This window comes from Thermobia domestica, chromosome 5, assembly GCF_964235325.1.
Source record: "Thermobia domestica chromosome 5, izTheDome1.hap1.1, whole genome shotgun sequence".
NCBI classification, from domain to species: Eukaryota; Metazoa; Arthropoda; class Insecta; order Zygentoma; family Lepismatidae; genus Thermobia; species Thermobia domestica.
This window is the reverse complement of record NC_137458.1, coordinates 199,042,037-199,114,125: the sequence shown is the minus strand read 5'-3', so window position 1 is coordinate 199,114,125 and position 72,089 is coordinate 199,042,037. Positions and strand designations below refer to the sequence as shown.

The 72,089-nt window shown below is 34.9% G+C and overlaps 2 protein-coding genes across 2 annotated transcripts; both read left to right on the top strand.

The window, feature by feature from the left end:
- The first annotated feature begins 34,965 nt into the window (after positions 1 to 34,965).
- LOC145686339 (uncharacterized) lies at positions 34,966 to 48,766 on the top strand. The gene is made up of 4 exons (XM_081759564.1): positions 34,966 to 37,658; positions 38,963 to 39,122; positions 42,443 to 42,628; positions 48,630 to 48,766. Exons 1-4 carry the CDS (start codon positions 37,401 to 37,403, stop codon positions 48,683 to 48,685), a joined length of 660 nt encoding a protein of 219 aa, XP_081615690.1. The 5' UTR covers positions 34,966 to 37,400; the 3' UTR covers positions 48,686 to 48,766.
- A 3,932-nt stretch (positions 48,767 to 52,698) lies between these two features.
- LOC145684755 (uncharacterized) lies at positions 52,699 to 61,582 on the top strand. The gene is made up of 4 exons (XM_081757127.1): positions 52,699 to 54,338; positions 57,064 to 57,240; positions 58,463 to 58,558; positions 61,447 to 61,582. Exons 1-3 carry the CDS (start codon positions 54,015 to 54,017, stop codon positions 58,505 to 58,507), a joined length of 546 nt encoding a protein of 181 aa, XP_081613253.1. The 5' UTR covers positions 52,699 to 54,014; the 3' UTR covers positions 58,508 to 58,558; positions 61,447 to 61,582.
- The last annotated feature ends 10,507 nt before the right edge of the window (positions 61,583 to 72,089 follow it).

The window sequence follows — 72,089 nt, the reverse complement described above, 5'->3', positions numbered from 1 at the left end:
TAGTTTATTATAAGCTTCATATATTTACTAACTACCGAACGATATTTGTAGCCTCGGGCATTAAATTGGTGAATAATAATAATAATAATAATAATAATAATAATAATAATAATAATAATAATAATAATATGATGATGATGATGATGATGATAATGATGATGATGATGAGTCATTTACTGAACGAGGTTTGTTTACAACTAAAAAGAACAAAGGAAGGAAACAAAAGCCTGAGTAAGTACAACAGTTATTATAACGTCAATTAAATATTCCTTTAATTACCGATTACTTTAGTATAACTCGCTTTAAGTTTAATATATTAGTAACATGTTAACGTGACTTATGGTTGATGATGAGATAGGTGATAATGGTTGAATAAAGTTGGATGCAACAGGAGAATCCCAAGCACACAGTGTTTGTCCACCAAAAGCTCACTTGACAGTGGCTGAAATTGACCTATGGACCAAACGAGTAAGAGTTGAGCGCTCTATTGGGTCCAAGTGCTTTTCGTGAAACACTGTGAAGGGAGGGAATCAATTTTGTGAAGATAGGCGAATAGCACAGAGAGTTGAGGCACCAAATGTGATGGAGGGGGAGTTACTATCAATCAACTTCACTTAGTTTTACTATGCATGCAGATTCACTAGCTTATCTGACCTACTTTTAAGCGCGTAACGTTCCAGTTTTGGATGTTCGAAATCTGAAAATATCGTGTTGATAGGTTTTCGCCATAAATACTTTCAATATAGAAAAGTAATTCACGTGAAATATATTTACGACGTTAGAAGGTCCGTGGCATTATTTACATCTCATAGTTTATAAAAGGTATAAATAATACAATGTATATATGTACTGTATGCTGAGACTTATAACATGAATAAAGGTTTGCAATTTTATTAATAGAGGCCGCGATGGCTCAGTGGTAGAACATTTACCTCTGGTGCATGGGGTTCTTGGTTCGATCCCAACTCGCGCCACGTGAGCTTTCTGGAGGACAAATATCGTGTGCATGTTTTTTCTCGGGATTCTCTCGTTTCCTCACTCTTTCTTCATTTCACCATTTCATTCATTTCTCTTCATCACTGCCTCTTTTAGCCTAGCCAGCATAACCGTGAGATGTAAAACTTAGAGATTTCATTTCATTTCATTTTTGGAGTAGTGACTTCGACTTTATTCAGCGGAAAGTCAAAGTTTGGTTTGGAAAAAATCATCGAAATTAATTTTATTTCTTCGGAAAATTCGATTACGCCGTTTTAGTGTTTTAAGTTCTTCTAATGTCCTTTTAACACGCAACCACCTAGTTGTGTTACTGCATGTAAAGTATTGCTTAAATTGGAGCTTTTGTACAGGGCAAAACAAATTGCTCTTCCACTCCAAATGTACTAGCAACGTGAGTAGTAGTTATTGACGAACTTCTACACCCGAAAGGAAGAATGTTAACGGTACTTTACGTAATAATTATGTTCTAACATGGTCCTTTAATGGGCTGTGTTGACAGCCTGTTGGGTTAGGTCATTAGGGTTTGATGACCTGCTTACGTGTGTTTGGAAAGTTCTTATGTTTCTTTTTTTAGTTGTGCTGACATGGAAAGGTCATGTGTTCTTTTTCGAGTCTGTATGCGTGTCTGTAGAGACTTTATACTGGATATTTTTAAAAATAATATTGGAAATTTGAATTGGTTTGATTTGAATTAAATCTGTTGATATGATGATACGTCATTCTGTATCACTTACTTCCGTAGTAGTGATTAAATTAATATTCCGCAGTAGTGATTCAATTAATAATCCGTATGAGTGATTGAATTAATAATATTGAATATATTACACGAGCAATATGTGAGAGAATAAAAGATATTATACAAATGGATTTGACTAATAGAAACTTACATTGAGAAATATATATATATATAATTTGGAAAAATGAAATATTTGAGTCCCACCATTATACCTGTTAGGCTAAAGGAGATGGTGATTATTTTATTTGTCGAACAATATGTGAGAGAATAAAAAAGATATTCTCCTAATATATTTAACGGTTCGATTTCTATGAAATCTCATAAAGTGGTAGGAAACCATTTTATTAGAAGCTCAGAACAGTTGTAGTGTGAACCTACAAATAATTTCGAAAATATTTTTAAAAAGTGGTAGGAAACCATTTTATTAGAAGCTGAGAACACTTATAATGTGTAAAAGTTTATGTGATACGTACTGCGATCGAACCCGGGACCCTTAGCACCGGTGGTAAATGTTGTATGATGGGAGGGAAATATTTATTCATGCGGGACTTTTTAATTTGTCGGATCGTAATTATTACTCGAACACTGTGTGATTATACTCGGTGAACGTTGTAAAAGCTCGTGTACGGTATGATACACTATGCTGGTACATATACAGAGCGTGGTTTCCGTACGTCTGTTGCTGATGAACTTAAGACATGAACTGAACTTTTCGCGCGCTTTTGGAAAACCGGTTGGGTAGGAGTGATGATGTGTGCTTGCTAAAACTTGAATTTAAATACAAAGGAAGACCGTTGACACGTTTGGTAAACATTACAAAATACCGCCAGACTGATAGAAATAACTTTGGCGCCGCGGTAGGTGAACAAAAGGAAGATTGCGGACGTGGGAGATAAGCATCACAGGTTGGAGACAGACAGACTAATAGAAATAACTTTGGTGTCGTGGTAGATGAACAAAAGACATTGTCGGTGAAAACATAAAAGAAAGATTGGGGACGCGGAAGATAAACATCACAGGTTGGAGACAGAGTAATAAAAAATCAAGTTTTATGATAGTTTGTTAATAATGAATACAAAGAAAGTTTTACATTACGAATGGTTGAACATATGAGGTCATTGACCGCGAATGCAAAAGAACATTCACCTATTGAATGATGATCATGTTGAAACATGAAGGAATGTTAAATACGATTGCAATAGAAGATTGTTATATTAATGTAATAATAATGAATGAATGAATGCAAATACAAAGATAGTTTGTGGCATCCGTTATTTTACGTGGACAATATGCTGGTGTATGTAGGGTCGATGTCTTGTTTACATGAATAATAATAGAAGTTGTAAATAACAGATTTTATTTTAAAAGCATGTAAACTATTTATTTACACGTGATTTATCTAGATCTGCACATAGATGACAGATGATTAAATAGTACGCCTTATGAATACCGTTGTAAAAATGGGAGGAATGATTTTACCAACGTGAAAATCCAAATGTTGATATTTTAAAAGATTATATGAGAACATCTTTTCTATTTCTATATTTATAAAAATTCTATAGAGAATTGGAAAAGTACATGTGAAAATATTTTAATTGGCGTGGTAGGACTGTTTGAAAAATGTTTAAAGTATCACGTGATATGATGTTATCGGTAAAGTTTTCCTTATATATTGGGTATGAAGAGAAGACTAGTATAGTATCATCATGGAGTCGATTCAGAGTCAAGTACAGCGAGAAATTGACTTGTGCGAAGAGTTAGATTGGGATTCTTCGTTTGACTTTGTAGAATCTCCAAGGAAAAAGTTTAAAACTGCGAGAGATTTACCAGATATATTTATTGACGAGGAAACTCAGTATTTTTCTCCAGCTTCGCCAGTATCCTCAGAAATTATTATAGAGGAAGAAATCATTGACTTAAGAGAAGATCCAGTATTAATCCCATCATCGCCTGTTGGAGTGAGGACATCTTTATCAGTACTTCCAGCATCCCCGTCATTATTAGGAGTAAAAAACATTCAACCACCATCTTTAAAGTGGACACTAGATAGTAAAGAAGAAGAAGAAGAAAGAACACCATCACCTGATTTATTTACTGAAGAAGAGGAGGAGGATGGAGAAGAAGAAGAAGAAAGAGCACCCTCACCTGACTTATTTAGTGAAGGGGAGGAAGAAGAAATTTGGCGCTTATTTGACGGACTGGACGAGTGTAAACCCGACACACCACATGCAAGTGTTACACCTTCACCAGCACCAGAAGCACCACCACCACCACCACAAACGGCGCCCTTAGACTTATCAATGAAGAAGAAGAACGAAGAAGAAAAGTGTAAGTGTACACAAGTGTTTGTGGGTGAAAAGTGCATCAAAAACACTATTTTAAATTGGAACCCTAATTGTGTGTTATTGTGTGAGGGTTGTTTTTTTTGACTGTCCGCAACAAATGTCTCACCGCTGCATTTTTATGGACATTGAAGCTTTAGAAACCGAGACATGGTTAATTTTTATTAAAGAAAATGTGAGAAAAGAACTTTATAACATATTTCGGAACTCACATAGAATGTATGTGAATACAAACATATTTGAAGAAGAATATTTTAAATTAATAAGAAACCCAAGATATTTGAATGAATTAGTAGATATTCTACTATCAAAGAATAAGAAATATTAATTTTCGGTGATTCTGTATATATTGTCTAACTTTTATGTAATATTATTATTTTGCTTGTATATTATTTTGATTGTATATATTATTATTATTATTTTCCTTGTATATTATTTGCTTGTATATATATATATATATATATATATATATATATATATATATATATATATATATATATAATATTACCGAAATAAATATATACGAATTTCATTTCTTGATTCTTATTTAATATTAAAACTTTCCTAAATAAAAGGTATCATTGACATTTTTTTTATAAGGTGAAACTCCTTTATGCTTTCTATCGTTTACTTTTTTTTGGAAAATCGTTTAAAATTGGTATTTGATGACTGTTTTATATTTTTCTTGATTTTTACTAATACTTTGAAGTATTTAAAAGTTTGATGAGTGTTTTATATTGACAAGTTTGCGATTTTGAAAACATAGTTCCTCGTAGCTGCTCTGAGCTTGTGTACCAAGCGAAATGATAAAAAAGATAGGAACCAATAAAAAAATAGGAATTTAAATGTTCTCAGCGTAGCTGCTCTAGTACACCAGAAAATGTGTAGCAAATGAACGAATAAAATATTCACAATCTATTTTAACAATGAGTTTGCACAGCAAACGATCCATTACATAAGCAGAGTTCCACACAAATTTTTAATATATTCAGAATTAAAAAATTAACCGACTTTGCAATGGCAAAGGAAAATATAAAACAGAAACTGATTTAATAACGAATTTTAAAACTCAGTAATATTATAGTATGATTTATATACTTATCTTACAAAATGTAAAAAGTTTTCACATACATGCAATATAACATGCAGAAACTAATTTTACAAATTCGAATCATAACATGCAGAAAGTTTTTCACATACACGTGATATAAGTGTTGAAAAGTGTTTTTTTCAAAAACAAATAATTAACACCAATTTAAAAAAAACGAGTTTGTGTAACAGACGATTTATTTTGCAAGTTCACAGCGTAGCTGCTCTTACGACTTTATATAAGAAAGGAGAATATAAAATAAAAAGCGATCAAATTAAAGTTAACAAAGAGTTTGCACAGCAAACGAATTATTTACAAGTTCACAGCGTAGCTGCTCTTACGAGTATGCTTTGGCATACGAACCAATAAAAAAAGAAGCGAAATGATAAATAAAGATACGAACCAATAAAAAAAAATAGGAATTTAAATGTTCGCAGCATAGCTGCTCTGAGCTTGTGTACCAAGCGAAATGATAAAAAAGATACAAACCAATAAAAAAATAAGAATTTAAATGTTCGCAGCGTAGCTGCTCTGAGCTTGTGTACCAAGCGAAATGATAAAAAAAAGATACGAACCAATAAAAAAATAGGAATTTAAATGTTCGCAGCGTAGCTGCTCTAGCGAGTTTCCAATTTTAAAAACGAGCTTAGTTAGTATTTTCGAAACAAAGTTTCTCTTTTGAATTTGCTAAGCAAATAAACCAATAAAATAAAATAACACGAACGAATAAAATAATCGCAGCGTAGCTGCTCTGAGCTTGTGTACCAAGCGATCGGTAAAAGATACGATCCGTAAAAAAAATATGAAGTGATTGAACAAAATTAAAGGTGAAAATGTAACTTGTTAAACGAAAAATGTAATGTTCAAAATGAAAATGCAACTTGTCAAACGTGGAAATGCAACTTGTCAAACGAAAAAACTGCAAGTTACGAAAATGTAATTTTCAAAAAATTTTTAGAAATGCAAGTTACGAAAATGAAAATGCAAACTAAAAAAAATGCAGAACCGTAAACTAAAAAATGTGAAAAGTTTTTCACATGCATGCAATATAAAATGTACAAACAAATTTTATGTAGACGAATCATAACATACGGATTTTTTTTGTTATATGCACATGTTAAAGTTCTAATTTCATGAAAAAAAATTTTAAAGAATTTTTCCCTACGTATAAATTGTAAATCATATTTGAAACATAGTTTACTTTTACTCTGTAAGTGTATTGAAATTTTTCGCGTTGAAGTAAAATATATAAGATGTGTAATGAAATTAATAAAACATGTAATATAAAATGAGAAAAATTTTATTTACAAATTTCAATAATATATATATATATATATATATATATATAGTTTACATACAGATACATTCCTTGATATATTGTTTAATACAATCTATATTTATATTAGTATATGCACAATTACATACTGGCCAGTTTATTGCTGAAAGTCTTTTATCACCTGCTTTTGTTAATTTATACACATTGTTTTTATTATTATTTTGTAATTGATTAACAGAAGAGTTTTTATTTTCCATTATTATTACTATTTCTTATGCATATTATAATGTAAATCTTTTTGTAAGAATAACTCTGTAATTAACTGAATGTTATCTTTGTTTAATAAAATGTTATATAATGTCCATGTAAATTCCCAATCATCAATTTCAGTATCACAATGCACTGTTGCAAATTCTTCATATAAATCATCAAAACTTTGTGCGCTTACCATTGTACGCCATGCATTATAGCATAACATATTATAGTCCGAAGTAATACAATCGTGTTCTTCTATTTTGCTCCTGTTTTGAAAACACCCATAACATAAAAGTTCTCGCGGTGGTTTCCAACGGTCAATACACATTAATACACATTGTTCTTTTATAGAAAAAGAAGAACATTGATATTCGCAATTGTTGTATGTATTTAGGAAACGACATTGGTACTCAGTCTGGATTGTTGATACACATCTTTATCGTGCTCAAGATATGCTTCTCTTAAGTCAGAAATATGATAATCATTAAACGTGATTTCTTGATATGAATAATTAAATTTGTTTATAAGATGGGGAATAATGTTTACATCTATATATTTCACATGAATCTTTAGATATTGTTTTAATATTTGATCACGTGTTGATTTCTTGATTAGGAAATTCCACACAATAGTATTTAATTCTTCATCACTTTCACTCACACATTTATGCTCAGTTTCTTTTTCACTACGATTCGCACAGCCTTCACAAAGTAGTGGTTCAGAAAGTTTATATTTTTCTAGTAACTGTTTTACACAAACTTCATTTACTTCATTAGGAGTACAACCACACTTCACAGCATTGAATATTAGAATATCATTAGAAATTGTATTTTGATTTACTACTACTACAACTTCCTCTTCAAAGGGTATTTCATTTGGGTATCTGAAATTTCGTCTATACACAGCATCGTCTATGGTAATTTCCTGTGTTGGATAAATAATCCTATATCTTTCAGCGTCTTCTTCAGGAATGTCAGGATCATTTGGATGTACAAGAATAATTTTATTTTGTTTTTTAAGTTGAAAACGTTTTTCACGTGGTGAAATGTATTTAGATTTTACACATTCACTTTGCAATAAAGAAAGATTGGTTTCAATTTCACCTTTTCGTTTCTTATTATGAGATGAAGAACCAGAATTTGTTTTTTGCTTTTTACCTGTGAAAACAGATTGCTTTTGACTGTACATTGTAACACCGTATCACCCCCCTTTATATGATTTACTACAGCTATACGCATGCGTGCTTTTATATTATATTATGACATGCGCGAAAAACAAGTACAAGTATACATACGCATCTGACATGCGCGAAGACCAAGTACAAGTATACACACACATTTGACATGCGCGAAAATCTAGTACGAGTATGCGCACGCATAGAATTTATATATATATTGTTATGTCTAAATACATCGTGAAAAGAAACAGATGTGATTATATAAAGTTTTTTTTTCATAGCATTATTATATCATTAGAACATTTATATGTAATAATAGACATGTACGTGATTTGTTAGGGATGAAATTAATAATATTAACAATTTCATACTTTGTAACTCATTTACTAACACTTAGTGTTTGCTAAAGCAATCTTGGAACAAACGATATATATTGAAAAATAAATAAATAAATAAATTATGATATCAGAGAAAACAAGATTGGATTGTAATTCATGTGCTTACAAACTTAGTAATTCAGATAGTTTGTTTAAAGACTATTTGAATTCTTTCCTTCAAATGAACCAGGAATCTTCAGGATTTCCTGCTTGGTGCAAAACCAAAGGAGACGAAAATAAATACATTAAAGAGTATCATGTCCACGAAGGCATTCAATTAAATCATGGCAATATCAGGAAGAACCCGGGACTGAGGTATATCTCCAAGATATTCCTCAATTCGCTTTATGGGAAATGGGGACAAAGAACGGACTTGTTGCAATTCGTGATTGTTGACACACTGGAAATTTTTTTGTATTATCTATGGGCACCACAATACGAAGTACAAACCGTATTAACCATTGGAGATAAACATCTTATTCTTACGTATCACAATACGGAGAATAAGAACAAACCATGGAAATTCTCAAATGTTGTGCTTGCTTCGTTCATTACATCGTGGGCAAGGCTTCGACTTTATGACTTAATGACATCAGTAGGAACTAAAAATGTTTGTACTGTGACACGGACAGCATAATGTTTGTACAACACCGTGATGAAAAATCTCCGCTTACATTAGAGCCCTACTTGGGTGAACTAACCGACGAAGTAAAAGAGGAGTGGGAAATAGACAAATTTATAGGTTTATTATTATTATTATTATTTCATTAGAAGAAGAAGAAGAAGAATACATTATTTCGATTACAGATGACTTCTACAAGTGAAAACGAACTAACTCAATTGTTAATTATGGCAAAACGCTTCGGCTATGAGGCATCCGAAGTTGTTTACTACAGATGGAAAATGATAGTAGATAAATTTCATAGCAATGGGTGCATGTACGTAGTCTTGAGTAGAAACGATTTTTTGGAAGCGTTTGGTAGATACTTATCATTCCAAGGGTGTGCGTGTACCCAATGAAAAATATTATCAAATGTTAACAGAGTTATTAAAACATTTTAAAGGAAGACAGGATGTTATTTTGGCAACCTGTGAAACCGCTGCCGATATTTCTGATTTATATCAGTGCGGATTTTTCCACAAAGATGATATAAAAAATTAGGATTGTAAAAAGTTCAAGCAGCAGGTAAAACAGCTGACTTATTTGTTAAGGACAATGCTAAACTAATAGGTAAGCTTATCATGACCAAGTTCTGCTAGTTCTGGGGAACCTAAGAACTTAACTGGGTTTTTTCAAGAAGTACCTAAGATAGTGGATGGTATGGGTGCATCAGAATTTGAAATAGTAAGGAGTATATCATGAACATATGTTTACTTTGGGTTAAAGGGGACAGAAATAACCATTAAGTGTATGGAATCGAAGACCCGAAAAAATATGTACGAGATCTGTTTGATTTCGTAATGGACAATACAATCAAAGATGATAACAAGAATACCTATATAGGAATAACTATCGAGAGCACTACCTTAAAGTTAAAACAATGTACATAACATGGCGTCCTAAAAAGGAATTGAACCCGGAGACCCTCTTCTCCATAGTGGAAAATACCCTCAATAGCAATGAGGAGTTCCTAATTGGAGGTGATGTCACGTTTAAGGTTCATAGTGTGCATCTCCGTAAAGGAAGAGGAAAAAGGCGGATTTTAAGATCCCACATTGTTAATTCATGTAAGGGAAGGGGTTGAACCCGTGGATCGGGCAAATATGAGGAATATACAACTCTTTTGGAAAAGTGTACCATCCCATTAAACAAGGACATATAATGTCCTTCTAAGGCTATCATCCTCGGGAAGGCTAGGGCTAATCATAATCGATTTCAAGTATACAAGTTAAAAAACAATCCTGAGCGATTGTTGAAGCAGGCCAAGGATTTGTGTGATGATGCTAATGTTACTATTGAACATCAAAAATGGATGTACTATTAATGATGTGAAAAAAATTTCAACAATACCTGGCACCCAAGTATCAGATCATTGTCTTTGAAAAGAAACTTAATAGTCGTGAATTTCATGGAATGTATCCTGGAATAAAGGGTGGTAAGCAAATTTACATTTTATATAAAGATAATCACTACCAAGTGGTAACTAGTATCCGTAAACTTTTGCGATTATTATTGTTGCAAAAAGTACAATAAAAATAAATCTCCGATTTATTATTATTATTATTAGTATAAAGTCTTCATTTATTCAGCAATATGAATCTTGTATAAAGTCTTCATTTATTCAGCAATATGAAACATCTTTCATTAGTTTATATTGTTTTTTACACGATTTTTTAAAAATTTGTAGTGTTAATTAGTTTTCAACTCATTCACATAAATATTTGAAGAAATGTTTAGTATGATAGCACTGCACTGCACTGCACTACATAGTAACTATTTTTTCTTAGATATTTACTTGAGTAAGATTTAGTTCTAACGTTCACAGAAAAAAATATCATGGCAAATTGTACCTTTTTTACAGTTTGTACATGTAATATACCTACAGAAGAGTAACATTTTCATCCATACGTCTATTATTTCTTCATATTTTTCAATCACAAACACTATCACTATCACTTTGGTTTTTATTCCAAATTAAGAATTTCTTAAAATCTTTCTGCAAAAATATTTCTCAGTTGATTAACAAACGTATCATTATGAATGGCATCATCATATATATGAAAAAACTGTTCTAATTTATCAAAAGTATTGTCGTGCATTTTTTCAAACGTATACCAAATTTCATCTTGTGTGTCCATATCCATAATAACACTTAGTACTTTTGTTTTCAATATATTTTTATGTAACAGAATACAGTCATGGTTTATTGCGTCTTTCAATCCACGTGCACACCCACTGCAAAGAAGCATACTTCTTTTAGATTCCCACATTTGAAAAGCATTTATTAAGCACTGAATGGTTATGTGAATATTATCGCAGAAACAGACCAATACGTTTTCAGCATTAGACATTTTTCAGTTCGACAAAGTAAACGAATTATATAATAGTTCACAACGTAGTTGCTTTTACGACTTTCTAATTTTAAATAACACGAACGAATAAAATAATCACACTGCAAGTGTTCTCATCTTCCTTAGCAAACAAACCAATAAAATAACACCAATTTTTAAAACGTTCACAAATAAATTTGTTCAGAGTATGTATAACATACGATTCGTAAAATAAGAAGTGATCAAACTAAAATAAAATAAAAAACACTAGGCACAAATATCTTCATTGACCACCATACGAAGAAGAAGAAATCTTTTCATCGACTACATCCAGCACAAGAATATTCTTATGTAGCTTTCTTAACCGCGGTATTTATACTTTTCGCCGTGGGATGTAATGCCATGTTTGAATTAACCAATGAAAACAGGTTTGAACAAGTTTAAGGTAGACCTGAAACTCATAGTTCCCGCCTCCTATTAGTTTTAGATACTATTCTTTTATCCAAATTAGCTTGAATATTTCATCTTTGCATCAGTTTTACAACCGACAAAGTCACCCAGACCGTTTACTGCGCGTGCTTGAATTTCTATATACTAACATTGAAAGCAATAATTAGAAATCACGATACCTGAACCGCAATAGCTCCTTTGTATTTACTTGTTTTTTTTAATTAGCCTGTTGGATTCCAACGTATCGATAAATAATGCTTTTAAATCCTTTTTAAAATATACTTTTGGTTATTTTACATTTAAGACATGGTGGATTACTTCCTTTTGTGACAACTTTTAGCAACGAGTGGTGCTATCTTATTTACAGAATACTCCACAATTGAAAAATTTATTACAGTTGTTATCATGAGACAATAGTTATTGAACTTTCGCTAAATATGTTTACAGATAAAGTATCGCGTACAATAGGGAGGAACAAATGCTATCGAAAACTCGCCAAATGTTAAGGATTCTTGTAGACAATCCATGTAGTAAGTTGTGAATATATGTTAAAACTGAAGCCTACATTATGTATTTGATCAGTGTTAGAAATTCCTGTGAATTTTCATTAGGTATGCTATATGTTAAAAGCTTAGGAAAGAAAAAAAACTAACACCAACTTTGCAATGGTAAAGGAGAATAAACTGTTTCACAAACTTTTTCTTATGTCTGAAGTTTCATGAAACTAAAATTTATTTGTACAAGTAATCACTGATTTATTTCCTATTTATCTGTATTCTTTTTTCATGTCTATATGACATATATTCAAAGATCATTTACTTATTTAAACAGTTTTTTATGTCGATGCGTTAGGTTATATATCTTTATTGTATTGAATTAGATTCAATCTCCCAACATGACCCTCTCCTCTTTGGATAGTTTACATGTTATCGGTGGTGACAGACCATAGTCATGTAGAAAATCATCATTTTATTTACACTTTTCTTCACGAACAATAACTTTGTGAGATTATATATATATATAAAATACCCCATTATTGTTCATAGGGGAGGTCAACTAAACTTAATCTTCCACCTTTTCCTATCATTTCATTTAACCACTTGTTTTTAAAAAAAGGCCAGTAGAAACAATTTTCAGTTCAAGTTCTTGAAAACAACCATCTTTTAGTATGTATTAATCTTACTTATTTGACACACAGTTGTTCGTTAATTTTACTTATGTACTGTTCAAAACAGAAAAGATTTGTTCAAAGATTTGATAATAAATCTATAAGTACGTTAGCCATAGTTCACTATTGTTTTCTTATTGAGACCAAACTTTTATTCTTTTATAACAGGTCAGTCCCATGATTTACATTCAATTTTAACACTTTTGAAATACAATTTCCTTGAGCATCCAATAAAATAAAATTAGAAGAATTACTATGCTGACAAAGTTTCAATGTTTTTTCGGTGCTAGTTGGTTCCTACAGTTAGACTTTTCTTCATTAGGTATTCATTTATCATTATAGGATCATATTGGCTCAATGGTAAAGCAGTCATTTCCACTGCTTAGGGGCCCTGGTTCGATTACCGTTTGCATCAATTATTTCATTTGTCATAGCGGAGCCATAAGGGCTCAGTGGTAAAGCGTTCATTTCCACTGCTTAGGGTCCCTAGTTCAATTACCGCTTGCATCAATTATTTCAACATTTTTATGACAAACATTAAGTTTGGATTTATTTCTTATAAATTGTGCTGGACAAACACCGTGTTCTCCCACTTCTTCTTCATTCCACCAATTTCATAACCTTTCTAAAGTGATCCGACATAATCGTGGGACTCATAGATTTCATTTATTATTCAAAATAATTTCATAATTAAGCGTACACAGATACCATAGTAAGTAAGTAATTTTTATTTCTAAGAGACAAGTTGCTATTTAATCTTTACATTTATTCAGAGTTCGATTCCGTGCTGCACAAAGAAAATATTCTGATGGCAGCATTAAGTATCTAAACTGAACTAAAGTTCTTATTCTTTGGGAATTGCGGTGGGTTAGTGGTAAAGCGCTCACCTTTAGTGCTTGGGGGTCGATCCTAGGATGCTCCAATTATTTGAACATTTTCATCACAAGTATCAAGTTTTGAATTATGTAATGGGTAAACACTCTGTATCTGTGTTTCTCAGGGTCGCTTTTTATAAAGTGGCTAAGAGTTTTTATACAACAAATCACCATAGCCTAAGTGTACGGGACTCCATTTCATTTTTTCTTTAATCCAAGTAGATAATGGCATGCCAATTAACATACATATCATTCTACACTGAAACCCTTTATATATATTTACCTTAGATAGTTGGATATTATCGTGGTTTTGCACAAAATTTCATATAAAATGCCGTGGCTCGCAACTCCACAGCTTCAAACCCAAAAGAAATACCTAGTTAATTATTCAAGGAATAAAAACTGATTTCATTGTATGTTCCCTGCTACCGAGTACATTTTAGTGTTCACAGAAGAAAAAAAGTATTCAAATTCTCTATCTTGTCTGCATAAAATTTCTCAACATTCGACCGGTTTTTCCCACTCTCATCATATACTTTTTTCAAGAGCTTTAATAAAACGAAACAACATAAATTCATTCACTCATCTTAAACGGATTTAATCAAAAAGTAAAAATTCAGACTTTTCTTTCAGTATACTATCATTTAATAGCAACAACTAATTAGTGAGCGAAAATGTTGTTGTTTTAATTCTTATTTATGGACACCAGCAAATATCTCATTAAGCTTGTTTCACCCTACAACTATGTATATTGGTTAAAAAAATAAAAGGAAAACTCAAGTACAATTTGATATTGAAGGGAAATCAAATTAGTTGTGATAGCATAATTAAAATCTTTTCAATTGAAACTAATAACTGAATAGTGCAACGTACTGAAAAGCATAAAGATTTTTTTCCTGCTTTTAAAAACTCTTCAATGGTAACTGTTAACTGAATAGTACAACGTACTGAAAAGCATAAAGATTTTTTCCTGTTTTTTTTTAAATTCTAACAACAATTCTTATTCTGAAAATGTCTTTTTCTATGCTTCGAAACGTTACTGTTAATAAAAGGTATCTATAAGTTCAATATGACCCGGAAAAAAAGTTAGACATTTTATGACCTTTGTTAGGTAGGTTTTAAAAATTCAAAGGAAAGGAAACTCAAAATTTACCCTTTACCCAAAAACATAATTTATTTACATTTTTTTCTTTCTTTTTTCTATTTACAACTATTTACAAAAAAAATTTTGTTTTTTTTTATTTTTTCCATTCTTTCATACTTCTCCCATGCTTTTATAAACACATTGTCTTCCCCGTCATTTAATAAATTCAAATCATTGTCATTTACCCCCTCCCCCACTGGTGGTAATATTGGTCCCACTGACATCACTTCTTCTTCTTTCTCCGCCACTGGTAGCACTGGTATCACTTCTTCTTCTTCTACCACTACTAATACTTTTTGGGGTACTTTTTCTTCCACCACCACCACCGGGTTGTATCTTTTTCTCCTTTGTTCCTCTCTTCTTCTTCTTTTCCTCCCTTCGGCCACATCCAATAATTCCTCCATCTTATTAAACCACTGGATGTGGCGGTACGAAGAGAGGGATGAGGAGGAGGTGCCGGAAGTAGTTGCTTCTGATTGTGCTTCCATCTTTATAAAATAAAATTTAAAAAAAGCGTTATTAGTACAAATTATTTTCACCAAAATGAAATCAATTATAATCAACAATAATAAAATTATATTATTCTAATCACAAACTCAATTACATTGTTTAACTTGAACAACAACTTATATATAATTTTAAAGGGGTTAACTTCACAAAAATTTGACCGCTATGTAAGAAGTTATATCTAATTTCCGGTGTGGATTTTATGGTTCCAATTAGTGCTAAAATTTTTTCCAGGAGCAAAGTTTAAAGTTGTGTTTGTGTTTAATTTTCAGTATTTTTAACGCTAATAATCATGCTATTGGTACAAACTGTTCCCGCTTCAATTTCCGGTTGTAATAAAATACTAGTTTCATATAGCCATGCTACTGAACAAAACAGCAAACTTAAAATCAATTCAATTTATGTAGGTATACGTCTCATATACCCATACTACTGAAGAAAACAACAAACTTAAAATCAATTTAACTTAAGCGATAGCCTACGTCCCAAAGTTTTCAAGTTTATTTTCCAATAATTGTTAGTTAGTTAATAGGTTCATGTCTCATATATCAATGTTGCTGAACGCCTTGCTTAACTGAAATTAAGCTACTATTAATAAATCTTACAGTATGGTCATATATTTTAATAAACGCTGCTAACGAACACGAATTCAATTTCCGGTTGTATCCTAAAAGTTTCACGTTAAGGCTAACGCATTTTGTTAAAGTGAATCACAATTTAATTTCCAATGGTTCAACATGTTCTAACCCTTAATGCTTCTGCCTTTGGTGCAAACAAAACCATGTTACCGTATTTACTAAAGTTATCATCATCTTTACTGTAAACATATTTGCCATCTCATCTACAAATTTCGCATGTCATAATTTTTAATGTTATTGCCTTTCGTGCTAAGACGTACAATTTTAATTCCCGCGCGGGTCTACCCGCATAAACAAAGTCACCTTAACATTAAAATGCGGATTTAATTCCCGCGTTAACCTAACACTGACGTACGAGTTCAAATCCCGGGGAAGCCTACGCGCATAAACAAAGTCATATTAACAGCGGCGTGCGGGTTTAATTTCCGCGTTAACCTAGCAATGGTGCGTGGGTTCAAATCCCGGGCGGGCCTACGCGTATAAACAAAGTCATCTTAACAGCGGCGTGCGGGTTTAATTCCCGCGTAAACCTAACAATGGTGCGTGGGTTCAAATCCCGGGTGCGCTTACGCGTATAAACAAACCAACCTTAAATGCTTTACACCAACAGCGCTGCAAAGGGTCGGAAATTAATTTTCATTGATAAGCATTATATTTAATCTCGGGTTTTATTCAATGTCACTCCAATCCAGTTAGCTATAAAATATTCCCCCACATTCAAATGTATTCTGTAATATTTGAATATATCTTTCACACCATTTCCCTCAAAATCTAACGGACTAAACAAATTAAGTTATTTTTTTCACTGTATATAAATCAAATTTCCACCCGGACAAACTCAAACAAAGTGATTTATTAAAAAATAAAATATATGATTAAGCTCGCTTCATATGAGTATTGTCTTTAGTTCAAACCTTGAGTCGGTCATAAATGAACAAACGAATTGTATATCAGTTTTCTTTTACATCTCTATATCAATTTTTAAACTTATAAATATTCTTTCAACAAGAAACAAAAATAAGATTGTGTATGTGTATTCAATAACCATATTAAAACAGTAAAATTACATTTCTTCTTCTATACTTATTTTTTTTCTTTTCTTTCATCGAATAACCCCGTACTAATCATTATATAATTCTCTTCAATCATTTGTTTTCATTACTTTAATACAAAATCAACTATAATAGAAAATTGTGGTTCTATGCCATCTGTCGGAGAAATTTTAAATTAACTTTAGTTTAGTTTACCTCCGTGCGTCGTGTTGACGTATTTATTATTAGTCCTGAATATATATATTTATATTTTAAAGGTAAAGTATGACATATTTCTTTTTTATCCGTAAAATACTACTAATAGCATTAAATAAGTACCAAGAACCCTTCTCGCAGTTGTGTTCTGTTAATAAAACATAGACATAGCTGCTTCTTCTATCAGTAAACCACCAAACGTTCATTATATTACAAATCCCTAAGGGGGACCCACCAACACATATGACCCTTCAGTTAAACATAATCATCATCATGTTATTACCTATTCAGAAAAAACCGCAATTATAGGAACTAACTAATGGGAGACACGGTATGAGTTGATAAAACATGGTAGAAATAGCCGTACATAATTCTCTTTTTGCTATAATATAATACTGTTAAAATCTAAGGGGAAAGGGCCCCCGCCAGTTATAGGTACGTGCTACATTAGTCGTACGTAATTCTCTTTTGCTATAATACTGTTAAAATCTAGGCAATCTATCTGACATGCAAAAGCCAGTTAGTTGGAGGGACATCATTTCATTTTGCTTCGAGGATACACAACAAGTTTTCAAATCAAAAGACAGTGTTCAATAACCAATGTATTTAGGGGTTCCGTAAAATTTTCCTTCTTAACATTAAAGCTATTGTATGCGTTATGTGGCTACCAACCCCGCAATAACTAACATTCAGTAATATTTACTATCAAAACACGATAATGTTGGGGAAAAGCGCTCCCTCCCCTCCCCAAGACTAAAACATTTCTTTCTGCAAATACTAGTCTTAGTTCAAACATTTGCGTTCCTAAAAAAATTATCAGCTGTGTTGCCAAAGCGTACTTTTATGCCATCTATTGGCAAATGAGCTTACTTAAACAGTTCAAGTCCCATCTGTACAACGTACATATATATATTAGATATAACTGATTTTATAGTGATCGGTATAACAGTTAAAAAATCGTAACAAATGAATCAAACATATTGTAATTAAGCATCCTATAATTAAGCAAATAAAACTCTACAAGTAAATGGTCCGTCTTTAGCCCTTTGGTAAATCATAATCGCGGTTCTTAAGGGACCGTATATTCATTTTTACAGCAAGCTTATTTTAGTGCACTCACATATTGTTCGAACTTTGATATTTTTTACAATGAGCTTCTAATGAAGCGAAAGAATGAAATAATAATAATAATAATAATAATAATAATAATAATAATAATAATAATAATAATAATAATAACTTTAGTAATAGATTGCAAACACTTGAAATCTTGTCCCTCTTGCATGATTACAAAATGGTGGTAGGTTTATTCCCCGATAATGTTTCTCAGAAGCAAATCGTGTAGTTTTCCAATAATTATTCAAAAAACTTTCATTATAATTAAGTGAATAATACATGTCAGTTTAGCATTTAAAAAGTTCTCACCTTAAAAATCAGAGTTCGTTCTGTTAAAATCGCTGACGAAAAAAGTTCAATAAACACACAAATAAAGTTTTTCAACACACACACACTATGGCACTGAGTAAAAACAATAATAATAAACTTTATTTCAATACTATATATATATATATATATATATATATATATATATATATATATATATATATATATATATATATATATATATATAGGATTTCATTGTGTCCCTCCCCAAAGCATCATGTTTTCATCAGGTTTTCAACCCGATTTCATTAATTATAAATAAATTCATCATGTCCGCTAACATCGTTTATTCAGTGCTACGGCAAGAAATCTAAAAATTTCTTATTTACAAGTTTATCAACCGCTAGAGAAATCTCATTCAGACAGGGTATCGACATTTGGGCCTTGTAGCTATGTACGGTTCTCATCTAATTAAGGAAAATGCTTACATGTAAAACTTTCATCAGATATTAGATATCCTGCCAAAATCAGATATTACCACAAAAATACATTTACGTGTTTGTCCCAAAACATCTTCTAAAGGGGGAAGAAACATAAAATTTCTATCTGTCTTCTTCATCACTGCCGATAAGTATCGCAGTGACAATCATAGTTAATGGAAAAATATTTCAGTATGTCACCAGTCAGAGTTCTAACGGGCAAGGAGAAAGCGTCTAAGGTTATTTCAGTACATAATGACAAGCGGAAATAAAAGTAGAAAGTACATTGACATTCTATATCTGTGTCAGCACTCAAAGTTCTAACGTAAGCAAAAGGGAAACGCGTATAAGGCAGTGACCCGGAAGTAATGGCATTTACAAAAATAAAATTGTGTTCATTCTAAGCTCGCCTTCTGTGAGAGACGGAAGAACAATTCAGTCACTCCGTATTTCAAACTTGGCTGTAAACACGGAGTTAACTATAAGGAATAAACAAATCAATAAAACGATGAATATTAACAAAATAAATAAATAAACCATTCAAATCATACGCACACACACTTCGTATTTCCCATGGTTTTTTTTCTCGCCAATTTACATGTGAGGATTGCAATAATTCTCAGTACAATACAGCCTTCACCTCTGGTGCTTGGAGGGTCCCAGGTTCAATCCCACTACAATACAGCGTTCACCTCTGGTGCTAAGGGTCCCAGGTTCATTTTCAGTACAATACAGTGTTCACCTCTGGTGCTTGGAGTCCCAGGTTCAATCCCCATACAATACAGCATTCACCTCTGGTGCTAAGGGTCCCAGGTTCATTTTCAGTACAATACAGCGTTCACCTCTGGTGCTAAGGGTACCAGGTTCATTTTCAGTACAATACAGCGTTCACCAATGGTGCTAAGGGTACCAGGTTCATTTTCAGTACAATACAGCGTTCACCAATGGTGCTAAGGGTCCCGGGTTCAATCCCATTACAATACAGCGTTCACCTCTTGTGCTAAGGGTACCAGGTTCATTTTCAGTACAATACAGCGTTCACCAGTGGTGTTAAGGGTCCCGGGTTCGATCCCAGTACGTATCACATTATAAGCGTTCTCACCTTCTAATAAAATGGTTTCCTACCACTTTTTTAAAATATTTTCGAAATTATTTGTAGGTTCACACTACAACTGTTCTGAGCTTCTAATAAAATGGTTTCCTACCACTTTATGAGATTTCATAGAAATCGAACCGTTAAATATATTAGGAGAATATCTTTTTTATTCTCTCACATATTGTTCGACAAATAAAATAATCACCATCTCCTTTAGCCTAACAGGTATAATGGTGGGACTCAAATATTTCATTTTTCCAAATTATATATATATATATTTCTCAACTAAGTTTCTATTAGTCAAATCCATTTGTATAATATCTTTTATTCTCTCACATATTGCTCGTGTAATATATTCAATATTATTAATTTAATCACTCATACGGATTATTAATTGAATCACTACTGCGGAATATTAATTTAATCACTACTACGGAAGTAAGTGATACAGAATGACGTATCATCATATCAACAGATTTAATTCAAATCAAACCAATTCAAATTTCCATTATTATTTTTAAAAATATCCAGTATAAAGTCTCTACAGACACGCATACAGACTCGAAAAAGAACACATGACCTTTCCATGTCAGTACAACTAAAAAAAGAAACATAAGAACTTTCCAAACACACGTAAGCAGGTCATCAAACCCTAATGACCTAACCCAACAGGCTGCCAACACAGCCCATTAAAGGACCATGTTAGAACATAATTATTACGTAAAGTACCGTTAACATTCTTCCTTTCGGGTGTAGAAGTTCGTCAATAACTACTAACGCGCTCCATGTTACACGTACAATAAACTGCACTGTACTGAAACTGGAAATTGAAGAAACAAAGACTCTACGCGGTAGGAAAGAAGCATGGAAATATCCTTTCTTTTCCTTCGGGACAGATGGCCTAAATCTACACAAAGGTTGCTCTTTTATATATTCCGATGCACATTTCTGAGGATCCATTTCGCTACAGATGAAAGAAAGTATGCAGACATGAATGAGTGAAAAAAATTGTTCGCGCCAAAAGAAAAAGGCCAAGGATACAAAATCTTGACACTGACTTCACAAACAATAAAATATAAATATACAGCAATTAATAGGGTCTATAAATAAAATGAAAGCTATATGCACAAACACATCATTTTGATCACTCGTGAAGTTAATGATGTGATAAATTAACAATTTACGTCAGGAATTTTATGACACTTTTGGTTTCCTCTTGCGAGAGACGTGGCCATATGAATATGTGTGTCAAAAGAATATAATTTCTGCTGTCATCGAAATAGCATATTGAATTCATCACGGTACTTCAAGCTAAATTCTGTAATCACAATAAATTTTAATCGAAGTTATCATTTCTCATAAGTAGAGACCGGATGTTAGGCAAAATGCCTATTCTTTAATATTAAAGATATGGTCAAAAATAACGTTTTAAAGTTTTTATAGGTTGTTATAGTTTCAATTTAAGACAATTTTATTTTGCCTATTTTGCCTATTTGGCCCCTTCCTGCCTAAATAATTGCTTTAGTGCTTAATATTGCCTATTCTATGCATTTTCTTCGAAATAATGCTTTGTTGGTAAAAATATATAATTTAGTATCTCAAGAAAGGATTCTGCCTCTTCGAGAAATAAGTGCTGTCTGTAGTAATAAGATGCAATAAAACTTTGGACTGCTATGTGTACTAATAAAGTGCTGTAAAACTTTCGACTGCTATGTGTATTGATTAAAATGTATAGAATTTGGACTGTTATATGTAGTGATAAAGCGCTGTATAGAATGTATTTACAAAATATACATGGAATACATGTCAACCTTCGTTTTTATATATATTAAAAATATTAACAAACAGGTGTGTTTCTATATTCTTTGAACAATATCTATGACTTGAATTTATCTTTTTAATTGTATTGAGTGTTTATCTTTGTTATTTCGAGTTACACTTTAGTGCCTATTTTACTGCCTATTTTTTAAATTTGAAGTGCCTATTTGCCTGCCTATTTTCTAGGTTTTTAATACCTAAACATCCGGTCTCTACTCATAAGTCATTGTTCAACATTCATCAAAATAGGAAATAAGTAGCAACTAGGAAGTTCAGCTGTTAGTATTTCAAAACTAATAATAATAATAATAATAATAATAATAATAATAATAATAATAATAATAATAATAATAATAATAATAATAATAATAATAATGGGCTTCTAAGAATGGAGTCAACAGATTTTGGTGAATTGGCCTCCGAACTTATGTGGTCAATAATAATAGTAATAATATAATAGTTGTAGTAGTAGTAGTTCATATTTCTAAAGCTTATATTTCATCTACAAGTGTTTTTCTTATTAGGTATATTGTACGTATAACGAATAACCTATCTCCTTTTGCTTTCCTGGTGGGAATTGACCCCTTTTCATTTTCTGTTGCGAATTATCCGTGACCCGGTTATATATACTGTATATATATTGCCCACTAGCCCGGTCAATGAAGGGAAAATGTCAGAACAAATTTGTAGCAAGATGAATTATCTACCAATCGTTAGCACACATGTAAAGGTATAATTTCTCAAAATTCTCCTAAATTCTCCCCGATGCTTATCCCGCTATTCCCCTAAACCCCCCTGTGAAGCGTTTATGACATCACTCATATCTTCGTTACTATATACCCTAGCGCGTTCACTCTTTTTTTCCCCCTAAGATTACGTAGTACAAATACGATTCAGTACAATTTATAGCTGGAAGTAACTGGTTAGGGGATATTTGTAAAAATCGAGACCCCTCCCTCTGGAAGCGTTTACGGTATCACTCATATCTTCGTTATCGTACAGTCTGGCTTGTTTGTTCGTTTTTCATTTTATTTCTAAGACTATTTCTACAAAGAAGGTTCACTAAGATTTTTAACAGGGAGTAACGGTTTGGGAGATATTTGTAAGATGAATCGTGAAAACACCTGCTCGCATCGTGAAACACGGGCCAACAGAGCTGGCATGGCGTAACAACTGACTCGTTATCCCATCCCCCTTCTCTGATATTACACTCGTCTCACTTTTAGATGTGATTTAATTAATGGATAGAATAGAAACGTTCGTAATATAATATCATCTTTTGATGTTAAAATATACTTTCAAAAATAATCAAACACAAGCAGGTTTCTAATCCTGAGAGAAATCCATATTCCATGAGGAGTAAAATATATAAATTAGTTCCTAACGGAGCGCTTGTTTAAAGGCTGTAGGAAAAAAATATATATAAAACTTCTTTCAAAAGGAAGATTCTGGGTGCGTTCGCCACTCCTCAGTGCCGCCTCTAGAAGGGTGGAGGTAAATACGAATTATGAAGCACTGCAGTCCACACTTTTAGTTAGCGAACCAAATATCGAAAAATGTTTCAAGTTTATTTTTCAAACCTGCCCGCCCCCTCAAAAATTCCTGGATCCGCCTCCGGTATCGGCTGTTGCCAATTAATTGCTAATAGTCATAGCGTACCTTTTGAAATTATTTCAAACGTTCTTTGCATAAAGTCCGTTCGCACATGCACCCTTTTACTGTGCGCCCTGGAGCAACTGTTCCACTCGCTCCATTGTAGTTACACCACTGGCCCAGGTCATACTAATATACTAAAAAATGTGATATTTGGAAGAAAAATAATTTTAATATAATAGCAAGGAATCAGAAAGGATTTTAAATTAAAATACGAACTCAAATGGGGAAGCGGTAATGGGTGTTCAAATGTTTTACCGAGAGTATTTTAGAAATCCCTTAAGTAAGGGACGTGAAACTCGGCATATCAACTCCTTGTTATAAATAACTGAACACATGCTGCAGCGTTGTCAAAAATTTCGATGTTGAAGAGGGAATGAAGGCCAATTTCTTTAATATTTCAAATTTTGCGATTCTTTGTTTAGAAAAAGGTCAAATGTAAGGATTTTTTTTAAATTGGAGGTGTGTAATTCTGTATTTGAACTCTTAATTAAAAATAGTGAATATCTGAAAACCACATAAATGTGAAGAAAAATACAATATATAGATAGACTTCATTCAGGTGATTCAGGTAAACCCATTTGTCATCCAGGCAGAACCCTGTAATGAGAAGGTTCACTATTTGTCCACTAGAGCGCAGTGCTGCATGGGTGGAAATGTCTTTCTTGCTTTCAAGAAGTTGATATGTGTAGACAGTAAATAGAAAGATTGGGTTTCAAGATTTTTTTATGATAGCTACAAGATCTTGTACAAGATCTTTTATGGTGTAGATTGGCCTTTAGCTACCGCGCCCCCCACATACTATCATGGTAAATAAAGTGCTGACTTCACTTCTTTATATTTTGTATTGTCGGAAATTCTCTTTTATCTTATTCATTGGAGGCAAACGTTCTCACAGATTTAGACTGGACTGCAACTGAACACGTGTGGTTTATTGTTCAACAGCCCTGCAACTCTGCAAGTAAACAAGTTACCACCAAACGGAATCTGTAATCAGAGGTCCCTCCCTACAGAGGTTCAGACTTTTCTTTACTGAATAGTTAAGCTCTTTCCTTTTTTATAGTAGGCAATAAAAATAGGAGAAGAATAATATTACTTTTCTGCGGCAGTGTGTCATTTTTTTGAGCAAAGCTATGGTAGTCAAAATTTGCAGACACTCCTCAAATAACAGGAAGAATCCCACAGCTATTTACAAAGGCAATCGGAAAAACAAGTTCATTTCTCCGCTTTCACGAAATATTTACATGTGTGACACTTTGCGTGCTGAAATTATTATTATTATTATTATTATTATTATTATTATTATTATTATTATTATTAATAATAATAATAATAATAATAATAATAATAATAATAGTGAATATCTACAATAGCTATATTATCATTATTCATACTTTATCTTATTTCTTCCAATACTTGATCAATTTTTTGTTGTATATACCCGCATTCATATCCAGTTCCATCTAAAGAAACTAGTGTAAAAAATATTTGTTCACGAGCGTTATAGTAGTGTATGATTGAATTCCTGATATATGAAGGCCCATAAATATGCAAATTACATATGGGCTGCTAAAATTAGTTCAATATGCATTGGGCCGCGGAGAACTTAGCATTTGAATCAATTTTACACGAATACCGAGAGAACACTTCCCGAATGTAGCATAGATTGTGTCTTAAAGTTACTCATATACAGACCACGACAATAGTCTAGGAGACAAAGTTTGTGTCTGTCTCGTATCGAAAAAGTATCGTAAAAGTGGTGGTCTCTTAGGAAGTGTATATGTACCTGGAAACGTATGACTTCATGCCCATCATCACCCATCTTTTGCAGAATTAAGTGAACGAGAAATATATTTATTTATTTATTACTAAGCTTCCAGATACAATCTTAGAGGCCATTTTAGACTGGAGCACTCAAATCAACAATAATAACAACATTGGGAAATGAAGTGGAAGGATGGCGGCAGTAGCGTAGCTAGAATATTTTTCAGGGGGGCCAACGAAGGTCCCAAGAAAATTTTGAGGGGGCCCTCTCCAATGAATGAAAAACTTGATTCACATAAATTATATATATATTCAATATATATATGTGGGGGGTGTTCAAGAAGAATGTTTCCATCTTCGTTGTTCATGTTCATGATTGTTGTTCAAAACAGCAAATATATAAGAACTTACTACCTCAAACAACTAGGGCACATTTATACAATTGATTTCCATTCTAATATAAGTAGTTACTTAATCACGGCGTTTAAAATATGTGTGACTGATTGATTTAGGGAATAAAGTACCTCGTTAAAATTTGCACTTATATCATGATGGTAGTTATTTTAGGAATTTGCTTATTACATACGAAGGCAGAGCTACCAGAACTTTAGCTGTACTTTCGAATCAAGCTGATATGCATACTGCTATGTTAGGTTTTCACAAACAGACTAGTGGAAACTCCATTAAAGTAAGCTGAACTTATTCTATTTATTGTAATGATTTCTCTCACTCTCACAACAAAGAAAAACATTAATTATAACACTTCAAACACTTGTATAAACTATACACTTTCGTTACCTTTCTAAAACTTTTAATAAACAAGTATTATTACGTGACAAAACAGTAGAACGGTAGAACGAACAATACTATTTCAGAAAAGGTGGAAGATTATAAATTTCAAAAACAGCGCTTCGTCTATATTGTCTTGTTAAGATAGCTTATAGTTGTTGAAATACTAATTTCACTTGTGTGCTCGACAGCTGTAACACATAAAAGCATTGACCAATACATCACAAAAAAAAAAAAAAAAAAAAAATGTAGTTTACTTAGGTAGGTAATAAAACTGCATATGAATATAAAAACAAAAGTACGATCAACCATGTGCATTTGAGCTTAGCGGTAGAACAATGACTTCAGATTCGGAAGATGATGTGATCGATTCTCATGGGCAAATATTTCGACTTAGGAGTTTTACCAAGATTCTTCCTTAGTTCACTAGCGAAATGTTTATGGCCCAATTGACTCATTTCCCTCATTTCTATTCTCTGAGCCTCGGATGTTTTAAAGCCTTAAAATAAATTCAAATGTAGTTGAAGTAACTTAACGCTACTATCCTGTAGTCGATGCTAAATTAATATTGTTAGTTTTGAGATTGGGTATGAATGCACAGCATTAACTAGTAGGCTTATATCCTGTTCAAAATTCACCTCACCACTGATTTATTGTTCTGCATAATTCCTACAATATAATTTTCTCGGAAATTCTTAAGAATATTTTGACGAAGAACATATATAAATCTGCGATAAAATTTGGTATTCAGTGACTGAACTCACTGAATGGAGTCTTTATAGACAAGTTCCATAAATTCCTGATATCTCTCTGATTACTAAATATCAGATAAGATAACGGGATGACACAACCTGGTTAGGGAGTATACCCTAACTACCCCTTTTACACAAAATAACATTACTGCTGCGACCAACTTGTATCATTTCGGTATCTTACCTGATGGTTAGTGATCAGGAGATTGTAACACTGGCTCTGTGATAAATTTTGGAATTTCTCTATGAAGTAGCATTTTAGGGATTAAACTACAGTTGAAATTTTTAAAGAAAAATACTTATGAACGATTTATTTACAAAGAATCACTGAATTTTATTACATTTCCCCAGGCTTTAGTTAGTAGTATCGGTCCATCAAGCGCTGACTCCGTTTTCTTGGAGGCCGCTAGTATCGCTTGTTAACATTGTACCAGAAGGATTCTACAGAATTGCTAATGGCCAAGAGCATTAGGAAACTAGACGTACTAAAGACAAGACCAGAAGATAATCGAGCGGGAGAACCAGTATCGGTAGCAAATAGTACTTGCTCGTAGTATTCAGCATCTAATTTTTCTCAAATGATCGGGATGCAAACAACAGAGAGAATAATTATTTCACAAGTAATAAAAAGCTTCTGCTCTCTTCTTTTATTGTTAATTAAACAAGACGGCTCGATATTAAGATGCTTTGAAAATAATAATAATGCCAAAGTATTTAATGGATGCTATGCATTTGTTCTATGTCGCCATATCTAATCAATGGAATTAATTACTTAGTGTACAAATTATTATAAGTAATGTACGAAAACTTTCTTCCAACGCAAGTGTAATGTTTTTCTGCAGTGTATGCTATTTGTAAGTAAGCATCACATATTTTAGTATGACTTTCATCATTGAAGCGAATGAGAATGCCGACTGATATGATTTTTCTTTCTAGTTCTTTGTCCAAAACAAAGGAGATAACTAGATAAGGGACAGAAGTTAAAGGAATGTTCAGGTGGTGAGGTCAATGCATATGCACCAAAAACGAGTAAAGATATTTTATTCGGAGCGCAGATTATTGCAACATACGGTATTCTGCAACTGGTAATTCTGTTGTCGAGAGACGTTTGATAGTAGTTTCACTTGTAGCAACGACCCACTCACTGTCGACCTAGCAATATCACTGTGTAGGGGGGCCACTAGGGGGGCCAAGAATTTGAGCAAGGGGGCCTGGCCCCCCTTGGCTCTCCCTAAGCTTCGCCACTGGATGGCGGCCAGGGTCTGTATTTTAAGGTACCATCTCAACATTGACCTGGTGTAACTGAGGAAAACCCTGGAAAACCTCAGTCAGGATACTGAACTCTAGATTCGAGCATGGGACCTTCCGATTGCGAAGCAAAAACGCTGTAATAATAATACATTTTTGAGTTTTACGTCCCCTCTTATGTCGGCTAGGCTAAAGGAGATGGGGATGATGAGAAATGAATGAAATGGTGGAATGAAGAAAGTGAGAGGAAATGGGCGGGCCCCAAGAAAACCCATGCACACGGTGTTCGTCCACCACAAGGTTCACTTGGCGGGAGCAGAGATGGAACTCGGGACCCCATGCACCAGAGGTGAACGCTCTACCAATGACCACGGCGGTCCTTATAATAATAATAATAATAATAATAATAATAATAATAATAATAATAATAATAATAATAATAATAATAATAATAATAATAATAATAAGAAGAAGAAGAAGAAGAAGAAGAAGAAGAAGAAGTAATGTCATTGATAATAATTGTATTGTGTACGTATGATACTTGAAGAGAGTACTTGAACTACACACACGATTAGGCTCGATTTGGCTCTTTTTTGCTCGACTCGACTCGAAACTCGAACGAAATTCGAGTCGAGTTGGAGGAAATTTTTCGAGCCGAGTTCTCGAGTCGAGTTCAAACATGTCTGTTTCCAGTCGAGTCGAGTTTCATAGAAAACTCGCTCGAACTCGCTCGTGCCCATCCCTAATTTTACAAACCAACTCACTACCAATTTTTCATATATAGCAAGTGCCCCACCCCCAAATAAAGGAGAATTTTAAAAAATGCTAGGACACATTCTGTTTATTTCCAATAAAGAGTTAATACGCTGAATTTCAGCTCCGTAAGTTTAACAGCTTGCGAGATACTCATTTTTTTTTCCGCAAAAATTTGGTTCCTCACTACCTCCTTAGGATATTATGCATTATAATAAAAGCAATATAACATCCCAATTTGGATTAAGGCCTAACTACATACCAAAAGTAATTTCATTTGACTTTGCAATTTGACCGTGATGATCAGGCACACTTAGTTACATTCAATTTTTTATATATTACAGTGATTCAAAAATGTATTTTTTCCAGCAGTTAGCTCTAAAACTTACAGGTCTCGAAAGCCAAGTTGTAGTATAAGTCCTATTGCTATTATTACTATTAAAAATATCGATATCCAAAAGTGCCTGAAGTTCTTTTTTCACTTGGTTAGATATACTCACCTCAGGTAAGTAGACAGAAACAAGTGGAAAAGTAAGGGAAATGAAGGTCTTGAAAGTAAAACGGAGACAAATTTACCAGTCTTCAGAAGCTACTGTCTACAATGCAGTGAGCAGAGAGGGTCGGTAGCTCATACTGAGTCGGTGGGTCGCAGTGGGTGGTGGGTCGCGGTGGGTCACGGTAGGTGGTGGGTCGCAGTGGGTCATGCTGGGTGGTGGGTCACAGTGGGTCACGGTGGGTGGTGGGTCGCAGTGGGCCACGGTGGGTTGTGGGTCACAGTGGGTCATGGTGGGTGGTGGGTCGCAGTGGGTCACGGTGGGTGGTGGGTCACCGTGGGTCACATGATGTTGACCCACGACCCACTGACCCACTCAGAAAACTTGACCCACTTGATCCACTGACCCACCAACCCACTGACCCACTCCATCTCTGGTCTGTAGGCGGCAGTCGGGGCGTAGCGTTGCATCAAAGAATTATCCCCTTCCCCTCTTTGACGTCGCTACCCAGATAGCATGTAAGCTTAAATCAAGGGTCGCTTTCCCTTGATTTTGGCTTAGCAATGTACAGTTGATGCGACAAGCGACAATCAACGTTTATTTTAGCTTGTTTTTAACTTGAAAAGAAGCTTGAATGCGACAAGCGACAATCAACGTTTATTTTAGCTTGTTTTTTACTTGAAGAGAAGCTTGAATTTATCAACTTTCTACTAAGCCTATTTCAAGCATGATTCAAAACGCTTGACGTTTGTCGATTGTTTAGAAAATGGAGCCATCTGTAGGATTGGTGAGTAGTCTTCGATATTTGGCGCTTAATTTCTTCCAAAAGGTAAACAAAGGTAAGCTCTGTGTATAAAATGTAATAGTAAGCCCTAATTTAGTTTTAGTTACAAAAAAAGTGAGTTTTGTTTTAAACTGGCGCGCTGAGCGCTTTTAGGATAATTTTATACACTAGTGTTACTTCATTACTTTCGAAATATGGATGGAATTTTATGCTTGTACTTTTTTTTAAGTATGTGTTCATCCGTATAATGTATACAATTTTTAGCCATTGGATTCTTTAATGTCAGTGATGGCTCTTGACAATTAACATCAGCATGGGCGCCCGAAGGGGAGGGCAGGGGAGGACCCGGGCCCCCTTCTGGCTTACAAAAATGTATACGTAATATAGCAAATATAGCATCCATGGAGATGGGCTCCTCCCTAGAAAAAATTTTTAGGGCGCCCCTGAACATCAGTACAAAAATTAGAGGGTTAACTTCAGCAGACGGCTTTACCATATTAAAAATTTATAGGTGGAATACTTGATAACATGTTAAGGCATTACTTTAACAGACGGCTCTACCATATTTATATCGATTTTGTGGTCATTTTTCACTAGATTTGAGATAATACTGTTACATATGGATAATTTTGGAACTTGGGGGCCAAAATCAGGTAAAATCACCGTGTTTACAGGAGAAATGAGTTGGTGTTACGTAACTGTAATTACGGTACTAACATAACTAACCAAACCTAACCTAAATCATCAAAAACACAGAAAATATAGAAAGAAAGTACGAATTCAGGTAAAATCACCATGTAAAAATTATTGCGGATATTTTATGTATTTTTTCACTTTCCTCGTTTATGTGCATGTCCTCCGTCGCTGACATGCCTGCTCTCTACGGGCGCAGCCCCTCGCTCCGCTCGGGACCCCCTGCTGCGCTCCTGCCCTGACTCGGTTAATGACATTCGTGCTTTTTTGTGGCCACCTAGCACAAGTTGGTTCGTGATTTATGCAATAGCTCCTCATTTAGTGGATATTCTACAAAAAGAAACCGGAAAATGCAATGTGTGAACATTTGGTAGAACCGTCTGCTCGAGTAATGTCCAAGTATCTTAACCCAGCCTAAGCTAAACTAACCCAAACTAACTTAACCTACCTAAACCAACAAAAAAGTACAGAATATATAGCAAGAAAGTACAAGATTTAAGCAAAATATTGCACCCCCCCCCCAGTTCCAAAAATATGCCGTTACATAACACTTTACGTAGCATAGCTGAGCGAGCGTAGGGGAATAGAAGCCCCGCACGGCTCGTTTTTTTTCCTACTTTTTAAGTTACACACGTTTGGCATTGCAACCATTGCAGACGGTCATTTTCCAAAGCTTCATATGTACTTACTGCCATCTCATTCCACCCTTGCATTCATCTGCCTACCGCCTTGTCAATTAGATCCACCAAAACATATTTAATTTCCCATTTCGTAGGATTCTATATAACAGATACGATTTATTAAGTCTAAACACATTAAAATAAGTTATTTAATTAGGTAGAGCCATCTGCTAAAGTTAACCCCATATTAATAGTGAAGGTAGTTAAATGATAATGTAAGTGTTTTAAACTCAATAAATTCTATGTGCAAATTAGTATACATGGGAAAGTAAGTATATTATGGTGGAACTATTTGCCAGGGCGGAAGGCGGTTGAATACAAGCAAGGAACGAAATGCCAGTATTTGTATGTTAAGTTTTGGAAAATGACCGTCTACAATGGCTGCAATGCCAATCGTGTGTAACTTAAAAGATAAGGAAAAAATGAGTCCTACGGGGCTTCTAATCCCCTCCGCTCGCTCAGCTGTGGTTCGTAAAGCGTTTGTAAAGTAGTGAAATCTAGTGAAAAAATCAACAAAATCGATATAAATTTGGAGAGCCGTCTGCTAAAGTAATGAAAATTACGTTTTATCTCTACAATCGAGGAGAAAACTGCTTTGAATTAATACATTGCCTAAGCTTGCTTGTTTTAGCTTTCATCGATACACTACAAATTTTAACTGATGTGGCTTCCCCAAGAATCGGTACGGATTATATTTAAATACAGCAAGCCTGGACATTTCACTCATTTTAGAATGCATCATGCCTATTTTCGTTCCTTATGTTCTTCCATATTTATTCGGAGGTTGGTGGCAAAATTGAAATAGTTCAAATGAAGAATATAAATACTTATGTCCGACTTTATTTGGTAACAATTACTTATTCTAAGGTATACTTCATCAATCTTAGATTAAATGATATCACTCATTTCATCGCTTTACAATAAGTGCAAGGAAAGGTTCGATCAGGTATGGACTTTTGGGTTTAGGGTAAAAGAACGATGAATTTCGAAAAATTACTTATTAGATATTAACAATAACTCAAAATGGATTATTACGCGAAAATAAGTTGGCATATTAGTTTGAAGTTTGTAAGGTAAGAAATCGAGGGTGTAAGTTTGAGGAAAACTAGGTTTCTCGTTGCTTACATTTTAATCTTTTTATCCTCTAAAAACAATAACTTCTGCCTCTTGATTGAGTTTAGTGGTTTTTTTTTTTTTTTTCTACCAGCTGAAGTCTGAATCTAAAATCTCAGAAAAATATTTGCAATCTGAACGGATGTAATAAAGAAATATGCTATTTTTCAGGATTGACAAAAACCGTGTTCTTTTTTTTTTAAAAAAAACTTTTTTTTTCACTTAAACCGGAATTTTTGCTTTAAACCAGGTTTCTTTTATTTAAATAGGTTTACCTTACATTAAAATAGAGTAACCGTTGCGCCCCTTTTTTTTAAGAGTAAAGGTAATTTGAGGCTGATGATTCGATTGAACAAGGTAGCAACCTCGAGAAATGGCCTCAACCCGCTCAAACTAGAGGTCATAGGTCAACTAGTTCTGCAAACGATTTACCAGTACATCATAAATTATTCAGCAGTCTACTCCTTCAGCATTGGTTAAGCTTGAATTTTCCTTGTCGGAGGCATGATCGTCCACAAGTTGATTGGGGGTGGGATTCGTGAAAAATACTTTTTTAACTTGTCTCTTTAATTGTGATTTTATTTTATCAAGTTTGGAGTTCCCGCCGAACTGCCTCTAGTGTCTGTCACACTAGCGGACGGTCAACAAAACTTTTCCACAGAAGCTGATCAAGTGCCTAAATTTATAACATTGGAAAGTAGATCGATGAAACAGAGATTTCTGTTAGGTTTGACTGGTTTGTTAATAATAATAATAAAGGTTTTATTTAGAAAGATAGTATGAATGGTCCAGAACTATTAGTCACTTCTGGTATTGATTAGCAAATTAAATTAAGCCTATATTTCTGGCTTTGACTAAATTAGATCTTCTGTACTATGTAGTCTTTTAAAATTGTCCATTGATTTAATGTGTATAACTGTAGAGTGATTCCACTTTACAGTTCTTTCCCTTTTGGTTCTTAAGTGGCTCCTAAAATATTCACAAGTATGCAAGATCACTGCAACGTATTTCTATCAGTTGACCTCCGTGGATGATGAGTCTGTGGATTTATCACCTTTGTTATCAAGGGATTCTGGTTTCGAGTTCAAATGAAGAACAATATCTCTCGAGTGCAAACTGAGTAGTGGTTCGGATCTCACTTTAAGCTGTAGGTCCCGTTCTTCACAACCCCGCTGTTATGTCCTTAACCATAGAAAGACGAAGGTTGGTCAAATTTACCCGCACTTTCTTTTTCTCTTTGCCCGAACAAATGAATTTTACAACGTTTGAAATTTTTTGTATTTTCTTCTGTAATCTAAACTTAAATTTAGTTTTATTACCCTAGTAGCAAGGTTGGTTGGCCCACCGTTGGGGATTGAGTGGGATTTGGTCAAAACAGTGGGTGATGGTCGGTACAAGCCTATAGCGGAGAAACGTACGTTGGCCCACCGTTGGTTAAATGTATGGTTGGCCAACCAACTATTCTCCCGACCTTCACGCAACTATACTCGAGTTGACTGTTTTCCCAACCAAGAAATACGTTACTTTAGCGTTGGCTAAATGACGGGGAATCGCTCTACGAAAAGCACTTTTTACCACCACACGACCACTGATTTTTATCGTTGGGTAAAGGTCGCTAACTCCATCATACTTGATGTTGGTAGAGTGCGTTACTGTTCATGCGCAGTTCTTCACCGCCATATTGTCGTTTAGAGTAATGACAGAAGTGTTGTGGTCATCGCTTGAGTTACAGAAGAGTGTGGTCAAACTGCTTTTCTAAAAAGATTTAGAAAAAGGAAAGGTAAGTAGAATATTTAATCGTTCTATATAAAATAATTTCCATACTTTTTTTTTATGAAAACATGTGGTGAACAGGTTATGATTGTGCATGGAGTGCTAATGTAGAATGTGTTAACACTAATTAACATTGAAATGATTAATATCCATTTTAAGAAGGCAAAATTAGTTTACGTGAGCCAGTTACACTGTTCACTGGGTTACAGTACAGCAGATGTCTGCATGGAAATTAGAGTTAATAAATATTTCTGGGTTCAGTTTGGCCGATTACCTTTGGCTACAATGCATTGTTCCCGCGCATGCACATTTGGTTAGGTTAATTCTACTCTTCTACCCAAGAATGACATAATGCTTTGACTTTGTATAAGTTTATGCATTAGTAACGATTCTCCAGTCACTTGAAAAAGGGGAAATAGTGCCAAAATGTACTGAAAACAGCATGCAATAAACTTTGACATATGACCCTTGTACTTAGATTTTGGGTGAATTGCCAAAGTCCCAACCAATTTCAGAAACTTTGCCGAATAAATTGAACAATTAGTTTTGGTTTTCAGAGGAACAGTGTGTATCAGTTAGGAGATTTTTGTTTTTATGTACTGAAATGGGCATTACTCGAGCACACGATTCTACCAAATTTTGACACGTTTCCTACATTTTCAAGTTATGTTAGGGCTTTGTATTTATTTTAGCAGAGCAGGCATTAAGTGAGGTTCTCAGGGTTTGCCCAAGTGGGCCCAGCCCGATAAAACCCACCGGGTTTTTTCGGGTTGGACCCACTTGAAAAAAACCCACCTGGGTTTTTGAGATTTTTGTTAATACTTTTATTGGTACAACTAAGGCGATCATATTGAAAGTGATTTTTATCAGATTTTGGACTTTCATTGGGCGAATTAGATGCTTTCACGTTAACGTACTCAACAGCATTCAACATAAGACCTTTATAAACTTTAGAATGCACTGAATGGATAAAAAAAAAAAAAAACTTTTCTTAGCTTGAGATAATTATAGAACAAATTAAAGTGCAGATTATGCTTATAGCCTATTTGAGATAAAATATGCAATTTTATATTTTAGAAGATAATTTCCGTGAATAGTGTGCTCGCCAACTCTGCGACACCGAGGGACGTTATCCCTCACACAAATTACAATGCATAAAACACGAACTAACTTGTACTAGGTGGCCACTAAGAAACACGAATGCTGTCTGAGTCAGAGCAGGGAGGCGCGAGCGAAAGCGAGGGGGTGCGTCCGTATGGGGCAGGCGCGTAAGCGACGGAGGGTGTACGCATAAACGTGGATAGTGGAGACGCACACTTTCACTCACTCAAAATTCATTTAAATATGCTGTGCACTGACAGTAATTTCTTACATTCACACTTCCATTCTTTCACAAAAGATGTTTCACATCGTATATAGCTATAAATTTTCTTTTTGGTAAAACATTCTGCTCGAGTGGAACCGCGAAATATATGCTAGGCCTGGTTGTTGGCTATTTATTGTGTTTTTAAGTAGCACTGTATCTGTACGTGGAAGGAACTGTGATATTTGGCGCAAAGGCACACTTTTTTTGATTTAATGGCGGAAATACGCCTACTATTGTTTTTTTTTAAACAACGAGTCTGCATTGTTCAAACTTCGCAAAGATATAGAGTACTGAACACAACAATTTTTGTTAAAAGTAGAAAGAGGAGAACAATGCAAACTTCAGGGACGTATTTCGGGTGTTCCTCCCCCCCCCCCCATCTGCACCCAAGGTTGAAAACCTTGTGCATTTTACATAACTTGAGTCGAAATTTATGCATCTCATGCCGTAAACTAGTTCTGAACCGGCCGATTTTACACACACACACATATGTATCATTTTGTTGAATGTTGATATACTTTTTCCTCAATGCATATGAAAAAGTGTTTGGGATTGCAGTCAGTTAAAGCTTGGGAATCAATTCGAAATTTAATCCCAATTAGGAAATTTGCTATGAAAATTCATAGCTAATTAACATTTAACTCTAATTCCCAATGTTTTTCTCAGGTCTCAAGATGTATTATCCAAAGCGAAAGAAATTATTAAATTAAAGATAACACTGTTTAAAAGAAAAAGTTAGTATTTTTCACCCTGCACCAAACTCCCGCGTGGTGCAGAGCATGTTTGCGGTCAGTAGATAAGCTGGACTGAACGGCTGAGAGGAGAAATTAAAATACCCAAACTGTAAGATCAGTATCATAATATCGGGTTTTGAAAGCAGGCATATAAATGAGTATATCCTAGAATTGTATATTCAAAATATGTTGCAATGAATGCATTTGAGGCTTGCAGAAGTAAACTCCTTCACCCATTAACTACTATATCTTTGAAAGCAGAAATGGTTGGTTGGTTTTGTACCGTCTATGAAACTGAACTGGTGCAAATATTTATTAATAAATGAATAAAATTCTGAAAACAAAGTTCAGAAATTATTAGTAGTACTATTTTTAACTCTTGTGTACTACCATGGGGTCTTTTGGAACCCCAGATTTGTTTCTCATGTTACAGCTGTTAAACAAGTGAGATTACAGTTCATCTTTTCTTGCAGACTATCTCGAGTGTATGCTAAAGATGCATACTAAATATTTAAGTTGTCTCTTTGATGGTTCTGCGTAAAGAACATAATTTAGGTGGGATTCTAGAAGACCCCATGTAATTCCTGTGTAAAAGTGTTCTTGGTAATACACAAGGGTTAACATTCTTAAACAAAAAATGCCGAAATTATGAGCATTCGAAATCGTAATGTTGCAAAAAAAAAAAAAAAAAAAGTTTAAAGTTATTTTCCTTCTATATTTCTTTTTTTCTTTCTTTCTATTTCTTAAAAGTTATTATATATGCAATACAGGTTATACTTCATATGTCCCGCAGGTTTCACGGTTATTGCTAAGCATTTGGCGAACACTAAGGGACGTCTGGAACGCATAGAAGAAACCCAGTCACGCATACTGGAATACGTCCACGGAAATTTACGTTCACCGGGAATTTTGCAACCACTGGTATTACCCGACGGTCTGACTCTACCCTGTGAAACGGTATCGTCGGTTAAATCACTGGAAGAATGGGCACACAATGAAAATAATGCTACAAGTTTGGTAGGTTTTGAGCTCACTGTAGTATTTTAAACCGTAATTTCCGTATTTTTATATTATACGGGGTGATACTTCCCATTAGGTATCTTGCATTTGTTCAATGACACGTGGCAAGTTGAAACTGAATAAACAAAGTGGGTCATAATTTCCTTTGTAGTTTCGAACATTGATAATGCAGCAACTATGATAGAAATAAACTTGTTCATACCAGCAATTGGCGTCTCTCCTAGTATGAATCTATATAACATGCCACATAAATTGTTCATATATTAAGCCGCTACAGAGCAGTCAACGACCTTAACGTGTCTGTTGGGGCGTGTGTGGTAGAAACATTCGGCATCTGTTTCTATGAATGTCTCAGTTGTTGTAATATGAATATTCACAACCGCGGAAGCAATTATGAATAACTTCGTTCCAGTATACATAACCTAATGAAGCCTATAGGGCATATTTATTTTATAGAGACTTGGATTTGCGTTCGTTGTATTTTGGGCTCAAGTTCGGCTCCGCCATCCTAACAGGGACTTTCAGGGTTTTCCCACCAGGAGAATTTTAAGACTGCCTATAGAAAATTGTCATAACTTAAACATTTTCCCGCATCTTAAGCTGTTATGTAACGTGTGTTGTATCTAGATTATAAACAAAATGTTATACACAATGCAATGGAAATATCCCTGAAGTAGCATCCCTTCTTCCTTTGTTTTTGAATCATAAGAAAACAATTATATATTCAGTGTTGGCGAAATGATTAAAGAGAAATAAATTTTTCATTGTATATTTGCTACACATTTTAAGTATTTTTCATTGTAAATCTTGGGTACAAGAATTATTAAACGGTATGTCACTTTCAGTTAAAGGGGCATTCCACTTTCCGAAAATTATTCGTTATTTGCACAGTATGTTCTTTATGCTTCATTATGCTTTTAAAATTCGGTTCGTCATTATTTTCATGTTTGGAAATAATAGCATATTTTACTGTTTGCCTTATCCGGCTAGTTGTTACGGGATGTTTCATATTAAAAATGTTCTGTTTCCGTTTTTTCGTGTGCAAATTGTATTGCTCTGTGCACTGGTACAAATATATTCTATCGAAACATCTCTAAGTAGTAGTATTTAAGAACCTGTAAAAGTCAGGAAATTTGATTTTGCCAAACGAGCTGGAACCCTTTCATCGATTACTTCTAGTTTTCTTCGTTTCTATGCTAGGCAAGGAAAAAAATTGATATTTTTAGTGGCTATTCGTTAGTAACAACTAGTGTATTGGTAATATGTATAATTATAACTGCTTTTATTATATTTGCTTACAGCAAATAGCTTTGAGTACCTTGGGTGGTAAAAGTGTTGAGAAGTTAGTGAGACGAATGTTAGAAAAAGTATTCAGTAACGACGCAGCAAAGAAATTCAACTGGACCGGTAGAAAGGGTAAAGAAGCACTAAGAACCCTGAGAATAATGCAAATACTGAAAGGTATGCTTTGATTGGAAACTCCTGTCTAATATGCACTTTGTTTGAGGACAAATTTTGGACAGTCACCACTCCTGTCAAGTACATTGAGCAAAATGCCACCTTCCCCTACTTCCTCCCGCGATCTGAGGTTCATATGTGCGTTATTGTTGTGACTGAATCTTGTGTAGGTTTCATTCGTGGATAACAGACCTATAGGATTTACTTACTATTCATTGATGCTCGTTTCCTCTGATAATATGCGCGAAACACAACTTGTACGCTTTACAAATTCAGGGGTGAAAACGCAAAGGGGCATAACTTGAAAAAAAGTGCGTTTTTCTATTATGACTTCCACGTGTTCTATCAACTGTTAAAATGCAGTATCTCACTTCATTATAGTTCCGGCGATATAAAGATTTAAAAAGCAAATTTCCCGTAGAACTTTAAATCGCTCTCCTGTAAACTTGGGAAAAGTCAAGATGCCCCACTTCGAAATGACGGCTTAAATTTCGTTATAGTTTCCTCGTTGGCTTTTGTCACTGCTTAGATTTTCTAATATTTGACCTGTCGGTATCTTGGGCAAGAACTAAATGAATGATCTTTTATTTATCTGGCTTATCACTCAGTTGTTGCTACTAGTATTTACCAAGACAGTTTCTGTGCGGTCATGCAATGAGAGTGCCTAGCTGGATTACATGCAAAATAACGTAACCTTACACAGCTACTTTCTAGCTTTCATAGTAAAACTTAATGAATCAAATTTGCTCGCAGGTGACATAAAATTTGTTTTCTACGCCATATTAGGACAAACTGGTCCCAAGCTAATTATTATAAAACCGTTTATTAAAAGTGTCGACAAAACGCACAGTGACTACCTTCAACATGGTCGTCATAAGGCGTTCGGTCCTCATGTTATTATTACTCCATCGTAAGGTATTGCCCGATTTCTCCAGCAATGTTGAAAATATGACATGTCCAGACTTTTGCCTCGGCCTGCATACATGTAGAATTTTTACAATTAACAATTTGAAAAAAAATAGTTAATTTTACTGTTATTACTATTATTATTTAGCTTTATAAGAATTTTTCTTTCCCCCAATACAGAGAATTTTGAATTTTCTTTTTATATTTTTTTATTTTTATTTATTTATTTATTTTATTTTATTTAAATGTCAAAAAATTTGAAATAAGTTTTAAACGATGTCCAAAATTCACATATCGTGAACTGTTGCTTCCAAATAGAAGTGAGATTACCAAATGTGAGTGTTTTAGTAAGTATAGTAGATTTGTTTAACAGACTCATTACCTTATCGGCATTATCCTTGTTCTCCATGCTGCAATAGATTATTGACAGTAAGTTGCATTACTACTTCGACTATGTCCTCTCTCTTCACTTTCTTTCTTTTCAAGTCTGTTCTAAAGATAAATGTTCTGTATTCAAGTTATTCGTTGCATGTCAGAAAAAGAATCCTGAATAACGCACGTTAGTGTGAAAGCCTATGATATTTATTACACTTCTTTAAGTTTTACGTCCCACGGTTATGCCGGTTAGTCTAAAGGAGACGGTGATGATGAGAGATGAATGAAAATGGTGGAATGAAGACAGTGGGAGGAAACGGGAGAACCCCGAGAAAACCCACGCACACGGTGTTTGTCCACCACAAAGTTCGCTTGGCGGGAGCAGGGTTTGATACCGAGACCCCAAACACCAGAGGTGAACGCTCTACCACTGAGTCACCGCGGCCCCTTATTACACTTCTATATCAATTTTTTTTTCCCAGCCAAAATGCTTCAAGGGAACTTTTAAGCATAGAGCGAAGTTTAACATTAGTCCCCATCATTCGACCACACAGCATTTTAATTCGCTATAGTGGTTCGATCCCAGCTTGCGCTGTGTGAACTTTGTGGTGGACAAACACCGTACTCATGTTTTTTTTCGGGATTCGCCCGTTTCCTCCCACTTTTTTCATTCCACCATTTTATTCATTTCTCATCATCATCGTCTCCTTTTGCCTAACCGTCATAACCGTGGGACGTAAAACTGAAAGATCTCATTTTCATTTAATTCGCTATACGTTACAGGGAATAGCCAATTTTCTCTCGAAAATAAATTACAGGTTTCTCAGATCCAATTTTGGTCCATTAATTTTAAATTACTCGGATGTTCCGTATAGCAACAGTTAACTTGGGTTCACGGTACCATCTCAACATTTAGTCCATGGTTGGGAAGAATATTATTGAAGTAAGATTTTTTCCAAACTCTGTAAACAACTAATACTGCACTCACTGACATAGAACGCTGTATCATTTTGTTATGCATGGATGAAGATTTTTTTACTTTTTTTGGATTCGAATGAAACTGCAGACTAACCACTAAATCACATTTATTTGTTTATTGATTGAAGAGAACCTTACAAAATTAAAATATTGAGAAGGAATTTATTGAAGTAAGATTTTTTTAGCAGTCCTTCTAAAAACCAAGTAACACCACACTCAGTGATATAAAACTCTCTCTCTCTCTCTCTCGGGTTCCCCCGTAGCCATCGTTACGGTTACAGCGCTCGCCTTCAGTGCGCGTGGTCGCAGGTTCAAATTCACCTGGGAACCTAATGCCTCGGATAGCAACTCGAGTAGTCGTTCAGATCCCACCTTAAAATTTAGGTTGTGTCTCTATATAGCCTCGCTTCTGAAAAGGGACGCGAAACTCCCACCAAACAGACAAAACACATTATGTCTTACGTTATTCATGGATGAAATCTTCCATCCATAAATAGCAAGAGAGAATGTGTTTATGTCAGTGACTGTAGTGTTGATTGTTGTTTGTAGGGACTGGAAAAATCTTACTTCAGTAATATCCTCCACTACCATGGATCAAACGTCGAGATGGTACAATCAATACAGGCTAGTTGGTATAGGAAATATCCGAGTGATTGCAAGCGTATGGACCGAAATCGGATCTGGTTACAAGGATCGGAACATTAACACGTCATTCGTGTTTGTGACCATTTAGTACTGTTTATAGGAGAATGGCAGTAAAACTTTTACTTCCTACTTCGAAGGTCAGGATACCAATGTCGGTAATCATCCTGACTGAGTTTTTTGGCGGGTTTTCTCAGTCCCAAAGAGGCAAGTGATATCGCATCTGAATGGAAAGGGACGCCAGATCTCAGGTGTGACGACCTTCGACCCTAATGTTCACTTGGCTACGAAACATTAAAATTGAATTCTCTTCAGAATATTCCGAGTAATTTAACAGTGAACGATTGTACTTTTTAATTCATAAGTGTTCTATACATTGCGTTATACATGTTAATTACATTGAAACTTTGTAATCATTCCAGATGGCGTTCGGCGGGTAATACCATCAGCAACCGATGATCAAATAGAAATGCACATAAGGAATTGGTTTAAGTACTTCATCAACAGAGACGGTGGGCGGGAACGAAGACGACCATCCTCTGCGAGTGGGGAATCTGAAGAAACAACTAATACATTTTTAAAAAGGCAGAAAAAGAAGCATTTTTTCGGTAAGTTATTTCGATGTAAAGTAATTGTATTTAAGATGGATAGATTTAAGTTAATATTAGGGTGAGTTCGCCACTAGTCGACCTCCATCCAATAGTCGACCATTTTTGCGTACTATTGTCTATATAAAATATACCTGATGGTCTTTTGAAGCGAAAAATTATTCATGATAAAGCTTGCATCGTATACTACCAATGACATTCATTGTTTAACTCTCCCTTGTTTAGCTGGTCGTCTTCGACCAATAAATTTCAACGTATCTGTAGAATTACGAGTGAAGTGCGCACTTTACGACAGCGTGTAATGAGAATCTTGTGTTCCTGTTGTTTTCATTTTTCTGAGGATATAGATAGTACGTGAGGTAAGAAATGTTTTAGTTACATAACTAAGTTAGTCTAGAAGCTGTACCAGCATAATTTGTCAATAACTGGAAAGTATTAAATGAAAAAATACGCGTTAAAATGTGGTCGAAATTTGGCAATTTTCCTTCCCCATACAAACCAATTGTCGACCAAGGGTGGTCGATTATTGGATTATTTGAGAGTGCGCCAAATTGCTTCAAATTATTCCTTGTACGGTATTAAGGCCTCTTTTTCAACATGCATGTATAAAATTTTCAATTTCGTGACATATTCTAAAAATCGACCGCCTATTCCTCATGTTGGTCGACTATTGGAATATTTCTTGCCAGCTGTCGACCACACTGTTTCATACTGTGTTTTGCGTTTTGCTGACTAGAATTTGTTCAGTAACATTACTTGAAAGTTTCTTTTTCTGACAATCTATTTCAATGGGGAACCATTTTTTTAAACACAAGAACAAGAAGCCCTCCTAGCTGATCTAATGGCTAGCACGCGTGCCATGATCTTAAGACTTACCTCGCCAGTACGAACAATCTTTTCATTCTAGAAGATGCACGTAGAATTTTGAACGCGTATGAATCTTCTTTTCAATTGTGCCCATCATCCGGGAAAATTTTGGGATCAAAGAGCGGGAAGAATATTTATGAGGTTCAAGATAAAGAAAAGTTAAACGCTTACTTTTCTAGGGACGTTTAGTGCTTCGGGAGAAACAGTTGCTCCCACGATTGTTTATCCATACAAGTCACGAGTACTCAGAGATATTGGGCCTTATTCAGAGTCATTATGACGCGTGATTAGTGCAGTACTAAAGCGTTCGACTAACATGTGTTCCCTGCAGTAGTCTGGCCTTTAGTATGACTCTAATGATACGTCAAAACAACTCTGCATAAGGCCCATTGTCTCCAATATTCCCTCGTCGATTGTGGTAGAACGATCCGAATCTGGCTGGATGATTAGCGAGACATTCTTTGAGTGGGTCGTCAATGGTTTCAATAAATGGCTATTAGATTACGATGTACGTAAGCTTGTAATACTTTTCATCGACGGTCACAAAACTTACTTAACTTATGAAGTAAACAAATTTTCTGACAACAACGAGAACATATTGTATGCCCTGTACCCTCATGCAACGCATATCTTGCAACCATGCGATGTATCCGTCTTCAAGGCGTTAAAAACAAATTGAAAATTCGTTGTCCGCAGCTATCTATCGGAACATAATTTATCTTCCGTTACAAGAGTTCAGTTTGCACCACTTATTGCAGAGGTCCTAGTAACAGCAGCTACACCGTCAACAATAATGTATTTCGCAAATGTGGACTGTATCATTTCAATCCTGGTGCCGTTGAGTACACAAAATGCATCAAGATTGTATGCAAAATCAAAGAGTACTTCCACTCAGCTAAACGTTAGTGAAGAAGATTTTCTTACTGCAAGAAAAGTTATTACTGTGTACAAGGATGAACTTCAAAAGGCTGCGGTTAACTTCAGCACAGACCTTGAAGTTTTGAAACTTCCAGTAGAAGAGCCGATGGACGAAACACTACAAACTGATGATAAAAATGCCAGCTTACCAGTAGATGACGAAGTTGTAGTTGGTGAAATCCCTGTATTTGATGATAACAATGAATACTTGCCTCAATCTACTCTTACAGTTAATCAGGATTTACTAAATGGCCTTCTCCAGTCATTGACTGCTGAAGCCAATCCAAGTGTAACAACTGAAAATAGTGAATATAGCATCTATTCTACCAACGAAACCTGGGAATCAGACACGATTGCAGTACAGAAGAAAGAGGAAATCAGTATTGTGCCAAACGAAGAATCAGTTGTATGTCTGCTTCGACAACAGAATCAGAGAGACCTTTAATTATTCTGAGAAAGGAAGTTTCTATTCCAGAATTTGTGCCATCAAATGAGAAAAAAGGTAACACATCAACTCCACTGAATGAACTGAACTTATGAAGGATATTCAGCAAGATACTTATTCTCCCAAAGAACATCCTATATGCTCTGGTTTATATACCAGAAGCATAGCAACAAACAAAGGACATTAAAAGCGAGATTGTTGCTGGACTAAGTGAATCAAGTCAGAAGAATATCGCAACACCTAAAATTATCAGACCAATCAATATATAACGGCAACTTTTAAAAAGCATTTGTTCTGGCCCAAGAGTCCAGTCAAAAAACCTAAGAGGAAGGTAGAGAAGATACCGCTTGCAATTAGCTCAGAATAATATCGCCGAGTACCGACTGAAAAACAATAAAAACATAAGAAACTAGAGGAGGGAAAGAAACGCAACAGAGATTAAAGAACGGCAAAAAAGAGCAACAAGACGGAAAATCCTCAGAAAAGTTCGAAGAAAAACTGTAGAACAACTGCTGTTGTAGAACATCACAATAAAAATTATGTAATTTACTATGACAATAGAGCCATATGCAGAGGATGTGGAGTGATAATTAACGATTTTGCTTTGGAAAGTGAGAATAAACTAGTGGGTTGCGATGAATGTGATAAATGGTTCCATTTTCGATGTACCGCTGGCTATGCATGGGAAAATCTCGCAGATAAGCTGTTCATGTGTGCAGAGTGTACCATATAAATTATTTGAACAAATAATGAGGAACTTACTGTTATTACATGAAAAGATAACTCAATGTGCTCAAGTAACGCAGAAGAGAAACCTTATCATATGTGAGAAGATAACTCGGTGTGCTCAAGTAACACAGGAGAGAAACCTAACACGGGAGAGAAATCTAGTTCACACGGGGGAAACGTGATCACGTAGGATTTTTTTTAATAGTGACTCCCCTGGTAGTGGAGATAACTTGGAAACCGCTTGCTGTAAGCTTGAATTACAAGTCGGTCAAGCTTGCATCCAGCTTGATTGGAAAACGTGCAAGCATGCCGCAAGCTGGGTTCCAGTAACGAAGTTACATGGGGGCAACCTTGCATTCAGTGTTCCATTCAAGCTTGACGCAAGCATTTTACAAATCAAGTCTATAACCAATGAACGGACAGTGACTATGACGCTCTTCGAAGTGTCTAAAGCATCGTTGCAAGTACAACGAAAGGCAGATTGTATGAAAGCATGCGTTTCAAGTGCAAGCGTAGAAAGTCAAAAGCGAAGGACGAGCCAACTGGCCAAAAGCTTTCTTGCTACTAGGGTCGTACTTTGTTTAGAATTTGTAAAGCTATAATAAGTGATAAGATAACGTGTGCATATAACGCAGGAGAGAAATCTTGTTTCACGTGGAAGAACCATTTAATATTCAAATCCATTATTCCAAATAAAGTAGCTATGTATCAAACCCTAATAGCCTAGTCCCTTAATTTATAACCACTAAGGAGTAAAACTTTAAGAAAATTAGATAAAATCTGTATCATCGTTTGTCAAGTTCAAATCTCACGAATAATACAATTCCCAAACATCATCTAACGCAATCAATTACTTCTAAGCGATAGAAATGATAGAAATTGCGCGCGGTCGACTAATAGCATGAATGCGGTCGACTACTGAATGACGATGGTCGACAAGTGGAAATTTTGATAAGTTTTCGTAAAACGTATTTTTATGTCACTGAAAAATTTTAAAAGTGAGCAGTTAACACACGGCATGGTACAAAAGAACCCAAATGAAGCAAACAATTCACTTTTGTCAAATATTATGAAATCATCACGTTTTATAAGTGTTCAGAAGTAATATTTTTTTTCAGCGGTCGACTATTGGCGAACTCACCCTATTTAAGTAATAATTTTAGTGCGTTTAACATTAACCTGCCGCTAATTTCACCGTTTTTCTGTAATGTCTTCACAATAGATAAATGAATCGAAAATTATCACTTAACTCTGTATGAGCTTATTCCGTTAAAAAAAAAAAAAAAATGAGGTGCCGTTCAAAAATTTTGTAGCTCCTGATCCGAAAACTAATTATCGGCCAAGATCGCTATCTTTTGCTGCATTTTTTTTTTTTTTTGAGGGGGGTTCATTCCTAAAATTCTCTTTATCTTTTAATATGTTGTATAATATGTATAACAATAAATTTGTTTTGTTGTGATACCAAGTAGGATCTATTGCAATAACTGAAAAAAAAATCGGTAGGAATTGGTATGGGCAGCTGTAATGTTCGCTCGTCATAACTTTCATTATGTTAAACTTTCAAATATTTTTGCGTTTGTTGGTGGAAAATTCACAACTTGCATTCTCACAGTTGCATATACATTTACACATTATTTTGAAAAGTTTCTCATTGTTTTATTTTTCATTTTATTGAATTCAAAGAAATATTGAGAAATTCCATTAAAGTATCGTTTTTTTTTTTTTTTGGTTTGTTTACTAAACTTTTAGGAGCGCTTATTTTTTTTTCGAAATTTATAGAATCAATTTATTGCCATTTTTTTTAAAGAATTCTTAAGTTACAGCTGCTCGTTGTGCAGAAGGATGGCTAATCTTTCAGTGTTTTATATAAAGAAATATAACGTTAGTGTATAATATTATTTGAAGATGTATTATAAAGTCTCTTCACTAGCTCAAAAGGCAATTCCTTGGATAACTTACACTAGTCTACTATTGTTAGCCTTTTGTATGGCTCTGTGTCTACTGTATAGTGTTACAAACGGAAAGTTCTTGATCTTTGGCAGCACACAGGTTGAGAATCACTGCCCCAAGTCTTTATTTAGTTTTTACGGGCATTCATCATCAGTACACCATTATGTTATTAAATGCCGCGGGTCAGGGAAAATAGGTGATCTTGCACCTGGAAATCAGGGAAAATGATAAAAGTAATTTGTAAGAACCCTGTGTTGGGTTAAATTCTTATTTTAAAATTCAGCCATTCATTACTTTTATAAACGTCATTTCTAGCGTATTGATTATAATACAATGTCACTAAAATGACGTTACATACTTGTTAATATTGTTGATAAATAATAACGCAGGCATGATTATGACGGGAATTTCCTGGTCTAAAAAATACACTAATAGAACCGCACAACTCTATACGCAAAGTACTATTTCGATTCCCGAATATACTTCGTATAGGAGTTGTAGATCTTGTCCTTTATAACCCCATTGCTGGAAATACGTGAAGGCCAAGTTAATTTATTTCTGTCCATACGTATTTTTTTCAAATCAATCACAGAAACAGGTTGACTTTTTATTTTTTGTAAGAAAACGTTTTTTGCCAACCCTGGTTCGCAACACTTATTACAAGAGAAAAATGTTATTTAAAAAGGATTGAAATAAAAGAACTGCCAAATGAAGTTTTAAAAATATTTTTTCCACTTCATTATTTATTTCGATAGGTTTTAAGGTGTTAAGTGTATATGGCACAAGTCGGAAGGACAAAGGGCTCTGGTAGGGTCTGTTTTGAAAGTTTTATTCCAGTATTCATCTGAGGTGTACATGAAAATTTCTACCCAGTATTGACATTCGCGAAGCACAGAATTTGCAAATGCTAAACCAGTAGTGGTAGAATGGACCTTTATTTGTTTACTTTAGAAAATCGCGAACTACAAATGTATTTAAATTATATTTTATAAATTAAGTTCGGCTGTTTTCACTTTGTACATATGAAATATATATTACGTTGCATTGGAGGGGATTGTTTGTGCTAATAAGCTACTTAACTTTTATTTGCAGTTCTGGTTGGGATGAGAGGCCAGCTACTGAACCTACATCCAATTCTTCGATTTTAAAAGGACAGCTAAATAGTTGAAAAATGGAGGAAACAGTGGAAAAAGAAAACTTTGGAGATTCTGCGAGATCTAAGCGCCGCAAGATTCAAAAGGAGTATGAAGAAATTGTTAATGAATACAAATTTCTCTCTGCAGAAGTAATAGGACAAGAAATAAAGAAAACTAATAAACTAGATTCAGATAACAATGCGAATGAAACTTCGTGCAGAAATGATAATCAAGTTCTACGTGTCAGTGACCTCGACATTTCAGAGGTATCCAGTAAATATGATAATTCTAGTGATTTTGGAATGTGGAGTGATAGTTCACATGGTGAAGTTCCTGATTCTTTGGAAGTGAAGTTGGTGCAGTGGGCAAAGGAATATAACATAACTAATACAGCCACTACCAATCTGTTACATATTTTAAACCAATATTTCCCTCAACTTCCTTTAGACGCACGAACTCTATTACATACACCGTCTTGCTCCAATGTAGATACACGTGCAGGGGGTCTATTTAAATACTTTGGCGTAGAACATAATATTGTGAAGAAAAAGTCATCAGGTTTGATTCCATGTATTTATCCATTTGTAAATTCCAAGTTGTTGGTAGAAAATGAGGGAACATGTTTGGTAACTATTACAAATAATGTGGATGGTTTACCTTTACATTCGAATTCAACCAAATGTTTTTGGCCTTTAATGGGAATTGTGGATCAGGCAGTGATAAAACACCAGTTTTTCAAGTGGACATTATTATTAATTTTAAAAGTGAAAAATGTGTGACAGGACTCGAGATCAAACCCAGGTCCTTAGGTTTATCGCGCCTGTGTGCTAACCAACTTCGCCACCCAGTCGATCCATTTTCCAGTCACACAATTTACACTTTTGAGTACGGTGTTCTTTTTTTTTTTCAGACTACGGTATATGCAGAGTCAGGATACCACAACTTTCTGTTGTGATTGGACTTCCCAGCAGACACTGGGGTAGTCCAAACTCAACGAAGTTGCAGTACACTCCATGTGGTCTGAAAAAATTACAACACCGTCCTCAATAGTTGAAATTGTGTGGTTGGGAGTTAGATCGACTGGGTGACGCAGTGAGTTAGCACATAAGCATGATGAGCCTAAGGTCTCAGGTTCGATTATTGGTCCAATCACACATTTTCTACTTCAAAATTATAATGTCTGCACTTGCGGAGGCTTGGTGTAAAAATCGGAAGTCACCCTAATTTCTTTATTGAGATATTTTTATTTTCTATAGTCCCTACTTTTCGAGTGTTGACTTTGTGATGAAGTATACTTTTAAGAGGCCCCGTCACAGCGAAATTAAAATACCGCTAATTTTACAGTAATTATGTGATATCTTCAAATAGATAAAAGAATCGAAATGTGGAACAAGAGCGCCCTAGACAATATTATTTTGCATTAGATACCGTTATCACGAATCACCTAGTAGCTTTGCGTTTGCAGCCATTTGTAAACGCAAAAATAAGTGCCGATTCTTTAAATGGCTAGAAATCGAAAGCAGATAAGTGAGTCGTGATAACGGTATCTCATGTAAAATAATATTGTGTAGCGAGCTCTTGTTCCACTTTTCGATTACTTTTATCTGTTTGAAGATATCATAATTACTGTAAAATCAGCGATATTTTGATTTCGCCGTGACGGGGCCTCTTAATTTTAGAAAGAAAGCAACGTTTATTGAACTTTAAGCTGTACGTACACAGGCCGGGGGGAAGGGAAACAGTAGGTATGTTTTATCCAAATCATCATCCTGTGCCTTATAAAATCGAATCGAACGTTTAATGACTCTTTGAATTTCCATTCGCACTGTTAGGTCTACTTGTCTTTTCCTATGGTGTAGCTTTTTTTTTTTTTTTTTAAATTTGTTTGCTTTCTTGGATTTATAAGATAAAAAGGCATTTACTTGTTTTATCTGATCAGAATATTAAGTTGTGTATGTTAAGAAATTATGAAATATATAGGTTTACTAGCCAGTTACACATCTCAACGTTTTTCTTGTAATGTTACAACATATGTATGGGTGCATGCATTTAGAAAGTAGACACTCAGACGTGTTGTATATATATATATATATATATATATATATATAATCGCATTCAAAAAAGTCTATTTTATACGTATATGAGGCGATGGTGCTGTAAAATTTCTTCATATGTAGTAGAAGTAATAACTGATCTACGCTATCTGAGTATAATTGTAACATTAACAAAAAAAGAATTGTATAGTGCTTCAAAATATGCCATTTTCATGCACAGATTTACTTCTATCATTAACCCACCGGCTGGTCCCCTTTCATAAGCTCGTACACATATGTGAAATAATGCTGGGATTTCAACATGGATCCAGATTTAATATGCATATCTCATTGTTGTTTACAATGAACAGTTACCAAAATTTTGTTTGCAACTTCAAAATTATTTACTATTGTACTTTTATTGTACTATTTGTTATTGTACTTTTTTAAATGTAAGAAGATTGTAATGTAAAACAAATGATTTTGCAACTTGCAATTATAATAAAAATTATGTAGTGGAAACTTAAGAACAGTGTTTAATTTATTTCATTAATTAATACTGATCTCTTTTTTCAATTACTTTGTTATTGCAGTAGTATTGTGGATTGGTATATAAGATAGCAAGGAAAAGTTCCTTAATCTCTAATGGGTATAATGCGTGTTTGTTATTTGGCTGTTTGTCTATTGATTTTTATTTTTCAATAATATGCTTGGTTAGTACTAGTATGCATTAAAACGCAGTTCTGAACAGAACAAAATGAATTATATTAATAACTATACGTTACAGTTTCAAGGACCTAACGTCCTCTTTATCAGACGCAAACATTGAGAAAAGACTGTTGACAGCAGATCTTATCAACTGATGGTTATTTAATGGTTAATGGTTTTCCAGAGCGTTTTAATGGTTATTGATTATCCAGAACCATGGAGTTTATTGTTTAGTACTAGTATAAATGTACAATCGGAAGACGTCGCATCCTGATCCAACATGTAAGTATTCCTCTTTAGTGTTTTCCTACATTTTTGCACATGTAGGGGGCTTTACCCCCTCCCTCTTGCCCAATTTTCCTCTCCAATGAACTTGGTATGTACTTTGAACGAATAAATAATCATTAAAAGTTTCATTTGAGTCGGTTCAGATGTTCGAAAGTTGTCGTGAGACCAACACACAATACAAATGCTGAGCGAGTCGAATCTCAGACTGCTTCACACATTCAATAATCCATATTTTCAGTCTTCCGAAGTTAGCCCAGCCAAACCTCTACGTTGAATGGTAGTTCATCATCCAATGCTGTCGTGTGCGCAACCAAATGTAGCATAATTCCCTGACGTTCCCTAACGTGTCTTCGCTGCGGATGAGGTAGGGTGGAGATGCATTCGGTTCGACACATTTTACTTTTTACATGGTATTCCTGATACTCAGATCTGTTATTTATTTAGGCATGAGTTATTATTTATATAGTAATAACGCAAATACACTTGATCATATCTGCGTCATTATATATGAATAATAACTGTGTAAATAAATAATATCCGAATATCTCAGGAATACCATATAAAAAGTCAAAGGTGCCAAACCGAATGCATCACCACCCTACCCCATCCGTCGCAAGGACACGTCCGGGAACGTCAGGGAATAATGCTAGATTTGGTTGGGTAAACGTCAGCGTTTGGATGGAGAACCACCATTCAACGTCGAGGTTTAGTTGGTGTAACGTAGGGAAACTGGTGGGATTTGGTTGGGTGAATGTAGGCCCAACATTCTCAAGGTTGTTGGGGTTTAGTTGGCCCAACGTTGGGAGATGGTTGGGAATTGGTTGGGTAAACGAAGGCCCACCCTTCTTTTGGTTGGGGAATAAGTGGGAAATGGTTTGGGTGGGAATTAATTGCCAAAGCGGCCAAAGATGACGTTGGGCCACCGTTTGTATGTCGCACTACCACCATTTTCCCAACGTTGGGCCAATCGATTTTGCTACTAGGGTAGAAAGCACATTATTGTGGTAGGTTTTTTTTTAATAGCGCAGGTGACTAAATACATTTTTTTAGCAACTTAGAAGTGTTAAGAGAAGTACAGTTTTACTTTAAAAGGATCATTGTAAACTTATCTATTCTTTGAATGGATGACTAAATTAACATAATCTACTTTTATACATTGAGCAAACTTAATACTCTCAGGTTTAGTATAGTAACTTGTCTACACAGGCTAATGTATTTAAAGCTACTTCATGTCTGCTAACCAAATGCGGTAGTAGTCTGTACTGGGACTTATATTTGTAATATTTCCTATTAAAATAAAATTTCACAAGTCTTAAAATAATTTTACAACTCACATTTATTAGTAGCAGCCATTAAATAACTTTAAAATACATTAGTAGGGTTAAAATGGGAATTTACAACCGCGATCAAAATTGCCCCCCTTAGTCTTTCACCTGACCAATTATAGTTTAGTCTTCCTAGGGTTAATGTTAAGATACACGGATGACTAATGATAGTGAATGATTATGAAGGAATTAGTGGCATGAGAACGGGAAAACCCTCATTAATATGATATTGTCCATCATAAACTCATGAGGCCGGAGATTGAACCAAAGATCCGTCGCACCAAAAGGCTACGTTCTACCTCTGAGCAATCAACCCTTTCCTTCCGCAGTGCTGATGAATGACGTCATACTCTAATGACCTGGTCGTAATTCTCCAACGTAGTGGTCTTCTACACACGTCTTCCTAATTGTTCCCCACTCCCCCCCCAAGATTTCTGATTAAATGAACAGCGAAATCATATTAAAATAAAATCTTTGAGTTTTGTCTCACGGTTATGCGGGGCAGCCTAAAGGAGACGGTGATGATGAGAATGAATTAAATGATGGAGTGAAGAAAGTGGAGAGGAACGATAGAACCCTGAGAAAACCCACGCACACGGTGTTTGTCCACTACAAACGTACACTCATGTCCAAAATTATTGTCGCATGTCTATAAATATGTTGTTTTACGAATAAAATTTGATAACGAATTCGCCCTGTATTTCTTATAATGTTGGTATGTGCATAATCGGCAAAGACATGTATGTGGCAAATTTCATGTCAAAAGAGCAGTAAATAAGAATAATAAAACGAAAATAAAACTTTCTTGTCCATTTGTTTTACTCATCCTAATTTACGTGCTTATAATTCTTTCCCTATAAAATTTTCTACAAATATACATTTCTCGATTATACACATAGTATCGGTATTAAAAGTATCCTGTAAAATCATTATCAAATTATATTCTTACAAGAAGACAGTTATAGATATGCGACAATCATTTTAGACATGAATGTACATTTTATTGTTTCAATGATTTGTGAAATAGTATATTTTCTAGTTATATTAACACCTTCAAAACAATATTTCCTAAAATTTATTGCAGATATCAGAATGGTATTTGGCCAAATGCAATCTACTTTAGCTGACCTTAGTGAAAGAGTATCTTCCGTCGAGAAGAAAGTCGACACACTTCTAAGTAATGATGTGAGTGTGAAAGCAGAGTTCATAAACGAAGAATCCGAACTTCTTGGCCTTCTGCCTCTGCGAACGTTGGATAATTTTCAAACATTTGAGAGAAAGCTTGAAGATCCTAACTTCGGAAAGAAATATGTAAGTGTCCTATCAAAACTGTACAAGTTATGAAGCAGGTTTCAAATCTTTGTTATATCTTTTAATTTACGTCTTTTTGGAACATCTCTTTTTTGACTAAATGTTAGCATCAACTCCATTTTGGCCAATTTAGCCATTATCATGTGCATTAGCTATGGACTATAATTTTGACTGTATGGGATCGTAGTCTGTATAAGCACTGGTTGCAATGTTGCAATATCAAAGGTATGTAGGTACGCGCAAGTGTTCCCCTCCCCCCAAAAAATATTCAGGAAATATGAAGAGGAAAGTCTCTTAAGCTCTATTTATATATTATTGATTAAATTGTTTCTCTAATATTGATTTAATATATAAGCTATTTTCTTTTTTTCAAACAACCACTATCAATGTACGTTTATACACTATTTATATACAAAACCTCTACACTCATGTTATTGAACACGAGATAAATCGAATATATAGTATGTGCTGTAAGCCATGAATGATGGCGTTAATCCGAAAAGAAGAAAAAAAAGCAAGAAAATTGCATGCATGCAGTTAAACAAAATTATTTAATTATATAATCTATGCATTATTTTAGAATGAAAGGTCTTTCTTCGATCTTTTGGGCTTCAAATTTTCCATGACTTTATTGAAATCTGAAATGCTGCTCGCCAAGTTTCTCTGAATAGAAAGCATCGCTACCGCAAATATTTTCCGCTTTATTTTCTTTAGGGTACAGAAACACCTCTCTCCTCCGACAATATGCATTTTGTTAGCATTTCTTTATATAAATATACGGTACAAAAAGTCTATTTTCAGAAACCACGTATTTTTGTCTGTAAAGAAGCATGAAATCTAAGATGTTTTCCTTCGAAAATGAAAAAAAAAGTTTAACATTCCAGCAAATTAGGCTAAAGAAGACAGATGAGTATTGGAAGTGAATGATTTGATATTAATTTATGCTCTCCGCCGGAAATCGAACAAAGAATCATGTGCACGAAAGACACAGAGCTAGGAATTAGACCAGTAGTAAGACATTTTCTTCTTCGAGACTCGATCGATCCCCCCCCCCCAGAATAGAGTTTTTTTAAAAATAAATCTTATCCCAAGAATTTTCACTTTTGTATTATAAATGTGAAATAAAATCTATTGACTTCGAACGACCACCCCCCAAACTTTCAGCTTGGATTCGTCCCTACTACCACCAGACTTATATTTGTTCTTTGCGCGTTTGTTTTGTGAATAACTTATTTTCTCCAAGCATCTGTATCTCCCTCACCCTATGAATTGAGTCAAGCGCTGCTAAGCGGAGGAATTTGCCAGTTGCGGAAGAAAGGCAACCGCAAGAAAGCTATACGGGAAGATAGGAGCGATGCAAGAATAAATCCACTTCCCCATGTTAACAGATAGGAGCTTGCTGCCATATGCTCGATATTACTGCTTCCAGTGGCAACGTTCGCTGCCACCGGAAATGTAAATCTCTCTCTCTCTCTTTCCGTTTTTTAATTTACTTTTTTCAGAAATGCATCAATACTGTTTTTGCGCTCAAGAGCAGAGGTTTTATTTTTTACTGATACACTACATTAATACTTAAAAATAATTTTAGTATTAAAAAATATCCGGTTGCACAACCATGCAACATATAGTACCAGCCACCGCTGAATTTTGGTCTACTTGCCATTCATACTTGCTAATATAGTCATTTAGGCGGCAATTAAATCTTTTGCAGTCAATTGTTTTAGAACATATGAAAAACCTAAAAGAAAATTAGTTTATCTTGGTATTTTTCTAATTCTTCTGTTTACAACAGCACTTACATTGTCACAGTAGATTAGATATCTTTAATCAGTCTCACCTATACGTCACGGTAAATTGGGATTCCTGAATCTGTTTCTCCATAGTCAGTTGTTTGATTAGTTTCTAGTGTATTTTTAGTTTGGGTTGGGTTTTTCTTGTTAAGATGCGTGCATGTGTATGTATATATTTTTGTGATAGATCAATAGTGTTATCAAGACATACCCAGCATTTGAATTTGAAAATCGATTTTAGACTAGAGATTTTATTACTTCTAGTCAATGAAGGAACAAATTATATTGTGAAACTGTTTGATTTGAGGATATCAGAAGATAAATAATATTAGAACATCTTTGTAAACTAGTAGACAAAAAGTACCAAATTTTTACTTTCTTTGTTCCTAAATTCTGTTACCTATAATTTAAGGTAAGTTGAACCATTTTTAGCTAGTTTCTGTGGGTCATTTAGCTATTTTCTGACACTACTTGTTGGCAGCACTGATTAACCCACTGTTTCTTGTTACTTTTGGAAGTGTATGTAATTTCCATATACATACACGCACGCACACACACACACACACACAAACACACACACACACACACACATATATATATATATATATATATATAGTATTTTTTCTAATTCAAACGGACAATGGTCCTTTTAAATAACCGCAATTCCGATATAAAGCTGAAAGTTACCAAATAAATTCCAGGCAAACAGTTTTTGTTAGTCACTTAGCCCATTTGATACGGCCTTCCATGAAACTCAGAACTCCACGCCCATTTTTTCATACTTCACATTACGGTATTTAAAAATTAATCTAGTTTCATTCATGCTTCGTTAATTTTTTTCCACTGGTAGAAAAACATAATACGGACCCTTATATATATTGTTTTTCTTTTCGATTTCAGCATGCATTAGATCTAAATAATTTCCTTTTTTTCAGATAAAAGTATTACTGTCAATTGGTGGTAAGGATTTAAAAGGTTTCGCTCACAATGCAATAAGAAGAACTTTGTGCGACAAGCTCGCAATGGAATTCTCCTACTCTGGCAGGAAACCAAGGATCATGAAGCAAAAAAGCACACCTTTGGGTCCACCCAAATGTGCAAAAAGATCCACAGTAAGTTGATTTGAAAAGTTGTACTGAAATATTTAACTTCATTTATTTATTTATGCTAGTAACCATACAAAATTCCAGTTTGCTAATTACTAAGTCGTATTTCTCTCGTACTGGACGTGTGTTCTCATATTAGTATGTCCCAAGCAATCAGAAGTAATTCTTCATGAATAAAGTATGCTTTGAGTATTTTAGGATGCTTTTACTGTCAAGTAGTATAATATGTAAATGTGTTCACCCTTACTGGCTGAATATAAAATCTGTGTAGAATATATAGGAAATTCAATAACTAATCCAACACTCTATGTTGTAAACAAAGCTTTACTAGCAAAGTACACATTTAAACAAATCTTTGCTTGAAAAAGCATTCAAAAACAATTTGTAAGGTGTACGGAAAACCTAAAACCAAATAAAATTCTAAGGTAGGAATGATTCCAGGGCTAAATAAAGTCAATAGTGTCAACGAATTTAAATTGAAGTACAGTGTAGGAATCACTATGTGAAGTATAATTTTGCACCAGACTTTTCGTGTATACCTGTAAATTTGATACTGTCTACCACACGAATGTAACTTTGAAAGAATATAACTTTGTTGGGTTGGCAACACTGTTAGTCTCGTAGTATTACATAGTATGCCAAACTGTGTCCCCTGTCGATATTTTAAAGGTGCAAAATTTCAGAGCTCTTTGTCTAACACTAGAACGCAGATAAAACACTAGAAGAATATAGCTTTCGAAGTTAACATAATTCCAGTATAAAAAGAGAAAAGTTGCAGGCTTTCAAGACGGCGAATAGTCAAACTTTCGTCTTTCTGTCGTCTTCGTCTTTCAATTTTTCGTGACAACGAAGTTAGCCAAAACCTAATGTTTTTAGTGTTATTTAAAGTGACTTGAAACGTTGACTCAAAACCATATCACCACTAAGGGCACCGGAAGAAAGTCTTGTTACACTTGTATAGAAAAATGTAACTTTTCCATTATATAATATACCAAAAGTGCGGTGAAAGATAACTTTCTATAGTACCCTTACATAAAAATCTCAAAATAGGGGTCTAGCTTAGGTGACTTGAAAAATAATATAGGAATTAGTTTCAGCTCTAGGTATCCACGTTTACAAACCATACCATAATTCCCTAAAGCTATTTAAGAGGAAAATTTATTTCAAATGACTTTTTTAAAGAATAAAAATCGCTAGTATTTGCTTGAAATTCTATCTTTCTTTTCAGCTGCTGTTCGTAAGATGTACACCGACGCAACAGAAGAAACGGTGAAGGAAGTATTGGGTCTTTGGCTGCAGCAGCGAAGCCTAGACTACTGCGTAGGTAAGTATAGTTTTACCTATTTTCCTTAAAATCACGAGAGAGATCGGAAAGTTCTTACCATCACTAAATAAGCTAGGGATCTTCAACTTAGTGAAATAAGATAAAATGTTTACCTTGTATGTACTTATTATTTTATTATCCCTTATAATTTAGCAACTTGCCTGTTACTTTCCTCGGAGGGTGGAAATTTTAACTAAAATCGAGATTCATTACTGTTTACATTTTTATTTTCTTGTCTTCTGGAAGAAAGTACCTCTGTTAGTTTAATTTTATTTTTTGATTACTCCTATCTGCTGATGAATTTTTTTAAGACTAACGTTTATTCCTTGATTAATTTTGGTGTTGATTACTTCTTTTCTATACTGAAGGAAATTTCATTTTTTGAAAACTGCGATGTCACAGTAATAGAGAGATAGGCACTTTCTGTTATATTTGCCTTCTAAAAACATTTCCTACCTGCTGCATGAAAAACAGAAAGCAACTAACCTCTTTTTGTCTTGACTAATTTTAGAGTTATTTTACATCTTTTCTATCTACTGAACGAACTCATCTCTTGAGAGAAAAACTACAATACCACCCTCTTTCTTGATTGATTAGAGTTAATTACTTCTTTTCTATACTAAATGAAAGCATCTTACATTCTGGAAAACTCTGCAATGCCATTGTAATAGAGAAATATGTAATTGCAGAATCTTTCAGATGATAAGATTATTTCGTTTAGTATAGAAACAAGCAATAAAGCACTATAATTAATTAAGATACAGAATGGTATTGTAGTTTTTTCCTTCTCAAAAGATATGGTTTTATTCAGGAGATAGAAAAGAAGTAAAATAACATTAAAACTAATCAAGAAACAGTTTTTTTTCCTAGAAGATAAAGACTTCAGCAGTTAGAAAGTTTTGTTAAAAGACAAAATAATAGTAAATGCACATTTCTCTGTTACAAAGACATTTCCGAGTTTCCCGGAAGATAAGACTTCATTCAGTACGAAAAGGAAGTAATGAACCCCAAAATTGAAGAAGAAATAAAGGTTAATGTTTTATCCACATGATAAAGACTTCATTCAGCAGTGGCAGTAATAAAAAATAAATTTTAAAAAAAAGTAAGAGTAGTTTTTTCCCCCAAAGTCAAAAAGATTTCAATAGGATGGAGCACGCCAAAGTATGCGTATGCGTAAACACTCAACAACAAATTACCAATACAAAATTTATATATATATAAATAAATAGGGAGACATAGGTCTTAAAATGCATTCAGAATTTGACTGGATTGAAGTAAATGAAGTGATTTGCCTGCTTTGTGCCATGTACACTGAGAAATGTTTCTGCTTTCAAAGATGGGATATAAAGAACTAGGTCAATAGGTCGCAGGAGTATTTATTACTTCTCTATAATGAATTGTGAAACGACGCTAATGATTCCGACACGACGTTCCATGAATATGGGTCAAATAAACTTAGTGTTACAGTTACGGTAATGAGTCATCCCTTCTTCATTTGATATGTATGATGAAGGCAATATGCATGTCTTCCTATCAGTGATTGCTGTGTTTTGAAAGAATGAAACGTTGCAAAGATGTATTCCTCCGCTGTAAGGCTCAGGATTGAAATCCGTTTGTTTTACTGTCACAAATAAATCCAGAGAATTGTTGCTCAACACCTCCTTACGTATTAGTCACCAGTAACTTTTTTATATATATATATTTAAAGAGAAATATTTCATTGAACCTCTAAAGTATGTTCCAAACTCGTTGCAAAATGGTACGAAGTTGTCCGTGTACACGGTACCTATTTTAGTAAATTCTTACGCTTTTTCTGTAAATTGCGAACTACACTTTCCCATGCGTTCTGTTGTACATTACGCAGGATAACGCCTTGTAGGTCATCATCTATCATTTGTGTTGCTCCGTGAAGAATACAAGGTATAGAGGTTCACACACTTATGGCCTATCTTTCCTGTGAATCGTGAGATCAGATTGCATTTCATACAAGGCATGGAGAGAAAATTAAAGAAATAAGTAAATATTTGTTCTTCCATCCCTCAGTGATTTCTTATATCAGTGATCACTTCGTTTGTTTTTCGTAACGCCGTACTTATACAACAGTACCGAGTGAGTCAATATTACATTTTCTGGATTTATCTCAATTGATGCTCTCACAGAACAATGCACGTTTTCAGCTAGGAAAAAACTTCTACTGAAAATTTACTGGCACTAGAACATTGAAATAGGTAAAGTGAATAAATACCATGCAGTGGTACCAGTGATGAAACGGGTCACATACTTCGTGACTCGTGATCACGAAGTAGTCAGATCCCTGATCCTGTATGACCCAGACATATCCGTGCGATCCCGAGACGACTAAATATCAGACTATGGGAGAGTATGTTGTAATTGTAACAAACGCGATTCTTTCCTTTCAAGTGTTTCTTATGAGTGATCGTCAAAATTTAATCGAATAAGGCTGTAAAACGTAAAATGTAGAATATAAGGGATTCCACTGAACCGAAATAGTGTTTGCGTAATGTTTGTGTATAGTAGTGTTTAAAATTACTTTATTAATTTTCAGTATGGGAAAATGAATTATATTGTATTTGACAGTCAAGACACTTTGAATAAGAAGTGTCACAGTGCAAATCTAACATCTGAATAGGTGAGCTCGATTAGGGAATATGAATTCACTATAAAAATTCTACCGTAATGCTATAGAGATCATATTTGGAGTGCTTCCAAGCCATGGATCACCAGATCTGAGAAACGAGTGTCAGACTCTGTTGCCTTGTGTGGCACTTACTTCAAAGAATAATAATGTATTTTAATGAAAGCGTATTTATAAGGTAAACAATATGAATGTTTTCTTTTAACTGTGCAATCAATTACATGTTTTTCAGTACGTATTTATGATCGTTATTTTGAAGAGAACGAAGAGATTCAAAACCTGTAGTGGAAGGTGACACCGTTGAAGTTGAAGAACCCAATTAAGGAAATAAGTTAGAAATAATACAAAAAATGTAAATAAGTTCAATAAATAACATTGTAATACGAGTTGATTGTTTTCATGAAACCTTATATCAGTTATTGCGTAGAATGTAGGGATAATTTATTTCAATTATGTAGCAGCAGGATGCGAAATAATAACAGTTATTATCGGGGAGAGAGAAGAGTGGATAAATAAGTAAAAAAAAATGCACTGGAAAGTTTTGAAATGAAGATTTCATATATTGAACATCCAAAATTATTGAACTATGTAAGATTAGGGATAATGCTTAACTTCTAGGTTGTCCACTAACTGCACAGATTTACTGTAAATATTTTGTATACTTCTGACAGTGTCAGTGTCACCATATCTCGCCAGTAAATTATTGAGGATGAATTTTCTTCCAAAATTTTGAAGTGTGGGAATGGCCATCTTCAGTATTTCGCACCCTGTGTAGCAGTGGTTCTAGGATTTAATTTATATTTCTCTCCTGAAATCTGATAATTTAAAAGTTTGTCTAGTGGTGTACGTCTTTGCTGCGCCTAGGGTCGTGGTTGATTCTCAGTGGAAGACCTTACAAACACTGAACGCATTACTGCGGATTCTACAGGTCAGTGTCTCATTTAAAGCTTCGTGCTGAAACGGTACGCTCAACTTCAACATCAAACTGTGGTTAATGGTAAACTAATTGGATGCTGATCTGCAGTGGCGGCGATTGGACGTTAAAAGTGGGGGGCAAGACATGATTTGAATATTTGTATATCAATCTTAGTTTTCCTGGTTGTTTCCAACACTTTGTTTCACGAAAGGTTATATAACTAATAGGATACTATATTTTTAAGTTAAAATACTGTATATCGTATTTCATATTTTATTAAGTAAATTGACAAAACCAACGCAAGTAGGTACTAAACCTTTACTCTGAAATAACGAAAATGTAAGAAGAGATTTGATTCGTGGTCATGAACATCTTAGAATTCTGTCTGGAAAATTGTGTAATCAGATTATTTAATAACAAATTTGAAAACCAAATAAATAGAAATAATAATATTAATCATAGTAATGAATAAGGAGTCTTGTTTTGTAGATGCTATACTGGGGATAATTGAACAACTTAATTTTTAGTTCCACACATGCTATTAAATGCATGTTATTACTCTTAGAAAATGAAAAACAGTAAATACTAAAGCATATGCTACGACACTTAAAGCAATATTTGCTTTTGCAGTTTCCTGAAACATGTTCCTTGCCACTAGGTGCAGTTTTCACTTTCTTGGAACACATTAAAAGACAACAATACTTAGAATCACTCTACACTCTAGCTATACAAAATAATCCTAAAACCTATGATTATGTTGAATTCACTAAATTTAATTGTATATACAGTTACACCCCTAAACACACACAACTTCACTCGTATATTACATTACAAAACAATGGAAAAGGTAGAAGTTGTTTCTTATTACACTCTTTTAAATCAATATTCCTTACTTTAGAAAGAAGAGAAGACATTTTAGGAATTGTCAATTTTTGTGCAATTAAAGAATAACTTGTGAAATACTTGTTTTTGATAAATGTTCTTTCAATTAGTTTCAAAGCGGCTGACTAACATATCGAGCCCTTGTAAGAAGGAATATAGAAGCAAAACCTGCTAAATCCATTTTTGAATTTTGCCTGGGAACGAAGAAAAAGTGACGCCTTCATGTTTTCAGAATTGTTGAACAACTTTTTTTGTTTAATGGTTGATTTCACTCATTTGTATTAAGTAGTGGCCTCTAAACAAGAAAATTGTTAAACAATTCTGAAACCTAAGGACATCACTTCTTCGTTTCCTGACAAAACTGAAAATGGATTTAGCAGGTTTGGCTTCTATACCTGTGGATTGAAAGTATTCTCGAATTGTTGTGCTCCGATAGGTTAATTTTGGGGTTGTTTTCCGTCTCACTTAAAACGCAATTCCCGTAGCTTTCTTAACTTCACGGGAAGACAACCAATACGTACTCACGCAGCGACAAATGTTACATAGCACCATTTTTTTTATGAAACAGTAATACATACATAAACTTTATATTTCCAAATGAAACTACGGTATATACATTAATGGGTTGCTTCAAAAAAGTGAGGGGCCACTGCCCCCCTTTGCCCCCCTAATCGCCGCCCATGCTGATCTGCCAGGTCGCATAGTATATTCACCAAGGAACTCAGGAAAAGTGTTGCTTTCTATATTGAGATAAGATACTAATCTCAATAGGCTGGAGTATGGGGTATATATTCAACACCAATGTTGTGTGAGACATGGATTTATAATTTAACATGATATCTCAATAATGTTACTCAACAGAAATAAACCTCGTGCTGCAAAGACGCTTAATGGACGAAGGAAAGAAGCATAATACAGATTGTGAAAGTATACATATTTTGCTTTCATTTTGACCGAACACAACTATTCTTTTTCAGAACATTGCTTATGTAGGTTTAACAGTTCTTTCGTCCTCAACTTTACGTTTATTTTTGCAGAATTGTTGTCTATATGAGCTTGATTTCATTTTGTATAAGGTTTGAAGTGAGGTCCAGTAGTGTCAATCTTGATACAGATTTATTTCTGCACGTGAGAAAATTATTCATCTGGTTGGCGTCATGTATAATGTTTGATGTGAAGGTTAGTATAATGTTCAGTGTGTAAGTTATATAAATGATGGTGTGTGTTCTTTTGCCATCTGATGGTGTTTGGATATTGCCACCACTTTATTGGCATTCTTTTAAAAATATTGCAGAAACCATAGCCTACTACTATGTTTACTATTAATAGTATGTATGGTTTCCCCTATATATATTTAAAAGAATGCCAATAAAGTGATGGCAATATCCAAACACCCTCAGATGACAAAAGAATACACACCATCATTTATGTAACTTACACATTGAACATTATACTAACCTACACATCAAACATTATACATGTCGCCAAGCAGATGAATCATTTTCTCACGTGCAGAAATAAATTTGTATCAAGCTTTACTGAGAAGCTTGCAATAAACGAGACATATTAAGCATGTGCTAAACTTGAAGTGAACAGCTTGAAATAAGCTTGAGGTGACAAGCCTGTATCAAGCATTATGTACCAAGTTTGAAATAGACTTGAAGTAACAAGCCTGGAGCAAGCATTATGTCCCAAGTTTGAAATAAACTTGAGGTAACAAGCCTGTAGCAAGCATTATGTCCCAAGTTTGAAATAGACTTGAGGTAACAAGCCTGGAGCAAGCATTACGTACCAAGTTTGAAATAAACTTGAGGTAACCAGCCTATAGCATGCTTTATGTAACAAGTTTGCAATAAGCTTGAACTGACAAGCTTGCAACAATCTTGCAGTACAAGCCTACAATATGCTTGTCGCCTGTCAACTTCGTCGCTTGAATCAGCCTTGATATACGCTTACAGACTTGTCGTAACAAGCTTGGGACAAGCTTATATCCATGTCACGACAAGCTTATATCATGCTTGTGGCAAGCTGTTTCTGCTATCTGGGTAATTGTATAGATTTTTGCTGGATAAACATCGTGCATGTGGGCTTTCCCGGGTTCTTCCCTTTCCTTTAAATTTCTTAATTCCATTATTTTGCTCATTAGCATCTCCCTTAGTTACGCAGCCCCATTCGAGGTCCCTCGTGACTATATGTTTAGCGTATGGGTCTTCGGCTCGGGAGACCGGGTTCGATTCCCGGCTGGAGCTCAAGTGGTTTGTATCTCATGTTACGCTGAGTTCACGTCTCTATAGCTGAGTAGGACGCTAAACTAAAACCAATATCCTCCTCATCATCGGAACACATTTGCAAGGTGTTAAGCTTAAAATAAAAACTAGATTGCGATTCTTCTGCTTATATGTTTTCTTTTCACTTGAAAAATATTTTGAGTCTCTTTAAAAAAAGGAAACGCAACAATCATTTGAGGTTTTACATTTAAAGAAAGAAAAAAATTGATTAATTAGGCTTATACTATATGGAATTTCTCCACTTTATAGTATACAAATTTGAGATGGACCATTTATCTTGATACACCCATGTAATTTTAAAACTAATTGATAAAAATGGCTGGAATTTTGTAAGATGCAAATAACGACAAGGGAACTCTGTTTAATAAGCTCTGCAGTACCAACAAATTAATAGTGTTGCCAACATAATATAAAGTTATATTTTTAACGCCACTATGCCATGTTATTACATATCTCAAATCTAAATATTAAACGAAAACTTACAACACAAATTTGTTATTCAGTGTTGCAAATTAGGGACGCTGCACAGAAATCTGATAATAGTATTAATAAAAGCAAAGGCGGATTCAGGACAAACTCAACGGTGAGGAAAGAAGGTAGTGAAAGATTCTGTTTTCTCTCTCACCGACTTTTGCAGCACTGGTGATTGTGAAACTCGGGGAGGTGAATAACCTTTTCCCCCTGGATCTGTTTATGAATAGAAGTGAGACGGATAGTGAAAACCCGAAATACTTTAGTGTCTAATATTATGACCATGGCTTATTTCGAATGAATACAAGAAATTGAAAATTAGCCTTTTTTTTTTTTTTCGAAAAATTTCTTACATAAACAGAACGTCTAATCGCGTAGGTGATTCTCAAAAGACGTAAACTTCTCGGAGCCATTACAGCAATTTGATATCTCAAATCGTTCAGGAGATATGAAATACGTGAATACTGATAGTGATACTCCTAAAAATGACGTATTTGCGGATTCTTTGTAATGTATCTTGATCCTCTTTGCTTTTATAGCATTACAGAAACTAGTGATGAGCGCAAGAGTCTTGGTCTTGCAGTTTTTGCAAGAGTCTTGCATGCAAGACCAAGACCAAGACCAAGACCAAGACCAGGAATCCCGATGCAAGACCAAGACCAAGACCATACCTGCAAGACCAAGACCAAGACCAAGACCATACCTGCAAGACCAAGACCAAGACCAAGACTCTTGCGCAAGAGTCTTGCACAAGTATGGTACTACTTGATTTTTTATAGAATGCCTGCAATCATTACATCTTTCACGTGAACTTCTTGGTTCCAGTAAAAATACCGCCGGAGTGAATATGTTCCCAGTAGTTTATGCAATCCATGTGAGTCGATCTGCTCCTGTAACATATAGCTACAGTATGTCGTTTTTTGAATCGGTTGTTCACGAGACGACCGACAGCACAATTCTATGAGTTGTTACAAGCTATAACAACTTCAGTGTCTGATTTACTTTGGTCATCATTTGATCATTCACGACGGCCCATGATTGGATTTTGGGAAATCATACAAAGAATAGTTGTGTCCATAAGAAGTGGATAAGCAAAAATAAACTAGAGCATGTTATGGACACGGTAGCTCAGTGGCAGAGCGTGCACCTCTGGTATATGGGGCCCTGGTCCCATCGCAGCTTGCGCTATGTGAGCTTCTTTGGTGAACAAACACCCTGTGCGTGGGTTTTCCCGTTTCCTCGTACTTTCTTCATTCCACCATTTCTTATCATCACTGTTTCCTTTAGCCTCAGTGTAATAATCGTGGGACGTTAAAGTAGATATTTCATTTCATTTCAAAACATATTAATGGTGTTCTTCTTCCAAAACTAAAGAAATGTAGTATTGAACATCGGCAATTCCGTACACCATACGTGCCGACTACATGGGTATGGCCTTGGCTCTGAGATTCAAGCATCCGTTGGAAATTTTTAATGTGTACTTATAAAATTAATATTGAAATAACATTTTCATGACATTGACAAAAACTTAGCCCATGTGACCGCAAGTTTGATTTCATAGGTGAATGCTTGTACGTTGAATAATTGTTTATCAATATAACTTATAGCCCCTTTAGGTATACGGCATATCTAGGATTCAACGATATAACATAATACAACAATAAATAATCTATATTCACAACTGAGAGTGATTTCTTACTTATTTCAAATAACTTGAAGTTTGATACGTTATTATGTATTTCTAATGTAGGTCAAAAGTATTTATATAAATTGAGTTTACACAAAAGACATAGACAGTTGAGTCGTTTTCAGTTTTCACTCAAATTATTCTAAAATATTGGGGCCGCGGTGGCTCAGTGGTAGAGCGTTCAGCTCGGGTGTTTGGGGTCCCGCGTTCGATCCCAGCCCCCGCCAAGTGAACCTTGTGGTGGACAAACACCGTGTGCGTGGGTTTCCTCGGGGTTCTCCCGTTTCCTCCCACTTTCTCTTTCCACCATTTTCATTCATTTTTCATTATCACCGTCTCCTTTAGCCTAGCTTGCATAATCGTGGGACGTAAAACTCACAAATTTAATTTCATTTCATATTCTAAAATATTAAGAGGTTTAATTATTATTTTAATTTTTTCTCTCTTTTTTGGTCAATATTGCAAAACGTATCATCATCGTCATAATAATAGCTATTATGCCATTATTGGCAGGCCACTTGCTGCAGCTGATTGTGAGAAGCTTCGATGACTGTGGTCCTCAGTTAGTCTCTTCGTCTTAACGTAGCAATTTTCTGTTTTAATATCTTTCTTCAACTACAATCTCCTTCACCCCCTCCCTCTAGCACGTCCCTCATAATACAGTTCCTCCTCAGCCAATGTCCTCCTCTTTATTACATCTAAAATTCTTCTTTTCTCCCCTACTGCTACTATTTCTAAAACCTTCGCATTCGTTTTCCGTTAAACCCAGCTTATTCTCTCCTTTTTTCTCCATGCCCACATTTCGTAAGTCTAACTGTTTCATCGTTTTTGCGTAATGTCCTTGTTTCTGCCCCATACAGTACATATTAGAATCAGTAAAACAAAATTTCAATATTTAATTGGGAGTTTGTTCAATACAAAGATGAGCTAATCGTGGTTGGAAAGGAAAAAATTTGATGCCTTTAGAGTGTAAAAATAATTTTGCAATTTATGGTATTTCAGTAATCTGTGCCGTCTTGGTTTTCTTTCATGCGTCTCACTGTCAGGGGTAGCCTCCCCAGTTTGGGAACCAGTGGAGTATTGGATCTGTTAAAACATAAAAATATTACGAAATGTTGTGATTTATCTTATAAGTAGTGAAGCGTGATCACCCATTGAAAAAAGTAAAAGTCATCGCCTATGTTGTACAGTATCATCACACTTACACGAAGGTAAAATATATTACATTTAGAAACATACATTGTATTTCCCTCACTATTAACGCAATGTAGGATTTATTATCCCTTATATCCGGAGTAAAATTTACTTATGAAAATCATAGATTTCTTAAAAGCAAAACTTGCAAGACTCTTGCAAGCAAGACCAAGACTGGGTGTGCAAGACCAAGACCAAGACCAAGACTAGGTGTGCAAGACCAAGACCAAGACCGAGGGTTCCAGTGCAAGACCAAGACCAAGACCGCATGTGCAAGACCAAGACCAAGACCAAGACCACCCGGGTCTTGGTCTTGGTCTTGCATTTGCTCATCACTAACAGAAACAGACTTTGGTACTTGTAATTACAATAAATTCTTGCAATGACATAATTTTAACCAGTGTTGCAAACTTTACCAATGTATATCATATCTCCAGACCAGTTTGAGATATCAAATTGCTGTAAACTGCATTATGATCTTTACGTCCGTTGAAAACATTCTATGTTGTTGGATATGATCAGGGGTGTAGCCAGCATGTTTGTGTAGGGGGGGCCGTCGTTTTTGAAGGGGGCCCAGCTACAATGTACAAAGCCAAAAAAATGTGTTGCTGTTAGTGTTTTTGACGCCTGAAAGAAAGGAAAATTTTGGTTTCCTTCTGGAAAACTAAAAACACTATTTTAGCTTCTTCTTCTTCTTCTTCTTCTTCTTCTTCTTATTATTATTATTATTATTATTATTATTATTATTATTATTATTATTATTATTATTATTATTATTATTATTATCCATAAATTATATTCAAGATAGTTTTTATTATGCTTAATCAAGAACTACTGTCCGAGACCAAACGCTATACTTTTCTGCATAACTATAAAGATAACCAAGAAAGTTCTGTCTCTTTTCGTGGAGGTCTGTGTTCAATTGGACCTCACACCGTGAGTTGAATGCAAGTGGAGATAAGGCGAACGTCAGTTGTTGGTGTGGGTAAATCCAACATACTACCTGGTTGTAGCAATTCAGACACACCGTGAACTTGCGTAAAGACAGAGGGAACATGGGACATTCACAGAGCGTCATAAGAGCATGTATGCTGAACGAGTTCAAATGGAGGTCAAACGCCGCTGTAGCGGGACAGAAGATATGCCAGGTCTTTGGTGAGGGTGTCGTGACGACGCGGACATTGCAGCGATGGTTTAACAAGTTTAAGGACGATGACGAAACACCCGAAAACACCACGTGCCAGAATACCAACACATGTACAAAGAGGAACTGGGACTACAATTCAGTGTGTGGAGAAACCATTCGGCAGCACTTCCATCAACTTGTAAAGCACTACAAGTTGGGTCGATGGGTCTCACATATTTTGACTCTGGGCCAGAAGGCAACGCGGCAGTCGTCTGTGTTTATTTACTGTTTCGGAGCCATTTCTGTACAGGGCGTTGACATGTAATAAAAAGTGTGTCCTATACGAAGCTCCACGGCGCCGTCATCATTGGTTAGCATCCCATGAACCGATTTCAAAACAGCCGAAACCAGCACTGTACCAGAAGAAGGTCCTTCTGTGTGTTTGGTGCATCTTGCATCGGGAACTGCTACCAGCTGGTCAGAGTATCAATGCAACTGTGTAGTGTTAGCAGTTGAGCTGTGCTCAACAAAAACTCAAAACTCTGGAGCCATCACTTCTGAATTGCAAATGGGTCCTCGTTTACGGGACAACGCTAAGTCCCACATGGCTAGGATGACTCAGGACACCATTTTCCGCCTTGGATGGGAAACAATATTGCAACCACTATATTCCCCGGGTGTTGCACCGTCCGATTATCACCTGTTCCATTCTTTGGACTATCACCTTAGAGGACGCCAGTTCCCTAGTAAAAGTCTAAAATGCACCTCATACTTTCTTCGTTTCACGGCTTACCAAGTTCTACCGCGATGGATTCCATGGCCTTCCAGAACGTTTTCAGAAGGTCGTCGATGCTGATGGGGACTATTTTTGATCTTCCAGGTTAGGTGACATATCGATGTTCGAAGGTAGTGGGTGAAAAAGCAACAAAACTTTTCTTGGTTACCTTTATATTTAAATTTAAGACCTTGTATACAGAACTTATCTACACAAGATTGATTTTCTTTGAAATTTCACTTAACTTCTTTACGGTTTACTGACAAAAATATTTATTTATTATTCGTGATTTTAAAAAAAAAACATAATTATTTCATTACACTGAGTAGAAATAAAAGAGAGAACGAATGAAATTCAAATTGAATATAAGCATTGTTTCTTACCAAATTTTCCATCCTCTATGTCTTTTAAAACACTTGTTAAAGCATATAAAAATATACTGTACTTACAAATCAGTTTAGTACCTTTGTTTTATGGCTGTATTCATAGGCGCCGACTTGAAGAAAATATTGGGGGGTCCAAGCGATGAATAAATATATCATCATCGTATTCAACCGTTTTCAATTATTCCTTGATGAGGCCCCCTCTTCCCCCCCGCAAATCTCGATCCACTACTCCGCTGCAAAATTCACACTGCATTGATCTTCACTTGTCAGGTCAGTGTTGCCAGAGTGTTGGTTGAAGCTTCAGTGCTCTATTCAACACCAGTCTGACAACCGCCTTTTCTATCGAATAAGAAGGCTGTAGGGAGGCCACGAGTGACTTCGAGCGAGTTTTCTTTGAAACTCGACTCGACTCGAAACAGACATATTTAAGCTCGACTCGAGAACTCGGCTCGAAAAATTTCCTCCTACTCGACTCGAATTCCGGTCGAGTTTCGAGTCGAGTCGAGCCAGAACGAGCCAAATGGAGCTAAATTTTATGTAGTTTCAAGTACTCTCTTCAACTATTCTACATAGACAGTGTAATTATTATCAATGATACTACTGTTACTACAACTTCTTCTTCTTCTTCTTCTTCTTATTATTATTATTATTATTATTATTATTATTATTATTATTATTATTATTATTATTATTATTATTATTATTATTATTATTATAACACCGTGTATAAACATGAAAGATAGGTGGTTTCTATCTGAATACTAAAAACTTATTGAATGCCGACCTCGGTAGTCGTGAAGTCTAGGAGGCATGGCCATCGTTCACGAGATTCTGGATTTGAGTTCCTGAGAAGCAAGGATTTGGCTAAGGCCAAATATTGTTAAAAGTTATAGGGCGCTGGTCAAACATGTTCAAAACTGCTCGGCTCGGGCTTAGGGTTGTCGGCCTGGGGGAGCTGATCTAAGCCGATGGCTCATCCAAACCGAGACGAACAGAGCTGATAGCTCATTTGGGGTGAATCGATGGCTCATCCCAACCATGCCGGCCCGAGCATTTCGCTCCGTTGAACTGAGCCGAGCAAGTTTACATCACTACCAAGGCTGAGCTTCTGTTGGGGCTCAAAAATTCGACCGTGCTGGTCTCAGCCTTG

Coding starts and splice junctions, on each gene's coding strand:
- LOC145684755 (XM_081757127.1), top strand. CDS start 54,015: ATGAATGTACATTTTATTGTTTCAATGATTTGTGAAATAGTATATTTT. Junction 54,339..57,063: donor CTAACTTCGGAAAGAAATAT/GTAAGTGTCCTA, acceptor CCTTTTTTTCAG/ATAAAAGTATTACTGTCAAT. Junction 57,241..58,462: donor AATGTGCAAAAAGATCCACA/GTAAGTTGATTT, acceptor CTTTCTTTTCAG/CTGCTGTTCGTAAGATGTAC.
- LOC145686339 (XM_081759564.1), top strand. CDS start 37,401: ATGCAATACAGGTTATACTTCATATGTCCCGCAGGTTTCACGGTTATT. Junction 37,659..38,962: donor AAAATAATGCTACAAGTTTG/GTAGGTTTTGAG, acceptor ATTTGCTTACAG/CAAATAGCTTTGAGTACCTT. Junction 42,629..48,629: donor GAAAAAGAAGCATTTTTTCG/GTAAGTTATTTC, acceptor TTTTATTTGCAG/TTCTGGTTGGGATGAGAGGC.